The following is a 72089-nucleotide window of genomic DNA, read 5'->3' as shown; positions in this document are numbered from 1 at the left end:
TTAAGTGCTGAAGGATGATCAGATAAGGACAGTAGCTGATTAAAGGAAAGAAGATCGAGATAAACATAAGAAGAGATATGCATGAAGAAGGAATTCTGTGAAAAATGGAATACTTGGAAGAAAAGATATCTGATTGATATATTTTAGGAAGCAGAATTATATTCCATATCAATTAGCGATTATCTTATAACTGTGTAGTATATAAACACAGACATAGGGTTTACACTATAAGTGTTATCATATATTCGAGAAGATTATTCATTATAACCCTAGCAGCTCTCGTGATATTTGTTCATCACTGAGAGGTAACAGTTCCATACTGTAACAGAGTTTATTGTTTCAATAAAGTTTATTTTCTGTTACTTAAGTTCTTAAAGTTCGATTTGAGTGTACTATACACTGTATTCACCCCCTCTACAGTGTGTGTGACCTAACAACATAAGATGTAATTGACAAGAGTTGTCTGCCTATTGAACATTACATGGCGGTCCGTGCTACAGCCGGGGTCGTGTAATGGAATGTAGGATCCCTATTCCCACTAGCATTATGAATGCTTAATTTTTCACGTAAGGGGTTGAATAAATTAGATAAACTAGTGGGAGCCACTTATGAATAAAGACCCGATTCATATAGTGTTTTGAAATGAAATCGATTATTTGCTAAGTGTTGTTATGTGTTTATCATTTACAGATTTACTTTGTATGTTATGTCTTCTGCACTATCACTCAGGAGCATATTGGATGCTCACAAATTGACTGGTCCTAATTATGCTGACTGGCTTCGAAACTTGAGAATTGTTCTCAGGATTGAGAAGCTGGAATACGTGATTGACTCACCTAAGCCTACTGAACCTGCTAGTGATGCACATAATGATGAACATGTTGTGTATCGTAAGTGGATAGATGATGCAAATGTTGCTCAATGCATCATGCTAGCTTCCTTGAACATTGAGCTACAGAAGTAACATGAGCATATGGATGCTCACACTATCCTCATGCATCTACAAGAGTTGTATGATGTGGCGGGGAGGACAGCTCGATATGAGATATCGAAGGAGTTGTTCGGTTGTAGGATGTCTGAGGGATCATCTGTGAATGACCATGTACTTAAGATGATCAATTTGATTGAACGTCTTGGATAACTTGGTTTTGCCATGGATGGGGAGCAGAGCCAAGACCTGGTCTTGCAATCGCTTCCGAGTTCGTTCTCGCAGTTTGTTGTGAACTTTCACATGAATAAGTTGGATGTTAGCCTGCCTGAACTCCACAACATGTTGAAGACTGCGGAATCGAATTTTCCATCTAAGAAGAGTTCTGTTCTTCTAATTGGTGAAGGTTTCAATCTTAAGAAAAGGAAGAGGAACTCTTCCGAGAAGAAGAAAGTAGGTGAAGAAAAGCCGGTTCCACCAAAAGCTGAAGACCCCAAGAGCAAAGTTGTTTGCTTTCACTGTAACAAGGTGGGGCACTGGAAGAGGAACTGCAAGGTTTACCTTGCAGAATTGAAGAAGAAGAAGGGTAGTGAGACTACCGCTTCTGATTCAGGTATGTTCATGATAGAAGTGAATATGTCATTAAATCAAATTTCTACTTGGGTATTAGATACCGCCTGTGGTTCTCATATCTGCAATTTGTTGCAGGGACCAAGGAGAAGTAGGACTCTTGAGGAAGAGGAGGTGATTCTACTGATGGGAAATGGAGCAAGAGTTGCTGCTGAAGATGTAGAATCATTTCATTTACATATGCCTACGGGCAAAACCATTGTTTTAAATAATTGTTATTTTGTTCCCTCGATTGTGAGGAATATTATTCCAATGTTAGATTTGGCTGGATTTTCATTTATTATTGAGAATAATGAATGTTCTATTCTTAGAGATAATATTCTTTATGGACGTGGTGCTTTAAATAATGGTCTGTATAAATGTGACATAATTTACTTCAGATTGAACAAACTAATAAAAGAAAAGGGATGATGAAAATCTCACTTCATTGTGGCACTGCAGTCTCCATTTAGTAGACATGGAGATAGGGCTGCAAATTTGCTAGGAATGGTACACACAGATGTATGTGGACCAATGTCTACGCAAGCCATGGGTGGATTTTCATCCTTCATTACTTTCATAGATGATAGATCTGGATTCGGATATGTGTTTGATGAAACACAAGTCTGAGGCCTTTGAAAAGTTCAAAGAATATAAGTATGAAGTGGAGAAATAAACCAAACATAGTATTATAATTCTTCGATTAGATCGAGGTGGTGAATACTTTAATGGAGTGTTTCTAGATTATCTCAAAGTAAATGGTATAGTCTCCCAGTGGACTCCTCCAGATTGGTATCTGAAAGGAGAAATCGAACTCTGTTAGACATGGTTCGATCCATGATGAGCTATGCAAATCTTCCAGTATTCCTATGGGGTTATGCATTGGAAACCTCAGCATATTTACTGAATATGGTACATTCCAAATCTGTTCCTCAAACTCCGTATGAGATATGGAAAGAAAGGAAACCGAGTCTTAAACACGTTAAGATTTGGGGATGTACAGCTTATGTCAAGTAAGTTGACCCAGATAAGCTGGAATATCGATCCGTAAAATGTAGTTTTGTGGGATATCCTAAAGAGACTTTAGGGTATTACTTTTACACCGATCATCGGGTGTTTGTCTCCAGACATGCTACCTTCTTGGAAAAGGAGTTTATCCTTGAAGGAAACAGTGGGAGTAAAATTGAACTTGATGAAGTTCAAGAAGCACAAACTACTACGGATCAAGTGGAAACACCTGTTATGACTGAACAACCTTTTGTGGAACAGCCCATTCATAGATCAGGGAGAGTGTCTCGCCAACCTGAGAGGTAATATGGCCTTGTCATTAAGAATGACAATGAGTTGTCGATCATTGATGATGACGACCCTGTGACCTATAATGAGGCTATGAGTAGTGTTGACTCAGAGAAATGGCAAAGTGCCATGAAATCCGGAATGGAATCTATGTATACGGTATACAAAAGATAGATTATAGCAGATGGCCAGGTGGAGACCTTTAAGGCCAGGCTTTTGGCAAAAGGATTCAAACAAAGGTAATGGATTGACTTTGATGAAACTTTTTACCTATAGCCCTGTTAAAATCAGTTCGGATTTTGCTTGCGATTGCTGCTTACTACGACTATGAGATCTGGCATATAGCCAGATTGTCTTATTTCCAAGGGAAATGAAAGCCTAGTGTTTAAGCTACTGCGAACCATATGTGGTTTAAAGCAGGCTTCTTGAAAGATGGAACATTCGTTTTGATGAGACAATCAAAGAGTTTGATTTTATCAAAAACGAAGATGAACCATGCGTCTACAAAAGGGTTAGTGGGAGCGCGGTAACATTTCTTGTATTGTATTGAATTAGAGTTGACACACATAACAACATAGCAGACCCACTCACAAAGCTACTTTATGAAAGTCACTTTGATCGTCATAAAGACAAGATGGGTATTAGATACCAGAGTGATTGGCTTTAGTACAAGTGGGAGATTGAAAGGAATATGTCCTAAGTCCAATCATGTATGAGGATTTAGGAATAACTTTTATGTAATCTGTTTTGATTTCATTGATATTAATAAAAGACTTGTTTTGTTTTTATTACGGGCTCTATCTATTTAAGTGTTTAAATAAGATATACCATAGTTTAGAGTAAAGCTTTTTATGGATTATGATGAGATCATAATAGTGAGACCTAAAAAGATGATAACTCTAAACTTAAATAGTTCCTGGTTATAGGATTACTAACTGGTAATTAATAATCAGCAAAGATCGGTACATACTATGCTTGCTTCATTATGAAGGATGTCTGTTCTTATAGACATTTGTGTCGTGACACTATAGCTAGTATGTAGGTGCTTATTATAGAATAAGTTTACTGAACATGACTCGCACAGCTGAACAACTGATGGAGTTCACTCACGTGTCAGCAGTTGTTCACATAGTGATAGTTGTACAAGTATCCTTAGACTTGAGGTCATCATAGTCATCTTGTGTACACTGAACTATGTTTTGGTTTAGTTCTTAGTCTCCAGGGACAATTATTAGGGCTCTACTGGGTATAGGAATTTGTACACGAAGATAGTGTATGATCAATAAAGGATCTACCCCTTCCAGTGAAGGAAGCGAATGTTCAAGGCTGATCCACTTATGCTAGTTCAGGAATCTCTGGCCAGAGTGAATGAAACTAGAAAGGAGTTTCTAATTTGCATAGAACTACGCATAGTAAATGGTAAGCAAGTGATTAAATTAGATAGGCTTGACACGAGATCCATGCCTTGTATTTAATCGGGACATTGTAGGGTTGAAGGAGTTTATTGTACGGTAACTATTCACTGAATAGGTTCTTGGTATTCTAAGCAGTGAATTCATATTATCCGGATAGTCGCGATATGCTGAGAAGTATCCCTCACGATGTAGAATAAATGTGATTAATTAATTAATCATATTTAATAAATTAGAGAATTTATATAAATAATGATAAAATAGTTTTATTATTATTTATTTCTACTACCGGCTTAATATTGAACCTACAGGGTCACACCATAAAAAGAGAATGATTTTATGGTGGAGGAATTAATTAATAATGGCTAATAATTATTTATTTGTGAAATAAATAATTAATTGGCAAATTTAATAATTGATTAAATGAGATTTAATTGATTATAAATTAATTAAGAAAAGTTCTTAATATTATTAATTAAGGATTTAATTTTTGGAAATTAAATCAAGAGAGAGAATTATTTCTAAAGTGTTTAGAAAAAGGATTAATAATTAAAAGGTGTTTTAATTATTAATGAGAATAATAAATGGGATAATAATAATAATATTTATGGAAAAATTTCAGCTGAAAAATTTGCCTATAAATACACTATTATAGACCCTATTTTTATTCGAACCTAAGAACCCCAAAAACCCAAAAAGTTTGGAAAACCCAATTCTCTCCACCTCCTTCCTCCTCCTTAACATCGTTTTCTTGGTGGATACCGGTGGAGTGCTTCACACTTGAGGAGCAACTGCTAAAGATCTCTGATCGTTGTCTCCGAATTATTTTAAATGTTAGATTCGATCCCTCGAATTTTTTTTCATGATCTGTATGCTTTTATTTGGATTTTATATGTGTAAAAGTGTTTTGCCATGCCCCGCTGCGTTTAAAATCCAACAAAAATTTCCTCATCATGTCTACAGACTTGATAAAGCACTTTATGGCCTTAAGCAAGCTCCAAGAGCATGGTATGAAACATTAGTTCAGTTTCTTCTGGAAAGTGAATTTAACAGAGGGACTATTGACAAAACCTTATTCTATCTCAACCATGGAAAAGACTTACTTTTGGTGCAGATATATGTAGATGATATCATTTTTGGTTCTACAAATGACAGACTTTGTGAGAAGTTTGCCAAGCTGATGCAGTCAAGATATCAAATGAGTATGATGGGAGAACTTAGCTATTTTCTGGGCCTTCAAGTCAAGCAGAATGAAGAAGGAACTTTTATTTGTCAATCTAAGTACACCAGAAATTTGTTGAAGAAATTTGGAATGCAAGATTACTCAAGTGCATCCACTCCTATGGCCACTGCAACAAAATTGGATAAGGATACTGGTATATCAGTAGATATTACTGATTACAGAGGTATGATTGGCTCACTACTCTATCTAGCTGCAAGTAGACCTGATATCATGTATGCTACCTGTCTTTGTGCAAGATTTCAAGCAGATCCAAGAGAACCTCACGTAACAGATGTGAAAAACAATTTCAAGTACCTTAAGGGTACATCTGATCTAAGATTGTGGTATCCTAGAGAATCAGACTTTAAGCTAATAGGTTACTCAGATGCAGATTTTGCAGGATGCAAAATTGACAGGAAAAGCACAAGTGGAAGCTGCCAATTTCTTGGATGCGGATTAGTTTCTTGGTTTAGTAAGAAACAAAAGTCAATTTCCACATCAACTGCAGAAGCAGAATACATTGCTGCAGGAAGCTGTTGTGCACAGATTCTTTGGATGAAGAATCAGTTACTGGATTATGGGTTAACATATTCTAAAATCCCTATTTACTGTGATAATCAAAGTGCTATTGCTATGACAGGTAATCCAGTTCAACACTCAATGAAAAAGCACGTCAGTATTAGGTACCACTTCATAAGGGAACATGTGGATGAAGGTACAGTGGAATTGTATTTTGTTCCAACAGATCAACAACTAGCAGATATCTTCACAAAACCACTATGTGAAGCTACTTTTACAAGATTGGTAAATGAACTTGGAATGGTTTCAGGTTCTTTCTCTAAATCTGCTGAAGTTTATGTTTTGATACATCAGACTTTATGATCAATATCTACAGATATTACTATTTTTGTGTATTCTGTGCTTAAATTGAAATTTTCTAAGTGCTGATTGTTGTCTGATGTGAATCTCTAAACTCTGATAGTGATATGAATGTTTCTGTGACTATTCAATCCAATGAGGATAACTGTGTTAGATGCTGACCTAGTAGTCTTTAATATACTAAAGATCCCATGTATGAAGTAATTGTTTATGTGGAAGTCTTTTAACACAAGCAAATTCTGATACTGAGTTTAGTTGAAGTTTACTTTGTGTATCTTATTACTAAGTCAAAAACTAGAATAGTGCTTCTTATCTGTTAAGTTCTGATGTTAGTAAATCTGATGGATGTACTAAGTGCTGATAAGCCTCACTTATCAAAAGAAAAAGAAAAGAAAAGAAATAAAAATCAGGTACTCCTTTGAGATCTAGAGTAAAAATATGGAAGGAAAGACCCAAGTGCATTGCTGGTATTAAGTAATATGTATTAGAAAAGCAAAATAAAATTTTCTTGGTGACTTTTCACATTCTCTGATTACTGGAGAAATACTCTGATAATAGCATAAATTATGATAAGCAGTCGTGACTCACTTATACTGAGAAGCCACTGTAAAAAGAATTTCATAAGATGCATAAAATGAGTACAAAACAGTTGAGGTGGACTCATGCATGAACTCATTCTATAGTAGACTTCAGAATAATGACTAATTTTGATCAAAGTTCATAGTTATGCCTTATTTTTAAGATGTACTGAAGTGAATCAGACTTTACTCTTTGTCTGATATTTAGCTTATTGCACACACATACACTCCATATAAATGATGAAAATTACTGTGGTGATAAATGTTATTTTAGATGAACAGTATAAGTGTCAGTTGCATAAATTCTGAGGACAAGTTCTGATGGAACATCTGATGATTAAGTTCTGATGTACCCATATCAGTATTTGTGTGAAGAATTACAGGAATAAACATTCACTTTTCGAGTTAAGGAACCATATTCTGATGACTTTTAAATCCTGGTAATAATCAAGTTCTGATGCTGACGTGGCTGTATTTATCTACTTGGTTTATTTTTGGTCATTACTTGAACGATCATATTTTTACAGAATATTGGTTTATGTGAGATAAAGCAGTCATAATCATTTGTTTAGTGGGAACAATTTTTTTTAAACTGAACGTGCAATGTAATTATTACTTATTTACCGTGCCCGTTAACTTTTGTCTTAACTGCTGCATGCCTGACAGGTGTAAAAGTCTGTTCCACTTCTTATTAACTGCTGTCACGTGGGGTGTCTAAGTAAAAGAGATAAAAGATTTTCAAATCTTTTATTTTCATTTTTATTCTACTCTCTCTCTATTTTCTTATTCTCTCTCACATTTTCTGACGATTTTCTTTACATACATTTTCTCAAACACCTTACAGGCACTCTGATTTCTCATTTATTTCTGATGGCGCCCAAAGATTTAATTGTTGATGGAGCCAAGTTTGTACCAAATAACTATGCTGCAATCTTAAACAAGGCTGAAGCTCCATCAGATTTGCACTTTGTGCAAGATTTATTAGCTCATAGTGAGATTGGGTATGCTTTGACCCAACCTCAAACTATTTCAAGTCAACAAGTGCTGACATTTTGGAGAACTGGGGTTTTTGATGATGGTGGTGCTACTGGTACTCCAAGCATCATTTTCATATCAGGAGATATCGAGCATGTGGTTACTCCTGGAGCAGTTCGTAAAGCTCTCCAATTACCTGAAGGTTGCACATTCTCAACAGTGGAGGATCCTGTCTTACAGCAGCTCATGGCCAGTTTGGGCTATGAGAAAAGTTTGGGAAAGCCGGGTCAACTAAAAAGAGAAAATATCAGAAAGGAATGAAGCTTTTTCTTTGATTGTATCACTATGGCATTCGCCAATAAGTCCTCCAATTTTGATGTTATTCCCATCATGAGTCAGCAAATCGGGTATGCCCTTATTCATCAAACTCATTTTGATTTTGCAAGTGTTGTGATAGGTTTCATAGGGGATAGGATGACAGAGGATAGGAATGTAGTATACTTTGCTAGATTCTATCAGCTTATATATACTTTCTGTTGTGCTGATGAACCCCAACCTACCAGTAATTTAATTCCACCCTTTAAGCTTGCAAAAAAGGCTTTTAATGATCTGTTAAATGCTGACATTAAGAAACAAGTGCAAAGACCCTTACAGATTCCTCAGTTAGTAAAACAGATCTTGGTAAATGCTGATCCACAAACATACACATCTGTTTACCCTGATGTTCAACCCACCAACACATCACAGCCAACTCAACAGCCATCAGAACCTACCATCTCTCACCAACATCAAACTTCTCAACCTCAACCCTCCATCAGGACATATTTCAAACCATCACAGTCATCTCAACCTCAACCATCAGCACATCCAGTGAAGCCTTCATCTTTCAAACCCAAGAGGACTAAGCTCAGACCCAACAGAAGAGAAGGAAAATTGTTCTGAGAGATGAGTCATACAATGAGGAACAAGTTCCTATATCAGAACCTATTGTTTTAGAAGCTGGGAAGATTTCTTCTCAGAAAGATAATGAAACTGGGAGTTCTAGGCCCCTCAATAGGCTTCGAAAGCTAAATACTGATGATGAAACTCCCAAAGTCTCTAATTCTACAAAGTGACTTAAGAAGTAAAGAGCCAGGAGGGCTATAAGTGTATCATCACACTCTGAAGATACTCTGAAAGCAGCTAAGGAAGGGGGTCAGGAATCTCTGATCCCAACAGAACCTATAGTCATTGAATTACTTCCTACTGCTGAATCAGCTCAAAAGTCTCCTATTCAAAAATAAGAGGATATTCCAGAGACAGTGTCTACACCTCCTGTGTCTCCAATAATTGATCTAGTGCATACTGAAGACCCAGGTACAAGTGCTGAAATTGATATTCATAACTTGATTGTGTCTGAGGTTCTGTACTTGGAAGCTCCACCAACTCAACTCACTCAACCAGCTACACCAATTCAAGATGATGATTTCAATGAAGATGTTCCAACTACACCAATTCTGAATCTGGATGATGAAAATCAGATTTTAGGTGGGCATCAAGATTTGGCTGTTGATCAGAACTTAGATGCGGATCAGAACTTAGAGGATGATGTTGAAGCCTCTATAGCCTCACATACTTTCATTTTATCAGAGGATGCTGATACTGCAGGCTCTGTAAGTTCTGATGCTGATAATGCTGAATTTACTGGTAAAGCTGCTGAAAATGTAGATTCCGATGCAGCTGGTCCATCTGGACATGCACCTCAACAAGCTCCATGTAAAGCTGATTTGATCAAGAAGTTTGTTAAGGAGGATGCACCAGTACTTTGGAGTGAAACTCCTAGAGGAAAGGAGTGGACTAAAGAATGGAACTCAGTTAGTTTTGTTCCTACTGAAAAAATTCTTGCTGAGCACCTTGCCAAAGCTGATTAAATGTTGATAAATGATGATTTCACAGCACAGCTGAGAGTTACTGCAATGAGTACGAGGCACCTTCAAGGTCAACACTCCATAACTCATGACAAGGTGAATAAAATTCAAGAATCTTTGATCCAGCAAGATATGAATATAAAATTAGAAAACAACAGGTTTTTCAAGCCAGCTGTTAGGTCTCAATATGTTTGTAGAAGGGGGGTTGAATACAAACAATACCGTTTAATCGAATAAAATGCGGAATAAAAAAGTGAAACAAAATTCAAGTTAAATAAAATTATTATTAAACTTGAAAGGTGTTACAACAACGGTATCGTTTACAAGGGATTAATCTCAAATCAATAATCACAAATCTAGAATAAATTCAACATGAACTTTTTCTATTTTTGCAATAAAAAAGATCAAATGCTATAAGCGATTTGAGATTAAGTTCTAGGGATTTTGATCCGATAGATTGTTACACAAGAACAAGATAAATAATTCTAGTGGTTTGGATTTAACTTTACACTCTAGAATTTTGATCTTGAATAAAGCAGATGAAAAATGAAATGATTTGCTTTTGTTTCTGCTGTGTTCTTGACTTGTGTGTTCTGTATGTTAATAGAATGAATGTCTTCTGCTTCTTTTATCAAAACAGCCGAATGGAAATGAACTGCAATGACAATCCCTTGGCTCAGCAAGACAATCGGTAGAACTATCTTTAGAGCTAGCAAGACAATCAGAATGAGCTAGCAAGATTTTCGGTAGGACAATCAGATTGTTTTTGCTGAAAATAAATAGATTTAAATCCTATAATAATTCTGGTAAGACAATCCTTTTGAATTAGCATGACTTTCGGTATGACTATTGATTGTCATACCGATTGTCATACTAATACAATCAGTTGTCTTGTTGAATTAAAACAGATTATTAAACCAATTTAAATTCTGAAAATTCTTAATATTAATTCAGAATTAATTAATCAATTAATTCAATTAATCAAATAAATTAATCTTTGAAGATATAATTTATTTTCTTAATTAAATTATATGACTTAATTAATTAATAGAGAATTAATACTAATCTTGAACAGCATCCATTCTTCTGTATATCTTCTGAAAATCACTGAAATATATGAATCAATTCCACCACTTCAATGTTGACACTCGATGTACTGTCTGGTTCATGAGTGACTAACTTCCGTGACGTTTCTTCATGCCTTGACCTTGATACTCTTGATTTTCTTCAGACTAAATCCATGTAATTAATTGATACCCTGACGAGATCTATGTCACTTGATTAAATCCACAATCTTGATTTATATCACTGAGGCTTGATCAATTGGTTGAGCTTCTTCCAGTGAATTAAGTCATCAAGTCTGTAGATGAACAATGCTTCTTAATCCTTTGACATATGTTACTCTGTGAGATCTCTCTGATGATAGATCCACTATTTACTTATTACATTCTTATTTGAGTTGAGTTAAATCCTCGAATAAACAAATAGGCTATGACATATGCCTTTCAATCTCCCCCGATTTGCTTGTTAGACAATAACGACAAATACCTAGAGGATAACTCAACTAACAAATAAGAAAAAGATAGAAACAGTAATGCAAAGTAAATAGCAGAAAAGTTCTGGATTATATTTAACATTTTCCAGATTCCAAAAGAAATTTACAAGTGAATACAAGATAGATGTTCCTCTAGCCTGAACATATAACTACATTAGTCTATCTTGATTCATAAAGCTCTAATCATATTACATTGTGTTTTGAGCTAATTGAATTCAGTTGTCCTCTCTTCTGACATCACCTTCTTCTAAATCTTGAAGCAGCTCCTTGTCAAAGACACGATCCTTTTCTGAAGTGAAGCTGTCTGGCCTGAATGGTTGAACTCCAACTGTCTTTAGCTTATTCTTGAGTTGATTGTACCTTTTAATATTCTTTTCACAATAAGCTTGAATCAGATCAGCTGCTTGAGTTTTCAACATGGATGAATATCCAGCAGTTCTTAGGTGATGTTCCATCCAGACCAGATGCTTAGCTGAGTAGTCTTTAAGAGATTGTGAATCGAGTTGGCAGATTTGAAGACAGTCAGACTTAAAGAATCTTACCTGATGAGGATTGTTGACCACTTGAGGACTAGCCATGCTGGCAAACTTTTTGAGCCTTTCTCGAAGAACTTCATTCAATTATGAGCTTCTTTTTACTTTGTTGAGAAGAACCAAAATCTCTGACAAAGAACAATTCTCAAACAGATGAAGTGACACCTTGAAAGATCCTTCGCTTTGACAATATACAAATATGCTCATTTCATTTAGATATCTGTCAAAAGCAGCTGTGATCCTTGAGACTTCAGTCTTTATAGCATTCATGTACATGTCATTGTTAGGATTTGAGATTTCCAGCTTGTCAAGAAGATGTAGGAACTGCCTATCATTGTTAGTGCTCAGCTGAGGCATATCAAGTACTTTCCTAGCCTCATCCCATTTTTCACCAATCTTCAGTCTTACATCTCTTATCATTTCTTTGGCTTTAATGTCATGAAGACGTTGCTTTTCAAGAGTTTCTGTTCGTTCAATGTTTTTTCTCATGTCAATGATCTGGGATACCTTTTTGAGTTCAGCATCTTTTCTTTTCAAGTCTGACTGCTGTTGCTGAAACTTTTTCTCAAAGATAGGATCCACTATAGCTTCCTCTTCCCATTTTCCAAAATCACTTTCCTCTTCAGCTTCAAATAAACCATCTTTATCTTCCAAGACTGGTTCAAGGGAATGTCAAAAATATCAAAGTCATCCTGTTCTCCACTGTAGTAGACATTATCAGCCTTTCCTTTGTCTCCAGCAGAGGTATCGTTTTCTTTTCCCTTTCCACTACTCCCTTTCTTCTCCCCCTTAGTTGAAGGATCCTCTACTGACTTTCCTTTAGAACCTCCATCACCTCCAGAGCCTGAGCCTCCACCAGACGGCCCTTCAAAGTAAGTTCTTTGTTCTTCATTAGGGCAGTGAGAATTCTTGATCATGAAGTACAAGTGTTTCATCCCTTCATTGAGATGTTCCATGCCCGTTTCTATCTTTAGAAATCTAGAGGAGTCCAGTGAATGATTCATTTCAACCAGGTCTTCAAGAGAAGTCATTCTTGTATGTAGAGAGCAGAAGTTAGAAATGTCATCAGCTAATAAAGTTGGAGTTTCCTGAATGGAATTGAGCTTTGGTATGACAGTGGTCTTGAGATCTGAGATATCATTCCTGATAAGTGCCAGCTGATTGTTGACAGAGGTGGAAAAAGAAGACCGTTCAACCACTTGTGCTTTGAATGATTTAGCTTCAGCTTGGCTTTTAGCAAGTTCTTCTTTTAAAGCAGCATTTTGAGCTAACAGGTTTTCAGTGTCTGTGTCTGTGTGTGCTCTCACCTGAATTTCACTCGTATTTGGTTCACTCACCTCACGTACTTGTGTTTCTCTCAATATAATTGCTCGTGAGGAGTCTTCCTGTTGCTGTTCTTCTGTACCTGCAATTAAAATCACCCTAGCCTCTTCAAGAGAGGTCAGTGGTGGTGCAATGGGAATTCGTGAGTCCCGATCCTCAGTGAAACCCATCATTTCATGTGAAATAGATGTCTGAATTGCTTCAGGGATAGATTGACCGAGTTGCCCTCCACTTTCTCCAGATAAATCTGCGAGTGGAGAATCCCGTGAGGGAGCCAGAGGTGTTGGATCTGGGAGGGGAGAAAATGACTCTATTAAAGGTGGCTGAGAGTCAGATTTTCCCTCAGAAGCATGTAACTGCTCTTCTGCCGTAACTATGGCAGGCACTGTAACCGACTCTATGTGCAATCCTCGCTCTGTATCCTGAGTAACATCTGTGGGTATGTATGGTTTCATTGTGAGTAATGGAATTGTGCTTGACTCAGTACAGGATGCCATGGCCCTATGGCGAATTTCAATAGATTTATCCTGTTGAGAGGATGTTTCTAGTAACTGTTCAGTGGCCATTTCAAAGTCCATGTCCTGTTGGGAGGACAAGGATGGGCTTTCAGATGCCTCAGTGAATGTTCTTCTTTTCTTCGGAGGAGGCAGAGCTGAGGGTTCATTCACATCCACCAATACACTACTTCCTATTAACCTTCTGGGTAACATTTTAGACAGTGGGGGAGAGGTTGAGATAGGTTGTGACTCTGTGTTTGGCTCTATGACCTGGTATTGAAGCTGTGGTTCTACAACTTCATGGTCAGTCCTATCAACCACTGGGGGTCTTTCAACAGAAGTAGGAATGGAGTGAGAGTGAGGAATTACTACCTGTAATGGAAGAGCATCTGATGTTGGAGGAGCCTGGGTGGCTTGAACCACTGGAGGTTGAGCTTGTTGTTCATGACCGGGAAGATTGAAAATAGGTAAGGGAATATAAGTGGCCATGAAAGCAGATACAAGTACTGGAACTTGCATGAATTTGAAGGTTGTGTCTTGGCGGGTGTAAATCTTTTTACTTACAGGAGGGGGTTCGGTTACTGCGGAGTTAGGAAAAAGGGCTTTGTGCTCAGGTGTGAGAAGATGATCTACTATAAGCATGAGAAAACGAGCATAGTAACACGAGACCCTACGATTTGTAGAATGATCACGTAAAGCAGTAGTGAGACGTCTCAAGATAATGGGTAAAAGTAGTTTGCCAAAATTGATCCTTTGATTGAAAACAACCGCAAGACCAATATACTGCAGAGTGGAAGTGATGTTGTGAAATTTGGATTTAGTGCAGTTGGCAAACACTTTAGAAAGTGTATCGAAGAAAATATCTCATTCAGACACCAAATTGGATTTTGAAAGTTTGGTTAAATTGATCACCCCCTGATAGTGAATAGCATGGAAAAAGTTTGAAATATCATTTTCAGAGGGCAAATTACAGAAATTGTCCATAGGAAAATTTAAAGCTCGATTGACGATTGTTTCATCAACCACATACTGTGTGTTTGCCACGGTGAATGAAAACGATTTAAAATCATCGGCCACAGTAGAGGTTGTGCAAATCAGTCTTAGAAGATCAACATTTAAAATCACATTTGATTTAATAGCAGAGCTAACAATCGAATGGTCATTTAAAAATCTAATCCACGGCTTAATTTTTTCTACATCACATTTATCTGGATTAAAATAACCAACAAGATTATGCGAGACAATTTGGAAATTGAGAGCCATTTAAAATAATAATAAGACACACACTTTCAGAATTTTAAGAATAATATTAAGAAAATTTGAATTAATTAAATTAATTTAATAATTCGAATTAAATTAATTATGATCGAAAAATTTAGACAGAAATGTATCTCGTTAAAATTCTTAACTCACAAACGCAGATTTGAAAAGCCAAAAGACACAAAACAGAAATTAAAAATAAAAATAAAAAAAAAAACTGATTTTGGGGAAAAATCGAATTGAAGTAAAAGAAAAGAAAGAAAAAAAATGGGCAGCACTTCTGTAAATATATACGTGTATGTATATATCACAGGAGTGAAGTTTTAGTATGATGAGTAAAAAACTCGAGCAAGGAAGACAGACAATGGAGATGGATTTGATTAAGATCGAGTAGAGAGAGAGAGAAAAAAACGAGAGAATAAAGAAGAAAACTGTTGGAATTTTGAACAAACACTGAACTGACTGACTTAACAAAACAAAAAAAAACTTATAAGTAGACAACTGGTATGACAATTCGGGATAGTCTTACCGATTGTCATACTGATAGTCATACCAGGCTAAAGAAAATAAGAAATAAAAGAAATAAAAGTAATAAAAATAATAAACACTAAATATATATAATTGGTATGACAATCTGATAGTCATACCGATTGTCATACCGGTATAAAATAAAAGGAAAATATTTATATATAAGGTTTATAACTGGCAAGACAATTGATAGTCATACCGATTGTCTTGCCAGTATAAAACTATACTGATTAACAAAATAAAACACAATTAGACTGAAATGACTTTCAGCAAGACAATTTCAATTGTCTTGCCGATTGTCATAGCAGCAATAAAATCAAAATAAACACACATACATATATATATATATATATATATATATATATATATATGTACTGAAATGATTTTCAGCAAGACAATTTCATTGTCTTGCCGATTGTCATTTCAGTAGAGAGACAATTAAATATTTACAGAAAATATTAACAAATATGGAAAACTGAAATAAAGTCTTATATTAATAGTAAAAATTCAGAAAATATTTACAAAAACAAAGACAATATTTCAGAATTAATTATTTTCATTCCAAAAATAGATTTCTGTTGAATTTTAGAAAGTAAAATTCATAGAAAAATATTTTTAGGGAAAATAAAATATTCTGAGATATTTAAAATTAACAAGTAGAGTAAATAAAACAGATGAGATAATAAAAAAAATACATAGAAATAAGCAGGAAATTTTGGAAAATGATAAAATAAATTTGCAAATGAATTTTTCATTTATGAAAAATTCATTTGTAAATTCACTCAAGAACAGATTTCAGATATTCAAAAGTTTAATCACTAAAGCTATTCAACATACCCAATTTACCAACTAATTTCGTAAATGTGGATTCATCAAGAGGTTTAGTGAAAATATCTGCTATTTGTTCTTCTGTTGGAACAAAAAATAGTTCAACAGTACCATTCATGACGTGCTCTCTAATAAAATGATACCTGATGTCGATGTGCTTTGTCCTCGAGTGCTGCACAGAGTTGTTGGTGATGGCTATTGCACTTGTATTGTCACATAAAATAGGAATTTTGTTCAATACAGAGCCATAGTCTCGTAGCTGGTTCCACAAGATCTGAGCACAGCAGCTTCCAGCAGCAATATATTCAGCCTCGGCCGTTGAGTTGGAAATTGTTTGCTGTTTCTTGCTGTACCATGAGACTAGCCTGCTACCTAGGAATTGACAACTCCCTGAGGTGCTTTTCCTATCAACAACACTTCCTGCGTAATCTGAATCTGTATATCCAACAAGGTTAAAACCAGATTCTTTAGGGTACCAAATACCTAGATTTGGTGTTCCCTTAAGATATCTTAAGATTCGTTTAACAGCAACGAGATGAATATCTCTAGGATCCGCTTGGAACCTTGCACATAAGCATGTAGCATACATAATATCTGGTCTACTTGCAGTAAGATAGAGTAATGAGCCAATCATACCTCTGTAGCTTGTGACATCTACCTTAATGGAGTTTTCACATGGTCCAAGCTTGACAGCTGTAGTTGACGGAGTCCTTGCTGATGCAGAATCCTCTAGATTGTACTTTTTGAGGAGTTCCTTGAGATACTTGGATTGACAAATAAAAGTTCTATCTAACCTTTGATTTACTTGTAATCCAAGAAAGAACTTCAGCTCTCCCATCATGCTCATTTCAAATTTGCTGTGCATTAACTTAGCAAATCTCTTACAGAGATTATCATTAGTAGACCCAAATATTATATCATCCACATAGACTTGGACTAATATAGTATCATTCTTATGCTTTTTAGAAAAGAGAGTTTTGTCTATGACACCTCTAATAAAGCTATTTTCAATAAGAAATTCAGAGAGAGTGTCATACCATTTTCTCGGAGACTGTTTGAGTCCATAGATAGCCTTGAAAAGAAAGAAGACAAAATCCAAATGATCTGGATCTTCAAAACCAGGAGGTTGCTCTACATATACCTCTTCATCCAGCTTTCCATTCAGAAAGGCGCTCTTGACATCCATTTGATAAACTTTAAAGTTAGAGAATGCTGCAAATGCCAAAAATATCCTGATGGCCTCTAGTCTAGCAACTGGAGCATAGGTTTCATCATAATCAATGCCTTCAGCTTGAGAATACCCTTTAGCTACCAGTCTTGCTTTGTTTCTTGTAACCACACCATCTTCATCTAGTTTATTCCTGAATACCCACCTAGTACCAACAGCTTTCTTGTGTGTAGGTCTAGGTACCAGTTTCCAGACTTGTTGACTTTCAAATTGATTGAGTTCATCTTGCATAGCAATCACCCAATCTGGATCAGTCAGTGCTTCCTCAATCTTCTTAGGTTCCATCTCAGAAAGAAATCCTGAGAACAGACACTCATTTTGAGTAGCACGTCTAGTTCTGACTCCAACATCTGGATCACCAATAATCAACTCAAAAGGATGAGCTTTATTCCAGACAGTCTGTCTTGGAAGATTTGATCTTGATGATTCGCCTTGAAATTCATTGGGATGTTGTGTCCTACTAGTTGATCCTTCAGCATCTCCCCCTGAGTTGTTGCCATGTTGACTTGAAGATTCTCCATCAGTAGCAGTGGTATCTCCATTGTTGCCAAAGTTTCCATCACCATTACCTTGAGTATCATCATGATTAACAGGTTCTTCACCAGCAACAACCTCAGGTTTTTGACCATGTTCTGATTCGGAATCTGACATATCATCAAACTTCAGTTTCTCAGAAGGATCTTCAGTTTGGATACTAGGGATTTTAGTGTCATCAAATGTAACATTGACACTTTCAGTTACTTTGTGTTGATCAATGATATACACTCTGTATGATCTTCTTCCATATCCAACAAAAATACCCTCATATGCATTTGCCTCGAATTTACCACGACGATCATCTCCATCCTTGAGCACGAAGCATCTGGCACCAAATACATGAAAGTATTTGGTAGAAGGTTTCTGTTCATTCAAAATCTCATAAGGAGTTTTCATGAAGTCTTTGTTGATTAGAGTTCGATTCTGAGTATAACATGCAGTATTGACAGCTTCAGCCCAAAAGTACATTGGAAGACCTGATTCACTTAACATCGTTCTTGCAGCTTCAATCAATGTACGATTTTTCCTTTCTACCACTCCATTTTGCTGAGGGGTTCTAGGAGCTGAAAATTGTCTGGTAATCCCTTTGTCTGTACAGAATCCATTGAGAAGTGAATTCTTGAATCCTGTTCCATTATCTGACCTTATTGCTCTAACACGGACATTAGAATCTAACTCAATCATCTTGATATGATCAATCACAACTTGTGGTGTTTCATCCTTAGAGTGAAGAAATAAAACCCACGTATACTTGGAATAATCATCAACTATCACAAGACACTAACACTTCTTTGACATCGAAAGAACATTAATTGGTCCAAATAAATCCATGTGCAATAATTGCAGAACACCAGTTATGGAAGATGTGTCAGTGCCTCTGTGACTTGCTTTCTTTGACTTTCCTTTCTCGCAAGCCTCACATAGTCCTTCTGGGGAGAATTCCAGCTGAGGCAGACCTCTGACCAATTCTCTTTTGACAAGAGAATTCATTGTTTTGAAATTGAGATGAGAAAGTCTCTTGTGCCATAGCCAACTCTCATCTGACGATGCCTTTGCATAGAAACAATTGACTTCAGGATTGCTTCCAGAGTTCATGTCAGCTACGAACAGATTTCCTTTCCGGATTCCCATCAAGGAGGGTTTTTCACTTTTCTTGTGTAGAATCTGACACTTCAGCTTGTCGAATAAAACATTGTAGTCATTGTCACAGAACTGACTAATGCTAAGCAGATTGTGTTCAAGTCCTTGCACAACATACACATTTTCAATGATAACATTTCCAGCCAGCAAACAGCCATATCCCTCCGTTAAACCTTTGCTGTTATCTCCAAAGGTAACCACTGGGCCAGCTTTCTCAACCACATTTGATAGCAGGGCTCTATCTCCGGTCATATGTCTTGACGATCCGCTGTCAAGAATCCACACTACCGGTTGTACCTGTTTAATGCCCTGCAATACAAATGGATTAGACCTTCTTCGGAACCCAAGCTTGGATGGGTCCGGCATACTTGTAAAATTGGCCTTTATCAGGCAAAACAACATTCTTAATTTTAATATTCTCAACTTTATCAATGACTGGACATTTGACCTTGTGAACAGCCTTGATAAATTTCTGTTTAGGCTTAGGCACAAATGTCTCCTTTCTAGCTTTAGGAGGACTAGCAGTCTTAGACCTATCATGCTTTCTATTATTCACATGCTGACGAGGAGTAGTCTTATCATTAGAAAAATGCTTACCATTAAAATAAGCATACATCAGATTAAAAGCACAAGACATACAATCAGGAACACCACATGCTTTATGAGAGGGATTAACAATAGGCAACTTATGCATGGTAGACATGGCATTTGTGTTATCCAACTCATGTGTGTCTGAGTTAGTCTCAGTTGCTTTCACAACCTTGACTGGAACTTTTGACACACTTGACTTGGAGACAACTTTCTCATTAGCATTATCTTCAGCACAGATTTCTTCTTGAATAATAAATGAGGTCTCATCAAATGGTTCAGCAATTGATTCTGTATAGAGGGGTTCATCAACACCCTTAAGCACATGTGGTACTTCCCTGCCTTTAGCACAGATATGAGGAGGGGAGTTTATGCCTAATTTTCCAATAGCAGCATTGTAATCATAACCTATTCAGGATGTTTGATTAACTTGCTTATTGTAAAACTCTTTGGACTTCGAACAAGAATTAAAGTAAGCTTTAACCTTAACCTCAAGACCGGTGATCTTGTCTTTGAGAATAGTTTCAAGTTGTCTATAACAGTCAACTCTATTCTCTAGAAAAGATACTTGTTCTTTTAATTTATCTTGATTAATGTGCACAAGTCTTAATTCATTGACCTCTTTCTCAAGGTCTTTGATTTGTTGATTTAACAATTCATTATCACGACGAGCACAATCTAAGGAACCTCCTAGATGATAAACTAATTCAGCATCAGTAAATTTTACCTCTTTTCTTGACGATGAGGTGTTTGCATCACTAGCCATGAGAGCAAGATTCCCAACTTCTTCATCTTCACTGTCAGTATCATTCCAGCTTCTTCCCTTTGCCAGGTAAGCCCTTTCAGATTTACTCTTCTGATTAGAATCATAAGAGTTCTTCCTAACTTGTTTTGGCTTCCTGCATTCTGTGGCAAAGTGTCCCAACTCATTGCAGTTGAAGCATCGAATGGTGCTTCGATCAACCATCCCTGTTTTATACCCACCACTACTGGTGTTAGAGGATGAAGATCCACCTTTCTGGAATCTGTTGTAGTTGGACTTGTACTTGAACTTGGGATTCCTTTTAAATCTGACATTTGAGAATCTCTTGACAATCAGGGCCATTGACTCATCCTCCAATTGCTCCAGTTCTTCCAAGGAATAAAAATCATCTCCTGATTCATTTGTAGTGGAAGGATCAAATTCTGCTACTATCACATTTTCTTCAACCTTGGAAGACTGTACCATTCTTTCTGACTGTTGAGATTGTTGATGTTGTTGATCTTCAGCTACTAGAGCAGTAGACGTGCTGACCACTCTTCCTTTCCCGTAAACTTCCTTCTGCTGAATCTGCTCCAACTCATAAGTCTTTAACACACCATAGAGCCTTTCCAAAGAAATCTCACTCAGATCTCTTGCTTCTCTTATGGAAGTGATTCTATGTTCGAGATGAGTTGGCAGTGTTAAAAGGAACTTTTTGTTGACCTCCCTGATGGAATAGTATTTACCATTAATGTTTAGGTTGTTGATCAATGCATTGTACCTCTCAAACACTTCAGTGATTCCTTCTCCTGGATTGGATTTAAAGTATTCATACTCAGAGGTTAGGATTTCTAACTTGTTTTCCCTAACTTCCTCTGTGCCTTCATTAATAACCTCAATATTTTCCCATATATGTTTGGAATTTTTACAATTCATCACATGTCTATTCATCAAGGGATCAAGAGAATCTACTAAAATTAATTGAAGGCTAGCATCCAGGGAGGCTTCTTCTTTTTCAGCAGGAGAAAAATCCTCAGGATCTTTCACATAAGTTCTTGCTTTGGTAATCACCACATCATTTTCTATTACCTCTGGTTCAATAACCATCGGAATTTTAGGACCCTTCTTTAACACTTCCAGGTATTTGGAATTTGCAACTTGTAAAAACAATAGCATCTTCTTCTTCCACATAACATAATTTTCTTTATCGAATAGTGGAATTTTAACGGTTCCAACTTTTTGTGTAGTCATTATGAATTTTTGAGTGAATAAAAAATTCAAGGAGTGAAAGAAACACAAAAGTCTAGGATCTTGATTTGTACGTTAATCAGAAGGCTCTGATACCAATTGTTAGGTCTCAATATGTTTGTAGAAGGGGGGTTGAATACAAACAATACCGTTTAATCGAATAAAATGCGGAATAAAAAAGTGAAACAAAATTCAAGTTAAATAAAATTATTATTAAACTTGAAAGGTGTTACAACAACGGTATCGTTTACAAGGGATTAATCTCAAATCAATTATCATAAATCTAGAATAAATTCAACATGAACTTTTTCTATTTTTGCAATAAAAAAGATCAAATGCTATAAGCGATTTGAGATTAAGTTCTAGGGATTTCGATCCGCTAGATTGTTACACAAGAACAAGATAAATAATTCTAGTGGTTTGGATTTAACTTTACAATCTAGAATTTTGATCTTGAATAAAGCAGATGAAAAATGAAATGATTTGCTTTTATTTCTGCTGTGTTCTTGACTTGTGTGTTCTGTATGTTAATAGAATGAATGTCTTCTGCTTCTTTTATCAAAACAGCCGAATGGAAATGAACTGCAATGACAATCCCTTAGCTCAGCAAGACAATCGGTAGAACTATCTTTAGAGCTAACAAGACAATCAGAATGAGCTAGCAAGACTTTCGGTAGGACAATCAGATTGTTTTTGCTGAAAATAAATAGATTTAAATCCTATAATAATTCTGGTAAGACAATCCTTTTGAATTAGCATGACTTTCGGTATGACTATTGATTGTCATACCGATTGTCATACTAATACAATCAGTTGTCTTGTTGAATTAAAACAGATTATTAAACCAATTTAAATTCTGAAAATTCTTAATATTAATTCAGAATTAATTAATCAATTAATTCAATTAATCAAATAAATTAATCTTTGAAGATATAATTTATTTTCTTAATTAAATTATATGACTTAATTAATTAATAGAGAATTAATACTAATCTTGAGCAGCATTCATTCTTCTGTATATCTTCTGAAAATCACTGAAATATATGAATCAATTCCACCACTTCAATGTTGACACTCGATGTACTGTCTGGTTCATGAGTGACTAACTTCCGTGACGTTTCTTCATGCCTTGACCTTGATACTCTTGATTTTCTTCAGACTAAATCCTTGTAATTAATTGATACCCTGACGAGATCTCTGTCACTTGATTAAATCCACAATCTTGATTTATATCACCGAGGCTTGATCAATTGTTTGAGCTTCTTCTAGTGAATTAAGTCATCAAGTCTGTAGATGAACAATGCTTCTTAATCCTTTGACATATGTTACTCTGTGAGATCTCTCTGACGATATATCCACTATTTACTTATTACATTCTTATTTGAGTTGAGTTAAATCCTCGAATAAACAAATAGGCTATGACATATGCCTTTCACCAGCCTTTGACAGAATTGGGTATATTGAAAAAACTCAGGAGAAGCAACAAGTTCAGATTGATGAAATTCTAAAGAATCAAGTTTCTCATCAAACTCAACTCAATGAGATCCAATCCTCAGTGGAATTGCTTGTCTTTCTTCTTTTACCTGCTGATGTCAAAAAGGGGGAGAAAGTAATTAAGTCCAAATGCAAATCTACTCAATCACTGAAAGGAAAGAATGATGGAAATGATGACCAGGGAAACTATGGAATGGGTAGAGGTCATGGTCAAGGCAAAGGTGGCAAAGGTTCTTCATCAAAGACAACTGAAATTTCTACACAAAGAACAAGTTATGATACTAGGAGAAGAATAAGTTCTGGTACTAGTAAAAGGATAAGTTCTACTGAACATCTGGAACTTGATGAAGAAATTTCAAGGAGATTATTTCTTAAAGAAAATCTTGGAATGGACTTTGAAAGTCTAAAGGAAGAAGAAGCTAGACTTAAAGCAGAAAAAGTCAACTCCAAGTCTAAAGCTTCTTTTGTTGAAAAGAAACTTCCAAATCCTAAGGGCATTGTGATAAAAGAAAGGACAAATCCTGAGGCAACCAAAGCCAAATCACAAGTGGAGGTAGATCCAAGATCCAAGGGCAAAGAAAAAGTTGATGAACCTGTAAAGGTATATGTGCCAGTCATAGATGAAGAAATATCTGACGAAGATACTAGTCTTACTCTGATGAAAAGGAAGATTTGTCAAACAACCTCTGACATGGCTCAAGTTGTTCAGAGTCAAGATGTAGTAAGTTCTGATATGACAGTGAAGCAAGCAACCTCTAACATAGCTCAAGTTGGCTTGATATCGGAAGATAGGGAAAAGGAAACCTCTGACATTGCTCATGTTAAATCTTCAAAGATGCTACTGCCAGGATTCACAAAAGCTCAACAGACTCAACCTTTGAAGACTACATCAAGTGGTTTTGAAGCAAGAGTTGTTACAGGAAAGGAAGCAAGAGATAAATCTGGATTGGGTAGTTCAAAAGAGAAGAGAGTAAACAATACTACCAATGATCCAACTTCCTTAAGTGAACCAGGTGTAGGAGCAACTCCTGAGAGATTGAATCAACTTGAATCTGTACAAATGGTTTACCATTTTGTTTTGAAATAAGACATCATGTTATACTTTATGACAGATGGGAGGGTATTCCATATCAGGGAGAATGCAATTTCATTGAAGTATTTTGAAGAACTGGAACATGTTCTATTTCTGCTTCAAGTTAAAAACAGTTCAACAGATGGTGCTGCAGGGTGTTTAAAGTTAAATATTTAAAGACAAAAGAAGCTTTACTCTGTAAAATCTGACAGCCCATACTGTCCCAGTTACAGATCTCACAGTGGAGAAATTGTTGAAATGAAACCTAATACTGATAAAATTATCACTACATTTTCTGGTATTACGGGACTTGAATTCAATCCAGAGTCTGATAAAGCCTAGATCAGGATATAAGGAAAGCTATTTTTCACACTAGTGAAGATACAGTTGAATTGAAGAATGCTAAAAGGAGGATGATCAATGAACTTGAATATGCTGAGAGATGTTTGTTGAAGAACTATCTCAAAACAACTCCTGACATCAAAGAGATCAGAAATTGAAGCCAAGTCAAAGATCTACAACTACTTAAATTCTGAAGTGTATACAGACTGAAGCTGATATCAAACCTTGAGGATGGTAAAGCTATAAGGACTGTAAGATGTAGTTATCTAGTCAAATTTTCATACATTTATACTTAATATTTTTGACATCATCAAATATCTGTTAAACTTGTATATTATGCTAATTTACAAGTTGGGGGAGATTGTTAGATATATTTGTGATGTCATGTCTAATATGATTTGTGTTTAGTTTCCAGATCTTACTTAACAGGACAAATCAGTACTTATACTGAAGTCAAGACTTAAGATACCAGAACTTAAGTTGTCAGAACTTAAGTTATCGGGAGATATTTATCAGGAGATAATATCAGGACTTAAGAAGACGTTCAGGTAAGGAAGGCGGCTGATTGAAAGGAAAGAAGATCAAGACAAACATAAGAAGAAATATGCATGGAGAAGAATTCTATAAGGAATAGAATACTTGGAAGAAAAGATAACTGATTGATATATATTAGGAAGCAGAATTGTATTCGATATCAATTAGAAGATTATCTTATAATTGTGTAGTATATAAATACAGGCATAGGGTTTACACTATAGTTGTTATCATAATCGAGTTTATTATTCATTGTAACCCTAGCAGCTCTCGTGATAATTTGTTCATCACTGAGAGAGGACAGTTCTTTGTAATAGAGTTTATTGTGTTGAATAAAATCTGTTTTCTGTTACTTGAGTTCTTATATTCGATTTGATTGTAGTAAACACTGTATTCAACCCCCTTCTACAGTGTGTACGACCTAACATATTTGAAGAAGAAAAGGAAGAACCAAAGCCAATTCAGTCTACTACTATAAATCAACCAACTATGCCCATAATGGAGCAAGTTGAAATCAAGGTCCATCCTGGTATAAATTTTCATGGTGAGCCAATCATTCCCAAGAACGAACCAATAGACTGGGAAAGCCTACATATTCCTGAGCTGAACATCCCAATACCAACCACTTCTAAAAGAAGAAAGAATATACCAAGAAAACCAATCAAGTCTATCCCATTAAAATCCAAAACCTTATCTAAACCCAAGACAACAGTCAACAAAGGAGATCAACTCTTTATTTGTGATATAAAGGAGTTTTTAGACATTAATCTTTACTTGAATGAGCTAGATGAAGTGAGAGCAATTGATGCCCACAACAGACTCCCGAAAAGATTAGTGTTCAGGTATAAGAGTGGAAAGGAAATAACATGGCCTCTTCATAGGATTCTCAATGAAGGCTACACTGTCAAACAATGAAACTCTCAAGAAAATGCAAGAGATGCTAGATCTATCTAATGAGGATGAATCTGAGTTCTACAGACAACTCCAACTCTAGATAGAAGAGAACAATGTGAAGCTGGGAAAGAGGACTAGACATTCAAGGAAAAAAGATTAATTTGCTCGGATTAGAGGAGCACCTTGAACAAAACTTGTGAGACTTTTGAACTTTCTTTTATCAACTTTCAATAAAATTTACAGCACTTATAATTTTATCTGCTATTGAATGATTCTTTTGTATAAGGTGTTTTGTTATCATCAAGTCCTCCTAAATTTATGCCTACAATTCTAGTAGACATAAATTAGGGGAGATTGTTACGAATATGTTGTAGGCTTGATAATATTTTACCAAAATACCTTAGTAGATTTAATTAAGTGTAATTGTAGCTTTTAACGGATAATCTTACTCTATCATCCGTTGAAAGAGTAGTTTATGTTTAAATAAGTTTTTGTAGCACATTCATGTGTACTGTAATGTCTTAGAGAATTAGAAGTTGTAGGATATTCTAAGTCATGTTGGCTACTAGAATGATATGCAAAATAGGTTGGCTAATTGTAATTATTAGATGCCTTATAATTTTGCATGAATGAAATTAAGTCAACTGCCATGAAAATACTTTCAACGGATGTTTCTACAAGGCTTCGAAGGATGACCCAAGTCTCAATCAACGGATGATCCAATAGAGTCTCGACGCATAATCAACAGAGTCTCGACAAATAAGAAATTCAAATAGGAGTTGATAGTGACTTGACAATCACATGGGTTGATTGTATACAAAAGGAATGTGGCAGCCTGTAATAAGGATTATGAAGATCAAGAATCATTTCCATTTCCATGCAAAACATGGGCGTTCAAAGATGCCATATCTATCTGGATTGCATTGGACAGAGAAATAAAGAAACATGTGATTATACCTAGATAATATACATTTGTTTTGTCTTATAACACATGTAATTTGGTGATATTATAAACCAAGAGTAGCTAGAGTTAAAAAGTGAGATTGATGTAATCAAAACAAGTAAAACAAGAGAGCATTTGTAAGCTGTATCTTTAAGAACTCTCAAGTTTTAGTTTGTAAGAACTCTTGTAAATAGCTGTGTGCTTTTGCATCATAAAGATCTTCTACATTTATATATATATATATATATATATATATGTATCTGGTGGAAATAACAATCCACCAGAAAGTTTTAAACATCCCAATGTATTTACTTGGTATTTGAATACTTGAATATTTTTTATCCGCAATTAGCCTATTTAAACACTGTCATATTTATATCTGTAAAGAAGTTTTAATTTCCAAAAGAAATCAGAATTCCATTCAACTCCCCTAAGTAATTCTGTAGTTAGATTGTTTGGGATTAACATATATGTATAGTTATTTTCAAACCATATTACTTAAAATTTTAAGCAAATCAATTTCAAATATTAAAAATTTGATTTCAAATTAAATTCAAAAAATAATATAGTATTAAAAATAATCCGTGCATTGCACGGGTTTTAGGCTATATACTAGTGATTCTTAACTTACAAGTTATTTGTTTTCAAATCTGATCGACTCATCGCTACCTTCTAACTTTAATCCTGTTTTTTATCAAATTTTAAATCTTTTTTTTCAATTATTCTAATATTACAATTCTAAAAATTACGAAATATTACATAAAAAATCAAAGAGTTTTTAGTTACGGGAAAATCAAAAGTTAAAAATAGCTAGAACTAGACGACCACATACTTTTTTTTGTTAATCATTTAATTTTATGCTTACTTTAAGGTAAAAACATTTCATCTTATATTTGGATATATATATATATTTAAAAAATTGATTATAAATTTATCACTTCTAGTATTAAAAAAAGAAAGAGAATAAAATAAAATTCAAATTTAGAACTAGATATATGTAGAAACAAATTGACAAAAATAATTGATTTTCAAAAAAAAAGAATGAAAATAACAATTCTGAAAAAATGACTAATTTTAGTCGACTGAATATTTCACTGTCAGTTTGGATATCCCAATTTGTATAAGATATCATCTATATCACATTAATCATCTATATTTAAGAAAAATTATTAGTGGTACTATTCTAATATTGACTTTTCCGAATAATACCAAGATTATAACATTTTATTAGCGGAAGTTAACAATAGGGGTACAATATAGAATGATATTTAAACCAAAACTATTTTATGTACCATTTGGAAAAATCAATTCTAAGAAAGTATCATTAAAAATTTTCCAATATTTTTTACTAAACTAGCACATTCATTTTAAATAAATTAAATATTTTTTTACTTAAAAATTAATGATGCTAAATATTTAACAAAGTGAAAAATAGGTGATGTATTTGAAAATTAGTGGGTAGAAAATCATGGCAAACAAATGGCGTATATGTCATAATAAAGTACTCGAGTACTGTTGGTGCCAAGCAGAAACGAAGCGTACGCTACTTTTTGCACGAGTTTCTAGGAGATATCTCTCCGATCATCATCCGGCGATTTTGAAGCTTTTCCTTTTATCTCCGGTTAGTAAACTCTTCTCTTATTCTTGGTCGCTGCTGTGTTTGTTCTCTTGTTTTTTGTATTAGTGTATTAGGCATGCATGTGTATGTGTCGGGGGGAGAGAGAGAGGGAGAGAGGGAGAGGGAGAGGGAGAGGGAGAGGGGGAGAGAGAGAGGGAGAGAGGGGAAGAGGGAGAGGGAGAGGGAGAGGGAGAGGGAGAGGGAGGGAGAGGGAGAGCGGGAGAGGGAGGGAGAGAGAGGGGGGGAGAGGGAGAGGGAGAGAGAGAAAGAAGAGAGAGAGGGAGAGGGAGAGAGAGAGGTAGAGGGAGAGGGATAGAGAGAGATGATAGTTATTTTGTAGTTATACATATATGTATTGAATAATACTTTCTCTTACTAATTATATATGTTAAAAGTATGGGTTTAATGTTATAATTACTTCTTGTAACATCTAGATTTATGTATTATTGAAAGATTTAGGAGATCTGAGCTGCTTAATTCTATTTTATTTTTTGAAGAAATCTATGTGGCTAATTGATGGCATAAAAAAGTAGATTAGATCGTGTGAGATGACCTTTAGGTTTTTATTTTGTATGAGCATATGTTGCGTGTGTGTGAACTATGTACTTTAGTGGAAGTGACTGTTTTTTGACATATGTTTACTTTAGTCTAAGTGACTGTTTTTTGACATATGTTTAACAGCTTAAAGCGGCTTGAAATGGGTCTACATGTAATTATGTCAAGAAAAATCCACGGTGACTTGAATCTGGTGAACTAACTTTATGTTCATGAAAAAACAGATAAAAAACCCCGCCCCTCCTTTTTTTTCTTTCAAAATTGGTGAAATTTGTTAGACACGTAATTATTAACACAATGTAAGGGTGTCTTTGGTTTTAAGTCAATTAAAAACAGATAAAAAAATCCTGCCTCTCCTTTCTTTTTTCCTTTCAAAATTGGGGAAATTTGTTAGACACGTCATTATTAACACAATGTAAGGGTGTCTTTGGTTTGAAGTCATGAAAACCAGTACTCATTGTTAACACAATGTAAGGGTGTCTTTGGTTTTAAGTCATGGAAACCAGATATAAAAATCCATACAACCATCTTTTTATATCTGGTTTTTTCGTGACTTCGAAACCAAACAAACCTTATATCTGGGTGTCTTTGGTTTGAAGTCATGAAAACCAGTACTCATTGTTAACACAATGTAAGGGTGTCTTTGGTTTTAAGTCATGGAAACCAGATATAAAAATCCTGCCACTCTTTAAAAAAAAATTGGCGAAACAACCAGATATAAGGTTTGTTTGGTTTCGAAGTCACGAAAAAACCAGATATAAAAAGATGGTTGTATGGTTGACTGCCCCATCAGGTGTTTTATGGACAAGTGGAGAACTGGAATGTTATCCTTCCACCGACAGGAGAGGGAAGTGTTCGCTGCTCTGTGAAGCCAGCCTAGCGCAGTGCCCTCCTCTTTAGGGGCCAGGAACTCCAGGCCTTCGCCTAAAGCCCATGACCCTGCTCCCTACTTGGAATGGGCAAGCCACTGAATAACCCCCAACAGGCCCAACCTTCTGGAACAATTCAACCTCCAACCAACTTATAGCTCCCACTTGGGTTACAGGCCTGCGCTACTAGACCCAGTTGAAAGTTTAACCCTTTCACTATAAGTATAAACAAACACAGGCTCCATTCCCTAGACAATGTGGTGGAAACTTTGCTTTCTTTTGTTTTTCGTTTCCTAGTTTAGTATTCTATAACATACCACACTTAATTAAAAACATTAATCTAAACTAATTTGTTAAAATTTTCAATTTCTTACTTTACATTAATTGTTTGTTTGAATTACAAATGAGTAGCTGGTTTTGGTTTCAGCATTTTAAATAGGAATTTTGTTTCAAATCCTCGACTAGCTAATCACCAAGTATTTCTTTCCCACGATTGCAAGTAAAGTTACCTGTTCGCATGCAGTTGACATGTTATGTAGTATATGCAAAGTGCAAATTATGGTATTGATTTTGCATACTCCAACATCTAATATTTTAATTTCAATAGATGATTTATAAAAGCTACTGAAATCGTATTGCTCATGTGCTTCATTGACGTTTAGACTTGCAACTAACAATGCCAGTCTTGTGTGGATGATAGAAGAAAGTCAAAACCTTCACCACTGTATGCAATAATGGTCTCGATGGATGCCAAATAAGCTGAGTGTCACATTGCACTTCTCATTACAATGTTCTTGTTCAATCTGCTGCTTTTTTGGAGTTGTGACTGGAACAAGTAACGTAGAGAGAAATAACAGATACATTTGTAAGGCATCCAGAAAACGGTTCCTGCCCCCAAGGAGTAGATTCATCTGCCCCTCCAAAGTAGGTAAAGAAATCACCGTTTAACCCTCTTGTTCTTTGGCTTATGGTGTGCAATAGTGACCTATATTATTGAAAATACATAATGTTATAATGTTCTATCTATTGCTCCTAATTTTGCTGATAAAAATTAAAGAGTAGGAACAGTAAAATTATATCTTGGGATTATTCGTGCACATAAACTATCGACACTGTAATTAGATGATTGAAGATTCATTATGATTGTAATTAATAGATGTGTATAAAGCTTTAGCTTACTGTTTCTTATGATATATCTAATGTTGATATACTGTCCAAGTGTTCTTTCTGGTTGACTCGGGGTGTTTTATAAAATGTTAAAGCCTTAGCCTCCATGGTCAAGAGCTCAAGATTTCGATCTCAATGGACAACCTGCAACTCTTGGTGATTTTTTCCGTTTTAAAGCCATTTAAATTGTGTTTATATGTAATTTATATTAACAGATATCGAGGGAAAATACTCAGAATTTTTCACTCACGTGCTTTAAGTAGATATATCCTGTATTACAACTATAGTTTAACCACATAGAATTGGAGGACACTTTTTTGAACTACAACTTGCAGGGGTGCGGGAAAGCTGGCCACCATGTCACAGATACGGGTAGACCTTAGGTAAGCACCCCTCGTATGTGCAATGGAGGTCACCAACCTAGGCAATTGGCCTTCATCATGTTTGTTGATCTGTATTGGACGAGGGAACATTGATTGCAAGAAAGTGTTATATGCAACTCCTACTATACAAAGTAGTATATCCTTGATTGTTTTAAACTGATTTTAACTAAAAGACTTATTTTATCTACTAAGGTGTAGTTTGCTTGTGCTTATTACTGTGAATTATAATCGACTTACAAACTGAAATTTAGATGTGTGTGTGAGATAAATTAAAGTAACTTACTAAGTCGGTTAAAAGTTGAATTCAGGAAGTAGCTGTTAGATACTGAATGTCAGTCTACTAAATTTTTCTCTTCTCTACGAAAACTCGTATTAGGTTTTGTTTTTTTAACGTTTTTTATGCAGTTATGCAGTTTAAGTTAGAATCGTTATTAGATTCTTTTCTAAAAGTACAATTACCAGCTTATAAGCTGCGCGATGCACGGGTTTCTTTTCAGTATTTACCAAATTTTTTATCTCTGTCTTGATAAATTTTTATTATTTTGTTTTGAATATTTTGATAGTTTACTATATTACAATTGGTGTAAGTGATTTATATTGGTTCTAATTGTGTACTTGTAGGATTGTAATATTAGTAATAGATTATTCATGTGAAAGTAAACTATTCGTGTGCAACAAGGACCTAAGTTATTGATAATACGAAGCTTAATACTTCATGCAATATTCTTGTTTGCAATGTTTGGGCAACTGCTCCGATATATTCTCTGATAAAAATTAAAGAGCAGGAAGAAAAACGAGAAAGCATGAATAAATTAAGTATAAAGAATTTTGAATCATAGGTAAAAACAAATTTCAGTCGTAAAGGAATCACATGGTTTTGAAGTTCTGTAAATTTTTAAAACTGCACAAATGCTGTGAAACTTGATCGTTTTAGCGATAATCTGTGTAATGCCTCTGAGAACTACTAACGCGAGTATTCTTTCTGGTTGACTCAGTGTGTTCAATATACATCCGAGCCTTAACTCTCCATGCTCTAGATTTTGGTTTCAATGGACAACATGTAATTCTCGGTGGACTGTTTCTACCTTTTGGAAGTTTAGACGAAGACAATTAAAATACACAAAGGCGTGATGATGGGCTGGTTCAAAGAAGCAGTACTGCAAGGTACACGGAAATTTCTGATTCCTTGGTCAGGTGAAGCATGAGATGGTAACTTATATTTATGTGATTTAATTACTTTTATCTTATATCATCTTTGCATATCAATCCAGTTTATGTGATTTATTACGAGAAGAAGAGAGGTTGTGTGTGTGTGCGTGTTCTGAAGAACATTAAGATTTTAAAAATGTGATGCTTTTATAACCTCGTATATAATGTTACATCCTATATTGGGGAGAGTAGAATGGTAATTATACTTGGATAATCAAATTTGCATCTTAAATGTTTAGCACATGCAAAGATAAGAAGGGTTTAATGCAGAAAACCAAAGTAAATTTAGGTAAATAAAATTTTGAAATGGTGCATCCATGGGAAAATTGACAGCTAGAGGCGTCTCGAACTGCAAGGGGAAAGCCTCTAAACCACAACATTAGGGAACAGTACGTGCAGATGGGTATAATATTTCTCTGAGCAAAGAACTCCTACCTAAATCTCCCTGATTGGATGCATCCATCCCACCTTACGGCCCAAACCAGGAAATGCTAGAGAGCTAGCCAGTGGAAATCTAAACTAATACTGTGTAATAGATAGAAGTTGTCCATAATCATGCAAAATAGTTACAATAATGACTGTGTCAACTTCATAATTTATAGACCATTATGAAATATATTATATACGTTGTAACCGAGTAATCTTTTAAAAAAAAATTTGGTTTTTATTTAAAGAATTGTATTGAAGCTTGGTTTTTTTTAACGAGCATCAGTGTAATACTTCTGATTGTATATTTCTCAGTCTCAAGCACAACTGCCGATCAATGTTTTCTTTCTCGTTGACTTGACATGTTCTATAAATGTTTTGCCTTGGCGTCCATGGTCAAGATTCCGATCTGAAAGGTTGCCATTCTCGGTGAACAATCCATTTTCAGTCTTTGACCTTTTCGAAGTAGGAGACGAAGGCAAATAAAATCGACAAAGGAATGAGGATGGGCTGGTTCGAAGAAGTGGGATGCTGGTTCGCGTAACATGGTAACTTACATATTTATGCAATCTAAACATTTACATAGCAATTTGTTGTTCCAAGTTAATGTCATTTTCACCAAAAAAAAAGTGCTAGCTACGGAGAGTGTGATATTAGTCTAAACCCCGATAAAAAGTAAAAATCGGTTACTAATTTTGCAAAAAGAAAGTTAAAAAAATTTGGACCATTTCTCGATTTGTGCATGTCTTCCTTGCGCAGGGGCCATGCTAATCTTCTCTATATTGTTACAATTTTATCAGATGTCCCCGAAAGGACAAATAAATGATCTTAAACTGGGTTATATAAGAGAGACTTGGACCGTAGGGGACAATTCCGTTCATTTGAATAAAATTTAAGTAAAAATTAGACTAGAACTGTAGGGTATAATTCCACTGGAATCTCCCTCCAAAAATTATCGTATGCCATTATAAGTAGCGAGCACACGGTATTCTTTAGTAAAAGGCGAAAGAATAGTTCGCTTTGTGCTCACTACATGGCTGCGTGAGATGTGTTAGGAATTAGTGCCCCTTTATATTGCTGCGGGAGGAGCATGGTTGCTTGAACTTTTCTATATGGGTCTGTTTGGGCACTAAAATATGACCCGGCTTGCTATTGAGAATTCTGCTCCCTTTTGTTTTGTTTTCCCTGCAAATCTGAAAAACAAATCAGCCTTTTGTCAGAGCTTTTGGGTAAATCACAGTGAAACCGTCACCTTGACGAATCCGTTGCTGGAATTTTACGTCATGTCTTTGCCTCATAGGTGAGCAGGGTGTGAGTACAAGAAGTTACACTACCTTGGAAACACTTCATATAGTCCCCGGAGGCACTCCCAGGACTCATCCGATGCATTTCCCCAAGGAACGACCATGACGTTTTTGCCAATTTTCCACGATAAAAAATCCGATTTATGTTTTGGAAAAGAGGACTATAGATATTTTGATTATTTCTGTTTTGCCATGTGACATGGATGGAAATGAATTAGATAACAAATTTCCTCAATTGTGCTTTCTTCCATAAGCCATATTGAAAATTCGGCTCTTGCGGTCATTTCAAATCTCTGATATGTTCCTGTTGCTTCTCTGCTGATACATTGGAGAGGAATTTACCATTAGGAGTCTAAAATTTGTAAAAATAACCAGAAATGTTTTCAATAAAATTTACCATTAGGAGTAACATTTGTAAAAATTACCTAAAATGTTTTGAATAAATGATTTGGTGGGGTGCGCCAAGCCCGAGCAATAGTGCAACACTTGGGCGACACGTGAAGACCCCAATAGCAAGCTATTGTGATGGACCTTCCCCCTTAAAAAATTAATTTAATATCGTGTGGACCAATGGCCCACATATCAGATATTAAACTGATAAGAACAGATACTACACTTGATCTTAGCCAAAAGGCCGAGAAAGGTATGACTTTATTCTGTGTGTAATTCTGTATTTATACATCAGTCCTTATGCCTCTTCCAAATTTATCCCGATGTGGTACCAATGTCTTTGACTTTGACAATACATACACGGCTTGCCAGCCATATTTATGGACAGAAGAGAGTTACCTGTGTGCTGAAATCACTTGGAATTAGTCCGAGTGGAAACAAATCTTCTGACTATGGTGAATTTTTTATTTGGTACAGAACATACACAAATACCCAAATGAATGAGATATTACAAGAGACGACTAGAACACATCTTGACTAAAATGGCGAACTATATTTGACAGTTCCTTGGCGTTTGTAGAATTTTTTTCGTTTTCAACCCATCCAAATTGTGTGTATGTGCAATTTAATCTTTACAGATATCAAGGGAAAATACTCGGAATTTCAGTCACGTGCTTCAAGTATATATATATATATATATATATATATTGTAGTACAGCTATAGTTTAACCACATAGGATTGGAGGACACTATTTTGAACTACAACTTGCAGGGGTGCGGGAACGCGGGCCACCATGTCACAGATTATGATTTTGGCTCCACTATACGGGTAGACCTTAGGCAAGCACCCCTAGTATGTGCAATGGAGATCGCCAACCTAGACCATGGGCCTTCATGATGTTTGTTGATCTGTATTCAACGAGGGAACATTGGCATTGATTGCAAGAAAGTAATAGATGCACCACCTATTGTACAAAGTAGTTTATTCTTGACTGATTTAAACTAATAGACTTATTTCATCTACTAAGGTGTAATTTGCGTGTGCTTCTTTACTATGAATCATAAACGACTTACAAAGTGATTTAGATGTGTGTGTGAGATCAATTAAAGTAACTTTCTAAGTCGTTTACAAGTTAAATTCAGGAAGTAACTATATTTTTCTCTACGAAAACTCGTATTAGGTTTTGTTATTTACTTTTTTTATGTAGTTTAAGTTAGGAGCATCGTTAGATTCTTTTCTAAAAGTACAATTTTCGGCATATAACCTGCACGATGCACGGTTTCTTTTCGGTATTTACCAAATTTTTTATCCATGTCTTAATAACTTTTTATTATTTTGTTTTAATTTTTTGATTTTAGTTTACTATATTATAATTGTTGGAAGTGATTTATATTGGTTCTAATTGTGTGCTTGTAGGATTATAATATTAATAATTGATTAGTCATGTGAAAGTGAACTATTCGTGTGCAACAGGGACCTAAGTTATTGATAATACAAAGCTTAATACTCCATGCAATATTCATGTTTGCAATGTTCGGGCAACTGGTCCGATATATTCTCTGATAATAAATAAAGAGCAGGAAGAAAAACGAGAAAGAATGAATATTCTTTGGGATCTATCCTAAGGAATCATTAAGTATAAATAATTTTGAATCATAGATAAATTATTTTTTCAGTCGTAAAGAAATCACATGGTTTCGAAGTTTCTGTAAATTCATTTGTGAAACTTGTCTGTTTTAGCGATAATCTGTGTAATGCTTCTGAGAACTACTAACGCGAGTATTCTTTCTGGTTGACTCAGTGTGTTCAATATACATCCGAGCCTTAACTCTCCATGCTCTAGATTTTGGTTTCAATGGACAACATGTAATTCTCGGTGGACTGTTTCTACCTTTTAAAAGTTTAGACGAAGACAAGTAAAATGCACAAAGGCCTGCTGATGGGCTGGTTCAAAGAAGCAGTACTGCAAGGTACTCGGAAATTTCTGATTCCTTGTTCATGTGAAGCATGAGATGGTAACTTATATTTATGCTATTTAATTACTTTTATCTTATATCATCTTTGCATATCAATCCAGTTTATGTGATTTATTACGAGAAGAAGAGAGGTTGTGTGTGTGTGCGTGTTCTGGAGAACATTAAGATTTTAAAAATGTGATGCTTTTATAACCTCGTATAAAATGTTACATCCTATATTGGGGAGAGTAGAATGGTAATTATACTTGGATGGATCAAATTTGCATCTTAAATGTTTAGCACATGCAAAGATATTTAGGTAAATAAAGTTTTGAAACAGTGCATCGTGGGAGAATTGACAGCTAGAGGCGTCTCGAACTGCAAGGGGAAAGCCTTTAAACTACAATATTAGGGAACAATACGTGCAGATGGGTATAATATCTCTCTGAGCAAAGAACTCCTACCTAAATCTCCCTGATTGGATGCATCCATCCCACCTTACGGCCCAAACTAGGAAATGCTAGAGAGCTAGCCAGTGGAAATCTAAACTAATGCATCCATCCCACCTTACGGCCCAAACTAGGAAATGCTAGAGAGCTAGCCAGTGGAAATTTAAACTAATACTGTGTAATAGATAGGTGTCCATAATCATGCAAAATAGTTACAATAATGATTGCGTCAACTTCATAATTTATGGACCATTATCCAATCAAAACAAGCTAAAGTTATAAAATTTTATTTTTATTGTGGGGCCTTGTGTGCCCGCCATAGAAAAACCGTAGATTAAACATATGAAGTATGTAAGAAGTCTTCTGAAATCCTGTAGATGTGCCAAACAGAAATAGACCGTTCTCTACTTTTTGCACGTTTTTCTAGGTGATTAAAAAATGAAACGCAAGTATCTGATCATCTTCCTGAGATTCTGAAACTCTTGTCATCTATGGTTAGGAAACACTTTTGTATTCTCTTCGTGCTGTTTATTGAATTGGTTTTATGACGTGCAACACTGACCTATGTTATTGTTAATACAAGTGTAATTCTTCATCGTAAGAATATTCCTCGGGAATTCTCGTTATAGTGGAAAAATAGGTTCTTGAGTTTTTTTATTCTTAGAATGAAAAAATGTTGGAAAGGTTGATATTTTAAGCAATATGTGAGTGCCGTTGTCTTATAACCTGCACGATGCACGGTTTTCTTTTCGGTATTTACCAAAAAAAATTATCCACGTCTTCGTAACTTTTTATTATTCTGTTTTAATTTTTTTAATAGTTTGATTTTAATTTAGTGTATAAGTTCGGCATATTACTTAGTTTACTATATTATAATTGGTGTAAGTGATTTATATTAGTTCTAATTGTGTACCTGTAGGATTGTAATATTAGTAATAGATTATTCATGTGAAAGTGAACTATTCTTGTGCAACAGGGACCTAAGTGATCATTTGTGTTACGCTTCTTATTGTACAGTTCTCGAGCAATCTACTATATCAAGTGTTTTTAATGGTTGACTCGGTGCACTCTATATATGTCAAAGCCATGCTCAAGATTTTGGTCTCCCAATGGACAACCTGCAGCTCTCAGTGAATTGTTAATCTTCAATCTTCTTCTGCCTTTTACAAGTTGATACGAAGACGAATAGAAAAGACGAAGAAAATGGGGATGGGCTGGTTCCAAATGGTAACTGGATTATTTTTGGAAGTCAGTCAAGGCTATGACAAATAGAAGAGACCAGAGAAATAGGTAATGAAATTATTCTTAAATTGCTGCTTCCATTGTCAAGTGAAGTATGAGATGGTAACTTGACTTTATGCAAATTAAGTGTTTTTCATCTTACATCTTGTTTAGATACGAGTCAGTTGCTCCATGACCCAAGTTTAAGTGATTTTAACCGAAAAACAAGGGTCGGCTAGACAGAGTGTGCGTGCAGTGCTCTCCAAAGATAGCCAACTCAGTCTAATCTGAATAAAATGATTGCCAATTAATCGAAAACGGGGATTAAATAGTAAGAGAGTGTCTGTTGATCCCCGCCAAAGTCAGGCACAACTTACAGTTTAATCCAAAAAAATATTAATTGCTAAATTGGCAAAAGAAAATTGGACCATTTCTCGATTTGTGCGTGTCATCCTTGCGCAGGTCCATGCTAATCTTCTCTGTATCGTTCCAATTTTATCGGATTTCCCTGAATGGACAAATACATGATCTTGAAAAGAGTTTTTTCAAACTCAAGTTGTATAAATTTTATTTACGAGCATATATGTCGTAAGAAAGGCTAAACGTTAGATATTATTTCGTTACAAAATAATTTTTTAAGTGAATATATCGAAATGTTTTTGTGGTTTATAATGTATTTTTTATAGTTAATTTTGTTTAAAAATCGTTATTTGAAATTCTTATTAAAGTACAAATTACGGGTCTAATTTTGAAATTTTACACAGGACCTGGCCATATTTAATGTCAAACAAGAGGTGGATTGAGACCAACCCAAGCACCACTTTTCTATTATCTTCGAACATACTTAAAAAACTTTTATTGACCTTTTTTGATTTGTTCTTCTGAATTATGCTATTAAAAACACCTCCTATAACTTCATGACTCTCTAATCAACTCGCTTATCGCAGCAAGTTCAAGTTCAAACCTTGAACTCATATTGAAGCAACAAATCAAAGTCATGTAATTCAAACAAAATAAATAAATAACAACTCTCATTTTGAACAATAATATAATATCACTAAATCATAAAAAACAATAAATAACAATAAAAGAGTTAACATATAAATAATAACTCTCACTTTGAACAACAATATAATATTACTAAATTATAAACAACAACAAATACCAATAAACAAAGTTTAGATTCAGATTTACTAAACAAAAATAAAAAATCATAATCAATATAACAACATCGTGAACTGGACTTCAATAAATTCATGCAATATTACTGAATCAAATATCTACTAGTACAAAACCTCGATAATCTCTCATATCAACTATCGACATTCATACTGCTTACATAAAAATAATTCAACATGTACAAAATTTGAGAGACACACCTATAGTTGATGAAATGCAAACAAAATACAACTCTGACTTCAAACGTACCAGTTGATTTGAGCTTTTAACTTGAAAATATTATGATTTCTCTCTCCTGCTATGCTATGCTCTCTCTCTCTAACTCCCCCCTCTAATTTTCTTTGTATATATGTGTATACATGTATTATAGTGTGTGTATGTATATAAATTTTAGCAATGTATATGAAGAACTAATTTTTAATGACTAAAATCTATATATACACGTGTACATGATCTCAAACACTTAAAACGATGTAGTTTGAGGTGTATTGTAATTTTGTATGGTATACTATATTCTATTGAGCAGCGGAAGGGAACTCTTTGTTGACGGGATAAATTAAATTAAAAATAGAGGGGGAAAAACTGAGATTGTGTGTAGGTTGGTGCAGATTAGTTGGGTGTGATACTTTTAGGGGGTCATTATATTAAATTGATCTAATGACTTAGATTAGTTTCTAGTTTGAGAGAATTGCATAATCCACCCCTTAACTTTGGCCAAAATTCAAAGTTGTATACTTGTTTTGAACAATTGCAGATTGCATCCCATTACTTTCAAACCTGTTTTAAGTTGCACCCATTTTATAATTCTCTAGTCAAATATGACGGTTAACGTTAAGTGTTTAAAGGGTAAAGTTGACATATTAGTATTTGAACAGTAATTGAAGCTTGTAACCCCTAACTTTCAGTTTGTATGAAAAATGCACCCCTTTGACAGTTACAACTAAAACAATGAGGGTAAAATAAGAGTTTTAATATAAAATTTAAATAAATTTTGTAGTTATAATTCAAAAAAAACTAAAAATATTTATGATAATGAATTCTTCCCCTACACTAAAAAAATAATAACGTCACATTATTTAAAAAAAAAATCTAGCTGATTTAATATTAAAATTTAATATACATGTAATTTAAATTAATTTTAGTGGATTATAAATTTTTGGAATTAACACCATGTAATAAAAAATAAATTTGAAACTATGACTCAAAAACTAAAAAATATAAAATATAAGTAAAATTCAATTTTTAACACAATTTTGAAACAGATAAATATTTGTAAATTAATTTTTCAAGGTGAAATTCCTATTTTGCCCCTGTCCAATAAAGAAAATTAGGCAAAAAAAGGTGCTTTTTGTACCGAGTTTCAAAGAAAAGGGATGACCTGCAATTTCTGGAAATAGGTGTATAATATTGATTTTGGATCAAAATTAAGGGATGTAAAATGCAATTCTCTCACAGATATAAGTATGTTTTAGTTATGAGAGTACTAAATTACCCATGTTGACTAACGTTAACGGTCATATGACGGAATATTATAAAAGGGTTGCAACGTGAAATGAGTTTTAAAATAATAGGATGCAATCTGTAATTGTTCAAAACAGGTATACAACTTTGAATTTTGGTCAAAGTTAAGGTGCATTCTGCAATTCTCTCTTCTAGTTTTAATTTTAAGTTTAGTTAAAATAGTAACCAAATTTAAAATAGACACTATAAATTAATCTAAGTCACTAGATCTATCTGATATAATGGCCCCTAAAGGCACCATGCAAAGTTAAACTACACCATCCCACACAAAATTTCAGTTTAATCCCTCCATTTTTAGTTTGATTTTTCCATGTTAAACAATAAGTTTTTTTTAATCTGATTTCACTGTATTTTTCTCCATCTCTCAAAGATCGATTTATATACCATATGTGTTATATTTAGAAATATTTTTTTTAAAAAAAATTGTTTGGTTTATGGTTTCTAGTTTTTATTCAGAAATTGGTTTCTATTATAATAATCCATATATATCTAGGGAATTAATCAGGAGCCAACGTGGGTTGGGGAGGACAGACAGCCAACCCACAGCAATGAAACATTGCGGGAGGAAGCAATGTTTCAATGCTGGTCTTGACCTCCGCAATGATTCATTGCGGCATGTCGCCATGCCTTGCGCACTCTGCAATGTTTCAATGTTGGGCAGACCCACAGTTTTTAATGCCCCAACTGCCTCTCTATTTAGCTTTTAATGCTCTTTTAGCTTATTCTAATATTTAACTTATTTATATAAGTATAAAAATAATATTAATGTTCAAAAATAATTAATTTTTTAAAATATGTTAACATTAAATATAAGTAGAAGTAATATTTTAAAATATAATCAATTTTAATAATAAATTTATCAATTTTATTTTTTCTGTAATTTTTCTTTAAATTATCCTATGAATTATTTTAGTTAAAAAAATAATATTATTAATTTTATACTTTTTAGTGAATTGAGTTAATTTAGTTTAAAAAATTTATCAACAGTCAAACTTATTTTTTGTTCAAAACTTATTTTATGTGCAAATATTAATAAGAATTGATTGGTCAATAATGCAGAAGGTTTACCGACACACCGCAATGAAACACTACGGCTGTTAGGACAACCTGCAAATCTTCATTGCGGCAATTTCAACAGTCAAATGAATTAGCTTCAGCAAAAAAATTTATGTGCTAAATTTAATTTTGTGAATTTTAAAATTCAGATTTTCACCTATAAATAGTCCTGCCTCATCTCATTTTTTTTCAACATTCTTTTCTCTATTTTCATTCTACATTTTCTCTTCAACATTATCTTCTCTATTTTCCGAAAAATGGTTTTCTACTATGATTTTGACAATAATAAGGTAATTATCGATGGTGTGGCTTACGACGGGCCCGAAGGAGAAGAAGACATGGCAATAGTTCTCCGCCGTATTCAAATGGCGCTTGAGCGCAAGAAAAAAAAGGAAAATGAAGCCAAAGCGAAGGCGGAAAAGTCGAAGAAAAATAAAGACGACGATAAGGGTGATAAAGGCGGTTTTTCCAACACCGTTAAAGTTTGATCATTCTCGTCGACATAAAATGTTATTATGTATTTTTTTTGAAAAAAATATTTGAATGTACTCCATTTATATTTGAATGAAATAAATTATTTAATGTTTTATTTTTCTTGTACTTGTCCAATTTATTTTATCAATTTTAAATTTTAATAAACAAATATATTGCTAAAATTTGAAAATGTGAAAAACTAAAAAAATGAAAATTTATCGAATTTTCGTTATCTATAAAAAAATATAAAACAACTTAGCCCCCAAAATGTTAAACATTTCTTGGTAACAAACTATATAAAAATAACTCGGCCACCTGCCGCATTTTATTTAAGAAATAATTTTTCTTAATTATTATAATCATTATATTTTAACATCCATATAGTTGGATCGTCAAAATTTGTATTTTATAACTTACATGTCAAGAAATATCATTTGACACAACTATTGTGCAAAATTTTCACAAAACTATATAAAATAGTTGCATATTATAATTAAGTTACTCTTATAAACATTTATATTTTCAAAATAACATTTAACATATTAAATGAAATATAATAAGACTAGAAACTATTTTTTAATTTTTTTTTGATTAATTTTCTAATTTTAAAAAAAATAACAAAAATAAACAACACATCCGCAATGATTCATTGCGGGTATAAGTATCCACCGCAATGAAATATTGCGGGGGTATGTTGTATAGTTTTAAAACAACTGTAAATACTTACAGATGTTGGTTTCTGGGCGTGTACAGTACCGTAATGTTTCATTGCGGCCTTCGGGTGCTCAAGTTCGTCGTGGGTGAGAGGACGGCCAGTAAACGGTAATCCCAGAATCATATAAACATCCTTCAAAGTAATAGTCATCTCCCACACGGCAGATGGAATGTGTTAGTCTCTGGCCTCCACCTCTCAATCAAGGCCGTAATGAGTCTGATGTCATTCTGCCGAACCACCCGGGGTTGCCGAACGCCCCAAAACCATATGCATCCAACAGAGCCTGTTGATCTGGAAGTATATGCCACTCACCCATCCTCGCTGTCAGCTGTCTAACATCTACGGTATTCCTGTCCCCGCCCTCCCAGATCAGACTGCTAATATGGCGGTCCTGCATAGTCAGCAAGGATCGATCAAGAGGTCCACACTCCATGTCCATAGTATCTGCAATATTTTAAACCAAAAAGCACATCAGTACAAATCCAAACAAACAGTAAATGAGATTGAAGTTCTCAACTTAGGACACAACAAGATTTCAGGGGTTTTGCCAGAGATGGTTTGTGAGTTGAGAAGCTTGATAAACTTAACAGTGGCTTACAATTTCTTATCAGTGTTCAATATAACACAAAACACGGACATGAATTTAACCAACTAACAACTTATTCTGACTCAAACAAAATAAGAATTTACACCCTTCTTTATAATTGATTTGTCATTTTTCCCAGTCCTATATCCATTCTTATCATATATCCAGAAGACAAATCACAACAAACGGATCATGCATTATTATGATTCTTAGATAAATGGATAAATTCTAGAGAGAAAGAAGTAATGGTGGTGGTCCTCAACTGAGAATATGTTCTCTGATATTCAGTCAATATTCAACATAACAAAATAACACAGACAGGCATTTAAGCAACTAAGTACCCAACATACAACTTAGTCTGACTAATATAAACTTTGAATTCCTTTTAATTATATGACTGAGAGAATGTTACTATGATAAGGATGCTGGATAATCGTGAGCTTGCAAACTGATTACACTTGACAGTGGCTTACAATTTTGTAGCTCAATTAGCCGAAGGTTAATGTGTTCTACGAAATTTTCTTCCTGGTGAACTAAAGCTTAGATTCAACAGGCTAATGTCGTATCCTATATCATGTTGTATCAAGCCATGTCCATGTCATGCTTGTTACAGCTCTGACATCACCCTCAAATAATAAACATGCCAGATAAATAGCACGAATATGTGGAAAGACTCAAAGAACTCCTGGTGGTGTTTTTTTAACTAAAGTGTCTATAATACTAATACTAAATCACATTGTCGTTGTTTTATACCTTGTAGATCTTGTAATGGAACACCCCAAGCAATCTGAGTTGAGCTCCGGAATGAGACAGTTCCACCTATAACACGATATGTCGTGTGAGTGAAAATAATTTTCTTGGCAATAAGAGCCAATACAGTCAAATAAAAGCACTTAAGAAACAACATTGCATTACAGATGCAGATGCTCTGTTATGGAGTCATAAATTATACATGAACAGGGTGACGAACTTAATAAATTAATCAAACACAAGTTTAGATGTTCTATTCACACGTCTGAGCTGTCTAATTTCGTTTAGGACATCTTACAGAGTGATTTGTTTAGGCAGTTGAACGTCGGGGATAAGCACCTGAAGACAATTATGACAAATTCCCATAGGACTTTCATCAAACACTTCATTGGCATTAATCAAAAACTAGCTTAAAATCAAACAAACTGCAAAATACACACAAATTACAAAACCCATCAAGATTAAACACACCCTACCAATGAGAAAAAATTATAAAAATATAAGAATTTAAAGAACAATAAAACCCACAAAAACGAGAGTATGTTCATATAAAAGAAACAAAGAAAGATTGTATTCTTGTAGGGAGAAATACAGAATGGGATATTAGCTGACCTGATAGTTGAGATTTGTAAGTGCAGTAAAGCCGAAGGCAAGTGCAAGAAAATTTACTCGACTCTATTATGTGTGTTGTAGGTGTTTCTGCAAGTATCCGTGTGTAAAAAAAAACGACTACCGCAATGCTTCATTGTGGACTCCGCAGTGAAACGTTGCGGTGGTATATTTATTTTTATTTGATATTCCATATAATATTTAGCATTATTAATATTTTCAAATATTCAAATATTTTCATTTATTATTAAAAATATTGAATTATTAAAATATTAAAATATCAAAATATTTTCCTTTATTATTTTAATATTTATTATTAAATATTTGAAGGGATTTGAATATATTAATTTCATTTAATATTTCAATACTTTTAAAATATTGAATATTAAATATTAAATATAATATTTAATTTATTATAAAAAGATTTTATAGTATTTTTTAATATACAATCTTTAATCAGAAATATTAAGAATAATATCTTATTAAATTAATATTTATGTAGATAAAAAAGTATTAATAAATTAATTAATATAGATAAAGGGCAGAAAGGGAAATGGAGTATGTGGGCCATGCCGCAATGTTTCATTGCGCCCTCCGCAATGAAACATAGCGGCATTAGCGGATCCCAGCCATTCGTTTTTTCCTTTAACGGTCCTGATTTGTTGGTTGTAAGTGGTCCCTATCCAACTATGGTTGTGCATAGGGACTCATATATCTATATATATATATATATATGAATATGATTAATTACAAACAATTTTTAAAATGAAAACACTGAAATTAATCTAAGCTCGATCTAGTCTAATGGCCCATATATATATAGACACGAAATCAAAATACACCATCCCACCTCAAATCTCAGCATTTTCCATCCATTTTTAATTTAATTTTTTCCAATAATCTGTAATTTTCTTTTAAAATCTGACTTCACTGTATTTTTTCTCCATCTCTCAACGATTAATTTACATATCACATGGATTATATTTTGACGTGATTTGATTTTTTTAAAGTTTTTACTTTTTATTTTAAGGAATTTTTTATTGAAATAGAACGTTATATATATATATGAATGATCAAATAGAAAATGGAAACTAACATAAGCCATTAGATCAATCTAATCTAATAGTCCCCCGAGAAGCGCCACACTCAATCACCCTCTCATACACAATTTCAAGTTTTTCTCTTCGTTTTTAATTTGATTTTTCCCGTCAAACAATAATATTTTTCTTAAAATCCGACTTCACTGCTTTTCTCCATCTCTCAACGATCGATTTGCATACCATATGTGTTATATTTCGAAGTAATTTTTTTTAAAAAAATTTGGTTTCTAGTTTTCATTCTAATATTGGTTTATATTAGAGTTCCCCCTCTCTATATATATAGGGAGATGATCAAATGTAAACTAAAATTAAAATAAAAACTAGAAACTAACTTAAGCCATTAGATCAACCTAATCTAATAGTCCCCCTGAATCACCCCACTCAACTACTCTGCACCCTCCCACACTCAATTTCAGCTTTTCCCCTCTTTTTTTTAATTTGATTTTTACCGTCAAACCGTAAGTTTTTTTTAAAATCAGATTTCACTGTATTTTTCTACATCTCTCAACGATCGATTTGCATACCATATGTGTTATATTTCGAAGTAATTTTTTTAAAAAAATGGTTTCCAATTTTTATTCTAAATTGGTTTCTATTGGAGTAACCCTGTATATATATAAATGAAAAAACTGAGTTTAAAATTGACCATATACATTATCCATGCAGTATACTGGTGCCGACAATTTTGGACATAATAAGACTTACGCGAAATGAAAATTTTCTATTTATAACCGAATACGAAAATATACTATAGAAATATAGTATTAGTTTTGTGTGTATTATTCGGGTACACCGAGTCCACCTGAACTTAGCCTGCACGAAAGAACATTGAAATAGAATTTATTGAACCGCCTCTCTTGATCTTTTCAGTTTTCACACTCAATATATTCAGACTAAACATATTACAATAAACTATTCGTCACCTCCTTATTCCTTTCAATCTAGCCCTATACGGCTACATTATATCAGCATCATCTATTGTTTTATATCTACACTTCTACACTGTATTTAATATACCAAACAGGGTTATTATTGATCCATTCACCACACACTTTTTCAAGTGCTAAGCAAGAGTAATGGGGTTTCTGAGTTTTCAAAATAAATGGTACCAGCAGCTGCACCAACTGGTCCAGAAGCTCAAGAAAACACCTAGACCACCTACTTCTGATAAAGAGAATGACAATCTCACTGAGCTTGCTCAAAAGTTTCTGTCACACCTAAGCGATTATTATCGAGTCAAGGCGGCTTTGGCTCACCAGGATGTTCTTTTTCTCCTGGCTGCACCATGGAACACCAAATTTGAAGGTTCACTCCGTTGGCTGGCTGGATGGCGGCCTTCTACTGTTTTCCAGGTTATTCACACTCAGTCCAACATCCTTTTCGAGAACTACCTGTTTGATATGCTTGACGGCGCTGTTCAAACTGGAGATCTTGGTAACTTGAGTCCTGATCAGATGAAGTGTCTCGGTGATCTTCACTGTCAAACAACAGGTGAAGAAAACGATCTCAATGACCAACTTGCGGACTGGCAGGTAAGCTTCCCATCAGCCTAAATCGAAAAATTAGTCATTTTTAATTGGACTGGATTTAAAAATTAGTGATTCTTGTTTAGCTCCAGGACCCAGGCTAAAAGCTAAGAAAACTGGATTGTATTTGTCCCCATGTTTTAACCCTTCAATCGGTAAAAATGATGTTGCAAGTGACATGATGTTTCTACTGAGTCGAACTCACTATACCGAAAAATTATTAATGACATGCCAGGAGTCAAACTCTTGAACTCCCATAAGGGAGAAGAACTCAACCACTGCACCAATCAGTTTGTATTAGTATTGAACAAACACCTATTTATGTACCTCGAATGTATGAGAAAAATGTGGTGCAGGATGTTGCAAGTGACATGATGCTATTGAGGCACGAGGACGACAAGGAGGAGCTGATGGATGATCTTGGTACAATTGTGAGAAGGGGAGATGAGCTGCGAATGCAGACGTTAAGGAAGGCGGTGCAGCTACTAACACCGCATCAAACAGTCGATTTCTTAGTTTCTGCTGCTCAGTTACACTCCCTTGTAAGTGCCTGGGGCGAAAAACGTGACATTGCAGACGGCATTGATGAGTAAGTAATGGCCCTGCAGAATCGATCGGTATCGGTTGTTCTTGAGATCCTTTAACTTGTTTGGTTTGAAGCCATTGAATCATTTTGGAATGATGTGTTTCTTTTTACAACTAATATCTATTCAATATTTAAGTAACCAGTCACCCTAAAATTTGTATGATATTCGTATTGATTATATTTATTGTAAATCGTAGTAAAACATAGGGGAGTCTTAATGAGTATCATGTTCAAGCTTTAATCTACGAGGTTAAGGTTCATCTTCTACTACATTTAAAATCAGAAGATCGCTATCTATCTAACAATTATCAAAATATGTTGTAATCGTATTAGTCTACTGACGAGCTTATTCTTGAAAAGCAAAATTATAAGATCATGCTTGGGGCGTTCTCAGGACCTGAAGTTGGAAACATTTTTAAGTGTAAAATAACAAAAGAAATTGAGCATAATGAGATTGCCAAGTTAAGTTGTGGATTCGATTCTTGCACAACTCGAGAAATATATAGTGATGTGTACAGGCCCGTTATTTTAAAAAAAATCATAAATAAAAGTTAAATATTGGAATTATAAATATGATCTTTGATTTTAACAATATAAAAATGTTAGTAATTTGAGAATATTAGTCGAACACACTTCTAAGTCCGTGGATCACATAGTTAAAATAATAATTTTTATTTTTATTTTGATAAAAATATACAACTAAAATTTTAATTTACAAAAATAAAATTTTAAAAATTATTATTTTATATATACGGTCAAAATATTTAGAATTGTGTGTAAAAAAATCAAATGATATATAAAAAATAGACGGACTACTAATAAACTACTCCCTCTGTCCCTCCTAATTATTATCGTTTCTGAGAGAGTGTCCGACACGTATTTTAAGATGAGTAAAAAGTATAGTTCTATAATTTTTTTTAAAAAAAATCTTTTTCTGAATAAAAGTTTAAATATTCTTTTTTTATTCAAAAAAAAATTAAAATATTTTATAAAACTATACTTTATATTCATCTTAAAATGCGTGTCAGACACTCTCTCAAAAACGATAACAATTGGTCGGGACTGGGCAGTAGTATTTTTATACGTGGCATTATTCGGTTAGTATGTTGAGCAGGACACATGCAAGCCAACATCTGTCAACAAAAATTGTGCGTTGTCATGCAGGTTTTATGACACGTGCAGTGGGGATAAAATAATTGTTTTTGCTTGATATTTTTAAAATCCAATTGTTTTTGTCTTGTTTAATTTTCTAACGATGTTAACTTTTACTCATTTCAACGTAATAAAAGCAGTGTTGTAAAAATCGGGAATCGGGAAAGATCGGTCGAACTACCGATTTAGGATTAATTGAAAATCGGGAATTAATCGAAATGATTAATCGGAGTAAAAATCAGATGTATTATAATATTAAATTATATTTAATATATTATTATGATTATATTAGTTATTTATTAACAAATATATATTTATTATATCATAATTTATATAATTATTCATTTTTAAATTAATATAGTATTTTAATTTTAATAAATAATTATATATACTGCAATAAAGAAAAATTTGTAAAAATAAATCGGATTTCAAAGATCGAATCGGTCGGATATATTGTAGGCGATTAATCGGGGATTTTTTTAAAAATCTGGGATTTTTAGAACACTAAATAATAGTAACCAACTAACCATTAGGTGTGAAAAATTATCCGAAAAAATTAATTTAGCAAAGAAAAATGTAATACATAAAATAAAATGCATTTTATGCTGGCTATGGGGTTCGAAACCCATGCGCACTTATGTGCGGAAGATCTTAAGTCTTCCCCCTTAACCTCTCGGGCAAACCAGCAGATGAATTATTAAACCACACGTTTTATTTTAACACAACACGAATACACGATAGATAATCCGGGAAAAGTAGCTTTTAAATAAAATATATAAAAAAATTATTTGAATTTCCAGTTTGGTTTTAATTATTCCGAAATTCTGAATCACAACTTTGAAGGAGAATTATCAATTTTTATGAATTCTTTTACAATTTTTTTGACACCGGAACTCTTGATTCTAACCCGATGTTTGATAAACTACTTTTGACAGCAGTCTTATAAACCTCGGGTTTTAGCGTCCTAATCCCGATATCCACCAACTTGATTGTCGTGCGTGTTACTTTCGTGTTTATGATCACATTAAACAATAAATATAAGAATAAACATTAAAAAGAACAATAATTTTAACTTATTGAACAAAATTACTTTAAAATGAACTCTAATACCAGACTCCTCGACTTGCAAGCTGAAATATAAGTCACAAAACACAAGTATTAGTACATTTACAATTTCAATCACACCTTACAATAAAAATTATTCATAAAATTGAAATTTTAATTCCGAACCAATACTTACACATATATACTCACACATACAAATGACTCACTATTCTTGCAATTTTCGATATGTATAAACTCTTCTCCAACAATTGATAGGGGATAAAATAAACCTTAATTATGTCATTAATATTGCATTAATTACATCTACAACTACAAGGCCCATTAAAGAAGGCCATATGTATGACATTCAGACCAAGAAGGTTAACACATTGGTCAGGCCCAAGAAGATTAACACATTGATCAGGTCTGATGAAACAAAGAAGGCCCACTAGCCCAGAATATTAATTAATTTCATAATTAATTAATAAGGGATAAGTCATCATATCAGTAAAGTTTAATAAGGACACAATTCCTTAGAGACTGGCCTCCAAGAAATCCCATAGAATAAGGAATCAACTTCCTGCACCATAGGACTCCAAAGTCCATTCTAATTCTGAGACTTGTCCACCAACTCTCCTAACCCTAACCTAATTCGAAGGCATCCCATGCCTATATAAGGGGTCTCACCCCACAAATCAAAACTACATTTTTTGACTTGATCCTTGGCAAACAGCAAGGTACGTAGGCATCTTGTTAAGGCAGATTGAGTCACGAAACACAAGAGCAGTCAAATTGAGGCTCGAAGCTCATGAACCCTAGCAATAAATACACCCTAAGTTTTTATCCATAACATTTGGCGCCGACTGTGGGGAAGCATAACAACAACCATGGTGAGAACACGGAGCAGAAACAGCGCCCCTGAAGGAACACCGGCTGGGACAACCCAACCAATTTCATCAGTGTTAGAGATACCCCCGCATTCGACCTATGCCACCACCCAAGGAGGAACCCAAATAGGGGCAACTGAGCCTCAGCCACAAGGGACGAATCCCCCGGGTCCTCAAGGAGCGAACTCCCAATTTTCGCAGCTACATGCACCTGTGAATCCTCAACCCGTTGGGTATGAGTATTCCACTATTGTGACCACTAACCCCCCTTATGCGATGCCCTTATACCCCGAGGTTGGAGGAAGTGGACATGCAAATCGGAGTGAAGCGCAAGGGCAGACGGTCCCCTATATACGCAGTTTGGCTCCTATTCCGGAGGATCAAGAATTCTCTGGGCCTTATACTAAGAGAGACTCCGAATTTTCGGATGATGATGTGGCTCCAAGGAGGAGGCGTGTTGGTAAAGAACCAATGCCTGATGCTAACCAACGCCCTAGAAGCACTCGAGGGACGAATCCCCAAGAAGTGCAGGAGAGGATCAGGGCTCATAAAGCTGGGATCCAGAGACTGAAGCGCGACCTGGAGGTGCACCTTATCCCGAGACCCCCACTACCTCCGAGGAGGAGAAATCCTCCTTCAATCATAGACCTGGATGGTCCGCTGCAAAGAAGGACTGTTGTCCCAAGGGATGATCCAAGTGATCTTCTGCCCCTAGGGGATCCTAATGATCCAACTCCACCATTCACTGAAGAAATAATGAATGCCCACATCTCAAGGAAATTTAAGATGCCCACCATCAAAGCTTATGATGGCACTGGAGATCTTGCTAATCGTGTCAGGACATTCTCTAATGCACTGTTGTTGCAGCCCGTGAATAATGCTATTAAGTGTCGGGCCTTTCCTCAAACCCTGTCGGGAATAGTTCAAAGATGGTATAGCCGTTTGCCTCCGAATTCTATTGGGTCCTTCAGAGATCTAAGTCAAGCTTTTATCAAGCAATTCATCAGTGGGAGAGTGCATGAGAAAAGTTCAGCATCCCTCATGAGCATTGTGCAGGGAGCCAAAGAGTCCTTAAGGGAATATCTGAACCGTTTCACCTAGGAAGCTTTGAAGGTACCGGACCTTGATGACAAGGTAGCTATGATAGCACTGCAGTAGGGAACTAGGGACGAGTTCTTCAAGATGTCGTTAGCCAAGCGCCCCCTGAAAGCATGTTACAGCTCCAAGATAGGGCCGAGAAGTACATCAAAGTGGAGGAAAGCACGAGGAAGACGGCAGTGAATAACGAGCCCGCTGGTGGCAAGAAGCGTAAAACCGATCTAGAATATAATGTTAAGGACAAGTATCCTAGAAGAAGAAGGGAGGACCTGGGCAAAAGTTTGCCGAATATGCTAAGTTGAACGCTCCTAGAAGTTAGATCTTGATGGAAATCGAGAAAGAAAGAGATGTTCGTTGGCCTAAGCCCCTGAAGGCTGATCCTACCAAGCTAGATAAGAGCAAATATTGCAGATTTCACAAGGATGCTGGTCATGACACCGATGAGTGTAGACAATTGAAGGATGAAATTGAATTTCTCATTCAAAAAGGAAGGCTGAGCAAGTATACTGGAGATGGAGGAGATAGGAGTAATAGTGGAAGAAGGAACTTCGATGATCGCAAAAGAGATCAGGATGATCAGGGGCGAAATCCCCAACCCAGGGGACCGGTGATAAACGCAATTTTTGGAAGACCACGACCTCGAGGGCCAGTGATAAATACAATCTTTGGAGGACCAACAACTGCTGGTTCATCTACAACTCAAGGAAAGCATATACCAGAGAAGTTATGCATATTGTCGGAGAAGCCCCGGAAAGGGCCAGGACATGAGTAACAATGACATTCGATGACCTTGATTTTGAGGGTGTCAAATTTCCTCATGATGATCCTCTGGTTATAACACCGATAATAGGGAACAACCCGGTGAAGAGAGTCCTTGTAGACAATGGTGCCTTGGTGAACATCTTACTTCATGATACCTTTATAAGGATGAGCTACAATGATTCTCAATTAACCCCAACTGACATGCCAATATATAGTTTCGCTAGAGTTGAGTGCCCCGTGGAAGGGATAATTAAGTTGCCGATGACCATAGGTCGAGAACCAAGACAAGCAACACAAATGATAGACTTTGTAGTGGTAAAGGCTAGATCAACTTATAATGCAATCATGGGAGGGACGGGAATACATGCTGTAATATCCGGGATATATCGTGTAATTATTTTTGATATTATTATGTGTGCCCAGTATCTATTCTATGAGTTAATTGTTAAGTGTTATCTGTACATGAATATTCAAAAATAATATTAATTGAGTATTTTAATTTTTATATGTCCAAAATAAAATATAGATAATTGTCATATCTTTCTAATTATTTTTATGTTGATTTATAGATTTATAAGAATTATATGAAATTTCTAAAATCTTTTTCCGGGTAATTAAAATCTATTTTATAAAAACGGGAACCAACCGACGTCAACCGTTGTTACGTTTTTGGAACCCGAAATTCTTCCGAGAACTCCTTCCTAACCTAATTGTAATATTCCGAGCATTTTTCATGTTTCGACTTTTTCGATCCGGCTTACGGTTTGTCCTGCTCGGGTCCCGGCGCGACATTTTCGATACAATATTCGTTTCGGTAAATCAATAAAACCCGTATTTTCGATAAACGGGAGCTTTTTATTAAACTATCCCAATTATCACTTCGTAATACGTGTAACCAGGCGCTGAGACCAAGACCGCAGTACAAATTGTACTAATTTGGATAATTATCCCGAAAACCGATACCGTTTGGATCAGTTTTTACAGATAAACGTACTGTTTTATATCCGGAATGATCCAACGGGATACAAATTTTCCGTAATTATAAATAGCCTTTTACCGTATTTTATTTCGTATCAAAATCATTTACAGATAGTTAATTATATAATTTTCAGAGAAAAACCCTAATTACATAAACTGTTCTAAGAATCAAACAGCAAAACGAAGGCGTTACCGATCTCTGTTTTTAAAGCTTGAGTAACCAAAACGAAGGATTTGAGGTGTTCTATCAGATTCTGAGCTTTATTTCACTGCAGAAATCAAGGGTATTTTTCTAAAAATTTATTTATTTTCGAATTTATTTTATTAAAAATATGAATTTTTGTTCGGATGATTGTTTGTATGATTTGATGATTGCATTTTGTAGAGCTTATTTTCCTGATGATTTTCATATGTCATACGTCTGATTTGGAGTTCAATAACATGCTCAAAAGTGGGTTTAATTTTCGAATTTCAAAATTAGGGTTTATAACCCGTATGAATGTTTTCAATTGAAATTTGGGGGTTTTTGATTCAGGGGTTATTAGCTGTTAATTTATAGTGGGTTGTGTTCCTTATAAAATTTGCAATCGATTGATATATAGCTCGTTAACAGAGGATGCTTGAATCGAAGGGAGTTGTGTTTTAAAGATTTGCGATGTTCGCCGGAAACCGGCGATGTTCTTGGCCAATTTCCGGCCAGAACAGGGATGATTAGAATGTTTTGAATGCATGAACAAGTTCCTGGTGTTGTGTAGTGTTGATCTGGAGGTGTTGGTGGGGTGAGGACGCCGGGATCGTCTTCTCCGGCCACCCCCGATTTTCCGGCGACTGAAACTGCAAAATTGCAGTTTAGTCCCTGTATTTTTGAAGATGGTGAAGTTTAGTCCTTGTAGTTTGCAAAGTTTTCAAAAATAGGATTCCTGTTTATAAAATGTTTAAAAATCATATTTCCTATTTATTTTTATTATAAAAATTCATTTTTAATTTCTGAAAATTCTGAAAATTATTATTTTAATTCCAAAAATTATTTTTAATTCACAAATAAATCTGAATTAATTAGTTAATTAATTTTAGTTAATTTATAATTGATTAATTGGTCAATTAACTCGAAAATTAATTGATTAAATGATTTAATTAATTATTAATTGATTTTAATTAGTTATTTAATTAGATTTAATTATTTAAAAATGATTTAAAAATTCTGAAAAATAGTTTCGAGCTTTAAAATATTATTCTAAATTATTTCCAAGGCTCGATAATTATTCTAAAATTATTTCGGAGCCAGAATGGGTCAACCGAACCCTGTTTATTAACCCGAAATTGATCCAACGACCCGTTTTAATTCCAAAAAATGTTTTAAAAATCATTTTAAATACCCGAAAGCATATTTATGACCCGAGACTTCTTTATAGATGATATGTCATTGATTATGTGATGTATTATGTGTTATACGTGACCTGTTGTTTGACTATCGGTCTATATATTTGGTGTTTACTTGGTTATTGCATAGATTTCAATCCGTTAATCGGATTTGGGTAAAACGAAGGGTAGATAGAAGTATGTGTTGAATAGAATCCTGTGAGTTGATGATTGATAGATGCTTATGATATGTGAGCAGAAGAGGCAAGGCGTAGGAAAGGAAAACAGGTAGTTGAGGAGTAAGACGATTGTGATTGAAAACAAGTGCAGGATAGTAAGCTAATATCAGGGAAGTGTTCTGAACTTTCTCGAGATATTGTAATTCTTGATAGTCTTGTTGACATTGCAAGTGCTTTGAAGCACTGAAACCTAAATCTTGATTTCAATTATTGTTCTTGAGCTATGAACCATATTATTTCTAAGCCATTGATTATTGTATATCCAAACACGAACCACAAATCTATGATACTACTCCACAAATACCAGACACTGAACTGAATTATTATATACTCAATCCATTATATCTTATGCTTTGAAAGACCAAATCCTTGAAACCCTGAAATGTTGTTTCCTTTGTTATCCAATTCTTTCATTACCCAGCATTCAAGCTTTGAAAGTACCTTGTTGATCCTTACAAGGATTGAAACCCTTTCATTGTTAAACATTTATTGTTGTTAATGATTTCAGTTATTGTTTATTATTACATATTCTGTTATTATGCTAGAATTGGATTGTTTTTATAAAATTGTGGACCAGATTCGTGGTCAGACCATATAATGGTCAAGTTAGGCCAATGTGTGCCTTGGATCCAGTAGTTAGAGCAATGTTGTGTGCCTTGCTCGGGGTTAGTGCGTGACTGATCAGCAGCCTAACCTTGGTTTTAAATTAAAAGTATAATATCCAATTCTAAATCATAATCCATTGTTCACTTGATATCATAACCATATTCACCCGATGATCATTATTCTCAGTTTTGTCATTGTGACTTGCTGAGCTAGTTAGCTCATTTGTGCGATGTTGTTTATATTCTTTCCAGTTAAAAAGGAACCAGTTGGTAAAGAGGATCCCCAGTCCAGCGCGAGAGCTAGGGGTTCAGGTTGAGAAAGCTGAGCTAGTAGGTTTCTTTTGGAATAATTTAAGTTTGTAAAAGTTTGTAATAATGTTTAATACTCAGTTTGAATTTGAAATAGTTGGGATTTGAACGGTTTGTAATATATTAGTGTGTTTGGCTTGTGTGCATACTTTAACCTGTTGCGGTCCGTGGTGGTTGGTAAGTAGGGTCATTGCATATATTATTAGTATCTTTATTATTGTTATAAGCAGGTTATAATTAAGGTGTGTGTGTGGACCCCAAACTTCTGACCCGGGTTTGGAGGGCACCACAGGTTTGGTATCAGAGCTACAGGTTATAAGTCACTTACACAAGCCTAGGTTAACGGGAATGGGTAGAAGGTTAGGATTAGAAGTAAGGCATATGATGATAGAACGTTGAGAGGTTGAGTGTTTCGGTATATCAGGTATTAGCGTAAATTGCGTTATGGTACGAGATTCTTATATTACGATATAATTTCAGATAGCAGAGATGGCCGACTCTTTTATTCCCGTATCAGCTGATCACTCAGAGCCTTCAGTTGGAGCACCAGCATCGGATCCACGTCATGTGATTCCACCAGCATTGGCTATTCTATCTCCACCGGTGTTGCAGCCCGTACCATTGCAAGCTATTCCACCCCCAGGCATGAGGCCACCTGTCAGAGGACCCCCACCAGCTGATTCAGATTCCACTCGGCATTCAGTAGCGAGTGCCCCATTCCAGTCTACATTGCCCCCAGTTCCTTATTACCGGTATGAGGCTCTTCTATTGGAGCGTGATTCCTTGTTGGCTCAGATTAGAGAGTTACAGCATATCATCAGGACTACAGATGTTAATCATGGTGTGAGGGAGCTTCGAGAGGAGATTCATGTGACACGGAGGGTTCTTGAGGCTAGGTTACATGGAGCTACACTACCTGGCAGAGGCCCTGATGCACTGCTGGGCTAGGCTACTGAGGTGATGGAGGACTTTGAGAGGCTAGCAGGACCAGAGTTTCCTTGGAGCTGAGTTAGAGATTTTGAGATGAATATGCTGAGTAGTGTTGCTATGATTATGTAGTATGGACAGTAGTGTGTAGTGTGTATCAGAAGACTTTTGAGTTGTATTTATAGACTAGCGATGCTGACTAGTGAATAGGTTGTTGTACCCTTTTTGCTTTTACTTTTGAAGCATCTTTACGTTTGTACTACCCTAAAACTTTTGATCTATATATATCAGTACCTTTTTCCTTTCCAACACTGTCATTTACTTTATCGCACCTGTTTTACTTTACCTTATTTATTGTACCAGTATACCCTGTGATACTATGTGCCCTGTTTTCCATAACTGTTTATATTCTGTAAAGAAGCATGCAATTTACTTAGTTACAACTGTTTTCAAAAAGAGATATTCCTGTTTTACAAAACTTTTCTTTTATGCAAATATTTGATTCAAAAGCTAAATAAATTGATTGATTCTTTACAGAAAATGCCTCCCAAAAGAAATACCCGCACCAACACCCAGAATGAAGAAACCAACAACAACAACAATAACAATCAAAATGATATAAACCAGAATGTGAACCCAGGACCCATGGACCCAGCAATAGCCCAGATTCTTCAAATCTTGGCCCAACAAACAGTTCACCTGGCACAACAACAGCAGAGACAGACCAATCCCCAGGTAACTTTCAAAACTTTTAAGGCAATAAACCCACCAGAATTCAAGGGTTCTTTAGAGCCAATTGAAGCAAATGTTTGGTTAAAGGAAATAGAAAAGGCATTTACCTTAGTGAAAGTGCAAGAGGAACAGAAGGTTGAGTTTGCAAGTTACTATCTGAAGAATGAGGCCACCTATTGGTGGGAAATGGTGAAGACATTGGAAGGCACAGATGTTATTAGTTGGGAAAGGTTCAAGGAATTGTTTTTAGAAAAGTATTTTCCTCAGTTTGTTCAGGATCAAATGGAGCTGAAGTTTTTAGAGTTAAAGCAAGGGAATATATCGGTAACAGATTATGAGGGGAAGTTTGAAGAATTGTCAAGGTATGTGCCGTCGTATGTTGATACTGATAGAAAGAAAGCTAAGAGATTCCAGCAAGGCTTGAAGCCATGGATCAGGGGGAAGGTAGCTATTTTTGAATTGGATACCTACGCCGGGGTTGTACAGAAAGCTATGATCGCAGAGACAGAGAGTGAGATGTTCCAGAAAGATAAGGAAAGCAAGAAAAGGAAAGTTGAGGGAAGTGAGGGTCAGTCACAAACAGGGAAATTTCCAAATTTTAAGAAGGGCAAGTTTCAGTCAGGGAGAAATTTTAATTTCAGGAGACAAAATGCAGGAGACGGAGGCCAGGGCAATCGTCCAGCTAATGTGAATCCGCCGAATCAGTTGAGATTAACTTTTACAGATTGTCAAGTATGTGGAAAGAAGCATGGAGGAGTTTGTAACAAGTTGAATGTGGTATGTTTTAAATGCAACCAGAAAGGGCACTACTCGAGGGAGTGCCGAAATCAGCCAGCAAGAGAGCCAGCAAATAAAGATCAACCTATCCGGAATCCAGCAGTGAAAGTTCCAGTCATTGGATTTACATGCTTTAAATGTGGGAAGCCAGGACATATGGCCAGGGATTGCAAGACACCAACCCCAGTTAGTAATGCATTGAGAATTATGGGATCTACCCCAGCAGTAAATGAGACTCCAAGGGCTAGAGTTTTCGACATGTCAGTGAAGGATGCTATCCAGGATACGGATGTCGTGGAAGGTACGCTTAATATGAATTCTTTATGTGCCAAAGTGTTAATAGACTCGGGAGCAACTCGATCGTTTGTTTCACAAGATTTTGTTAGTAAATTAAATTGTCCAGTTGAGTGCTTAAATGAAATAATGACTGTGGAGTTAGCAAATCAAGAACGTGTAGTTGTGAATCAAGTTTGTGAGAATTGTGAGGTTGAGATTTTTGGTAGTAAGTTTTGTGTAGATTTGATACCATTTAAGTTAGGAGAATTTGATGTGATATTAGGGATGGATTGGTTATCTAAGCATGATGCTCAGATAGATTGTCGAAATAAGAAAGTAATGGTGAAAATGCCAGACGAAAGAATAGTAACGTTCAAAGGTCAAAAACAAGTAAAAAAGTTCTTAACGATGATTCAAGCCAAGAAGTTATTACGGCAAGGATGCGAGCATTTCGTAGCATACGTGATTGACAAAAGTCAGGAGCCAGCAAAACTTGAAGATATGCCAGTAGTGAATGAATTTCCAGACGTATTTCCTGACGAATTGCCAGGACTTCCTCCAGATAGAGAAATTGAATTTGCGATCGACCTAGCACCTGGAACAGAACCAGTATCCAAAGCCCCGTACAGAATGGCGCCTGTTGAGATTAAAGAGCTAGCAAAGCAATTGCAGGAATTGTTAGAGAAAGGAGTAATCAGACCCAGCGTATCCCCGTGGGGAGCCCCGGTATTATTTGTCTAGAAGAAAGATGGAAGCATGAGACTATGCATCGACTATAGGGAGCTCAACAAATTGACGATTAAGAATAAGTATCCGTTACCCAGAATTGATGATTTGTTTGACCAATTGAAGGGAGCCAAGTATTTCTCCAAAATTGATTTAAGATCGGGATATCATCAACTGAAAATCAAACCAGAAGATATACCAAAGACAGCTTTCAGAACAAGGTATGGACATTACGAGTTTTTAGTGATGTCTTTTGGATTGACCAACGCCCCAGCAGCGTTTATGGACCTGATGAACAGAATTTTCAAGGAATATTTGGACAAGTTCGTTATAGTATTTATAGACGATATTTTGATCTATTCAAAGACGGAGGAGGATCATGCGGAACATTTAAGGACAAATTTGGAGATTTTAAGGAAAAAGAAGTTATATGCTAAATTGTCGAAGTGTGAGTTTTGGCTACAAGAAGTTCAGTTCTTAGGACACATAGTCAGTAACGAAGGGATCAAAGTGGACCCGGCAAAGATCGAGGCAATTACGAATTGGGAAAGACCGAGAACACCCACTGAGGTAAGAAGTTTCTTGGGATTGGCAGGATATTATCGACGATTCGTTCAGAATTTCTCAAGGATTGCCATACCATTAACAAAGCTTACACGAAAGAATGAAAAGTTTATATGGAATGACAAGTGCGAAGAAAGTTTTCAGGAATTGAAGCGGAGATTAATCACAACACCTGTTTTGTCACTTCCAGACGATCAAGGGAATTTCGTAATTTATAGCGATGCTTCCTACAAAGGATTAGGATGTGTTCTTATGCAACACGACAAGGTGATTGCGTATGCGTCAAGGCAATTGAAACCACACGAACAGAAGTACCCTACTCATGAATTGGAATTAGCAGCTATAGTTTTTGCTTTGAAGATTTGGAGACATTATTTATATGGAGAAAAGTGTGAGATTTTCACGGATCACAAAAGTTTGAAATATATATTTACCCAGAAGGAACTTAATATGAGGCAAAGGAGATGGTTAGAATTGATCAAGGATTATGATTGCTCGATTAATTATCATCCCGGTAAGGCAAACATTATAGCAAATGCGTTAAGTCGGAAGGAAAGGTTAAATATGTTATCCGTACCTGAAGAGATATATAAAGAATTTCAAAAATTGGAATTGGAGATTAGAGTTTGCGAGCCTGAGGAAGCGAAAGTGTACAGTATGACTTTCCAGCCGGAGTTCTTGGAGAAAATAAAAAAATGTCAGAAAGATGTAATGGATCACGATATAAATCGTTTGGTAGGTGAAGAATTATGCACGCAGAAGGATGATCAAGGCATTTTGAGATTTTCATCTAGAATCTGGATTCCACCAGTGACGGAGTTAAAGAATGAAATTTTACAAGAAGCACATAGTTCAAGATATTCCATCCATCCAGGGAGTACTAAAATGTACAGAGATTTAAAGAAGAATTATTGGTGGCCAGATATGAAGAGGGAAATTGCGGAATGGATTAGCAAATGCTATACCTGTCAAAGAGTTAAAGCAGAGCATCAGAGACCAAGCGGATTGCTACAACCATTGGAGATTCCAGAATGGAAGTTGGAACATATTACCATGGATTTCATAGTTGGATTACCAAGGACAAGGGCTAATCATGATGCCATTTGGGTTATAGTGGATAGACTTACCAAGTCAGCTCATTTTCTGCCTATAAATGAAAGATTTTCGCTCGACAAGTTGGTCCATATGTACCTAAAAGAAATTGTAGTTCGTCATGGAATTCCAGTGTCTATCGTATCTGATCGAGATCCAAGGTTTAATTCAAGATTCTGGAAGAGTTTTCAAGAATGTTTGGGAACAAGACTGAATATGAGTACAACTTATCACCCCCAAACGGATGGCCAAAGTGAAAGAACGATCCAGACAATCGAGGATATGTTACGTGTTTATGCTATTGATTTCAAAGGAAGTTGGGACGAACATTTACCCCTGGTAGAGTTTGCTTACAATAACAGTTATCATGCCAGCATTGGAATGCCACCCTATGAAGCCCTTTATGGACGCAAATGTAGATCTCCAATATATTGGGACGAAGTAGGAGAACGCAAAATACTCGGACCGGAATTGGTGCAACAGACAAAGGAAGTTGTTGAAATTATCCAGAAAAGATTAATAGCCGTACAAGATCGTCAAAGATAATATGCAGACCAGTCAAGAAAAGATATGGAATTTGAAGAAGGAAGCTTAGTATTATTGAAAGTATCACCGTGGAAAGGACTAACGAGGTTTGGAAAGAAAGGGAAGCTAAACCCAAGATATGTTGGACCTTTTGAGATCCTAAAGCGCTTTGGCAAAGTAGCTTACGAATTGGCGTTACCTCCGCACATGGAGCACATTCACAATGTTTTTCATGTATCGATGCTTAAGAAATATAATCCAGACTCCAGGCATGTAATAGAATATGAGCCAATAGAGCTTCAGGCAGATTTATCATATGTAGAGAGTCCGATAGAGATTCTAGAGGCAAGAGAGAAAGTATTGAGAAATAAAGTGGTAAAGTTAGTAAGAGTATTGTGGAGAAACCCAAAGGTTGAAGAGTCAACCTGGGAGTTAGAAAGTGATATGAGAAAAAAGTACCCTCATTTGTTTTCTTAGGAGATTCTGAGGACAGAATCCTTTTAAGGGGGGAAGGATGTAATATCCGGGATATATCGTGTAATTATTTTTGATATTATTATGTGTGCCCAGTATCTATACTGTGAGTTAATTGTTAAGTGTTATCTGTACTTGAATATTCAAAAATAATATTAATTGAGTATTTTAATATTTATATGTCCAAAATAAAATATAGATAATTGTCATATCTTTCTAATTATTTTTATGTTGATTTATAGATTTATAAGAATCATATGAAATTTCTAAAATCTTTTTCCGGGTAATTAAAATCTATTTTATAAAAACGGGAACCAACCGACGTCAACCGTTGTTACATTTTTGGAACCCGAAATTCTTCCGAGAACTCCTTTCTAACCTAATTGTAATGTTCCGAGCATTTTTCATGTTTCGACTTTTTCGATCCGGCTTACGATTTGTCCTGCACGGGTCCCGGCGCGACATTTTCGATATAATATTCGTTTCGGTAAATCAATAAAACCCGTATTTTCGATAAACGGGAGCTTTTTATTAAACTATCCCAATTATCACTTCGTAATACGTGTAACCAGGCGCTGAGACCAAGACCGCAGTACAAATTGTACTAATTTGGATAATTATCCCGAAAACCGATACCGTTTGGATCAGTTTTTACAGATAAACGTACTGTTTTATATCCGGAATGATCCAACGGGATACAAATTTTCCGTAATTATAAATAGCTTTTTACCGTATTCTATTTCGTATCAAAATCATTTACAGATAGTTAATTATATAATTTTCAGAGAAAAACCCTAATTACATAAACTGTTCTAAGAATCAAACAGCAAAACGAAGGCGTTACCGATCTCTGTTTTTAAAGCTTGAGTAACCAAAACGAAGGATTTGAGGTGTTCTATCAGATTCTGAGCTTTATTTCACTGCAGAAATCAAGGGTATTTTTCTAAAAATTTATTTATTTTCGAATTTATTTTATTAAAAATATGAATTTTTGTTCGGATGATTGTTTGTATGATTTGATGATTGCATGTTGTAGAGCTTGTTTTCCTGATGATTTTCATATGTCATACGTCTGATTTGGAGTTCAATAACATGCTCAAAAGTGGGTTTAATTTTCGAATTTCAAAATTAGGGTTTATAACCCGTATGAATGTTTTCAATTGAAATTTGGGGGTTTTTGATTCAGGGGTTATTAGCTGTTGATTTATAGTGGGTTTTGTTCCTTATAAAATTTGCAATCGATTGATATATAGCTCGTTAACAGAGGATGCTTGAATCGAAGGGAGTTGTGTTTTAAAGATTTGCGATGTTCGCCGGAAACCGGCGATGTTCTTGGCCAATTTCCGGCCAGAACAGGGATGATTAGAATGTTTTGAATGCATGAACAAGTTCCTGGTGTTGTGTAGTGTTGATCTGGAGGTGTTGGTGGGGTGAGGACGCCGGGATCGTCTTCTCCGGCCACCCCCGATTTTCCGGCGACTGAAACTGCAAAATTGCAGTTTAGTCCCTGTATTTTTGAAGATGGTGAAGTTTAGTCCCTGTAGTTTGCAAAGTTTTCAAAAATAGGATTCCTGTTTATAAAATGTTTAAAAATCATATTTCCTATTTATTTTTATTATAAAAATTCATTTTTAATTTCTGAAAATTCTGAAAATTATTATTTTAATTCCGAAAATTATTTTTAATTCACAAATAAATCTGAATTAATTAGTTAATTAATTTCAGTTAATTTATAATTGATTAATTGGTCAATTAATTCGAAAATTAATTGATTAATTGATTTAATTAATTATTAATTGATTTTAATTAGTTATTTAATTAGATTTAATTATTTAAAAATGATTTAAAAATTCTGAAAAATAGTTTCGAGCTTTAAAATATTATTCTAAATTATTTCCAAGGCTCGACAATTATTCTAAAATTATTTCGGAGCCAGAATGGGCCAACCGAACCCTGTTTATTAACCCGAAATTGATCCAAAGACCCGTTTTAATTCCGAAAAATGTTTTAAAAATCATTTTAAATACCCGAAAGCATATTTATGACCCGAGACTTCTTTATAGATGATATGTCATTGATTATGTGATGTATTATGTGTTATACGTGACCTGTTGTTTGACTATCGGTCTATATATTTGGTGTTTACTTGGTTATTGCATAGATTTCAATCCGTTAATCGGATTTGGGTAAAACGAAGGGTAGATAGAAGTATGTGTTGAATAGAATCCTGTGAGTTGATGATTGATAGATGCTTATGATATGTGAGCAGAAGAGGCAAGGCGTAGGAAAGGGAAACAGGTAGTTGAGGAGTAAGACGATTGTGATTGAAAACAAGTGCAGGATAGTAAGCTAATATCAGGCAAGTGTTCTGAACTTTCTCGAGATATTGTAATTCTTGATAGTCTTGTTAACATTGCAAGTGCTTTGAAGCACTGAAACCTAAATCTTGATTTCAGTTATTGTTCTTGAGCTATGAACCATATTCTTTCTAAGCCATTGATTATTATATACCCAAACACGAACCACAAATCTACGATACTACTCCACAAATACATACAAACTAAATACCAGACACTGAACTGAATTATTATATACTCAATTCATGATATCTTATGCTTTGAAAGACCAAATCCTTGAAACCCTGAAACGTTGTTTCCTTTGTTATCCAATTCTTTCATTACCCAGCATTCAAGCTTTGAAAGTACCTTGTTGATCCTTACAAGGATTGAAACCCTTTCATTGTTAAACATTTATTGTTGTTAATGATTTCAGTTATTGTTTATTATTACCTATTCTGTTATTATGCTAGAATTTGATTGTTTTTATAAAATTGTGGACCAGATTCGTGGTCAGACCATATAATGGTCAAGTTAGGCCAATGTGTGCCTTGGATCCAGTAGTTAGAGCAATGCTGTGTGCCTTGCTTGGGGTTAGTGCGTGACTGATCAGCAGCCTAACCTTGGTTTTAAATTAAAAGTAAAATATCCAATTGTAAATCATAATCCATTGTTCACTTGATATCATAACCATATTCACCGGATGATCATTATTCTCAGTTTTGTCATTGTGACTTGCTGAGCTAGTTAGCTCATTTGTGCGATGTTGTTTATATTCTTTCCAGTTAAAAAGGAACCAGTTGGTAAAGAGGATCCCCAGTCCAGCGCGAGAGCTAGGGGTTCAGGTTGAGAAAGCTGAGCTAGTAGGCTTCTTTTGGAATAATTTAAGTTTGTAAAAGTTTGTAATAATGTTTAATACTCAGTTTGAATTTGAAATAGTTGGGATTTGAACGGTTTGTAATATATTAGTGTGTTTGGCTTGTGTGCATACTTTAACCTGTTGCGGTCCGTGGTGGTTGGTAAGTAGGGTCATTGCATATATTATTAGTATCTTTATTATTGTTATAAGCAGGTTATAATTAAGGTGTGTGTGTGGACCCTAAACTTCTGACCCGGGTTTGGAGGGCGCCACAGGTTTGGTATCAGAGCTACAGGTTATAAGTCACTGACACAAGCCTAGGTTAACGGGAATGGGTAGAAGGTTAGGATTAAAAGTAAGGCATAGGATGATAGAACGTTGAGAGGTTGAGTGTTTCGGTATATCAGGTATTAGCATAAATTGCGTTATGGTACGAGATTCTTATATTACGATATAATTTCAGATAGCAGAGATGGCCGACTCTTTTATTCCCGTATCAGCTGATCACTTAGAGCCTTCAGTTGGAGCACCAGCATCGGATCCACGTCATGTGATTCCACCAGCATTGGCTATTCTACCTCCACCGGTGTTGCAGCCCGTACCATTGCAAGCTATTCCACCCCCAGGCATGAGGCCACCTGTCAGAGGACCCCCACCAGCTGATTCAGATTCCACTCGGCATTCAGTAGCGAGTGCCCCATTCCAGTCTACATTGCCCCCAGTTCCTTATTACCGGTATGAGGCTCTTCTATTGGAGCGTGATTCCTTGTTGGCTCAGATTAGAGAGTTACAGCATATCATCAGGACTACAGATGTTAATCGTGGTTTGAGGGAGCTTCGAGAGGAGATTCATGTGACACGGAGGGTTCTTGAGGCTAGGTTACATGGAGCTACACTACCTGGCAGAGGCCCTGATGCACTGCTGGGCTGGGCTACTGAGGTGATGGAGGACTTTGAGAGGCTAGCAGGACCAGAGTTTCCTTGGAGCTGAGTTAGAGATTTTGAGATGAAGATGCTGAGTAGTGTTGCTATGATTATGTAGTATGGACAGTAGTGTGTAGTGTGTATCAGAAGACTTTTGAGTTGTATTTATAGACTAGCGATGCTTACTAGTGAATAGGTTGTTGTACCCTTTTTGCTTTTACTTTCGAAGCGTCTTTACGCTTGTACTACCCTAAAACTTTTGATCTATATATATCAGTACCTTTTTCCTTTCCAACACTGTCATTTACTTTATCGCACCTGTTTTACTTTACCTTATTTATTGTACCAGTATACCCTGTGATACCATGTGCCCTGTTTTCCATAACTGTTTATATTCTGTAAAGAAGCATGCAATTTACTTAGTTACAACTGTTTTCAAAAAGAGATATTCCTGTTTTACAAAACTTTTCTTTTATGCAAATATTTGATTTAAAAGCTAAATAAATTTATTGATTCTTTACAGAAAATGCCTCCCAAAAGAAATACCCGCACCAACACCCAGAATGAAGAAACCACCAACAACAACAATAACAATCAAAATGATATAAACCAGAATGTGAACCCAGGACCCATGGACCCAGCAATAGCCCAGATTCTTCAAATCTTGGCCCAACAAACAGTTCACCTGGCACAACAACAGCAGAGACAGACCAATCCCCAGGTAACTTTCAAAACTTTTCAGGCAATAAACCCACCAGAATTCAAGGGTTCTTTAGAGCCAATTGAAGCAAATGTTTGGTTAAAGGAAATAGAAAAGGCATTTACCTTAGTGAAAGTGCAAGAGGAATAGAAGGTTGAGTTTGCAAGTTACTATCTGAAGAATGAGGCCACCTATTGGTGGGAAATGGTGAAGACATTGGAAGGCACAGATGTTATTAGTTGGGAAAGTTCAAGGAATTGTTTTTAGAAAAGTATTTTCCTCAGTTTGTTCAGGATCAAATGGAGCTGAAATTTTTGGAGTTAAAGCAAGGGAATATATCGGTAACGGATTATGAGGGGAAGTTTGAAGAATTGTCAAGGTATGTGCCTTCGTATGTTGATACTGATAGAAAGAAAGCTAAGAGATTCCAGCAAGGCTTGAAGCCATGGATCAGGGGGAAGGTAGCTATTTTTGAATTGGATACCTACGCCGGGGTTGTACAGAAAGCTATGATCGCAGAGACAGAGAGTGAGATGTTCCAGAAAGATAAGGAAAGCAAGAAAAGGAAAGTTGAGGGAAGTGAGGGTCAGTCACAAATAGGGAAGTTTCCAAATTTTAAGAAGGGCAAGTTTCAGTCAGGGAGAAATTTTAATTTCAGGAGACAAAATGCAGGAGACGGAGGCCAGGGCAATCGTCCAGCTAATGTGAATCCGCCGAATCAGTTGAGATTAACTTTTCCAGATTGTCAAGTATGTGGAAAGAAGCATGGAGGAGTTTGTAACAAGTTGAATGTGGTATGTTTTAAATGCAACCAGAAAGGGCACTACTCGAGGGAGTGCCGAAATCAGCCAGCAAGAGAGCCAGCAAATAAAGATCAACTTATCCGGAATCCAACAGTGAAAGTTCCAGTCATTGGATTTACATGCTTTAAATGTGGGAAGCCAGGACATATGGCCAGGGATTGCAAGACACCAACCCCAGTTAGTAATGTATTGAGAATTATGGGATCTACCCCAGCAGTAAATGAGACTCCAAGGGCTAGAGTTTTTGACATGTCAGTGAAGGATGCTATCCAGGATACGGATGTCGTGGCAGGTACGCTTAATGTGAATTCTTTATGTGCCAAAGTGTTAATAGACTCGGGAGCAACTCGATCGTTTGTTTCACAAGATTTTCTTAGTAAATTAAATTGTCCAGTTGAGTGCTTAAATGAAATAATGACTGTGGAGTTAGCAAATCAAGAACGTGTAGCTGTGAATCAAGTTTGTGAGAATTGTGAGGTTGAGATTTTTGGTAGTAAGTTTTGTGTAGATTTGATACCATTTAAGTTAGGAGAATTTGATGTGATATTAGGGATGGATTGGTTATCTAAGCATGACGCTCAGATAGATTGTCGAAATAAGAAAGTAATGGTGAAAATGCCAGACGAAAGAATAGTAACGTTCAAAGGTCAGAAACAAGTAAAAAAGTTCTTAACGATGATTCAAGCCAAGAAGTTATTACGGAAAGGATGCGAGCATTTCGTAGTATACGTGATTGACAAAAGTCAGGAGCCAGCAAAACTTGAAGATATCCCAGTAGTGAATGAATTTCCAGACATATTTCCCGAAGAATTGCCAGGACTTCCTCCAGATAGAGAAATTGAATTTGCGATCGACCTAGCACCTGGAACAGAACCAGTATCCAAAGCCCCGTACAGAATGGCGCCTGTTGAGATGAAAGAGCTAGCAAAGCAATTGCAGGAATTGTTAGAGAAAGGAGTAATCAGAACCAGCGTATCCCCGTGGGGAGCCCCGGTATTATTTGTCAAGAAGAAAGATGGAAGCATGAGACTGTGCATCGACTATAGGGAGCTCAACAAATTGACGATTTAGAATAAGTATCCGTTACCCAGAATTGATGATTTGTTTGACCAATTGAAGGGAGCCAAGTATTTCTCTAAAATCGATTTAAGATCGGGATATCATCAACTGAAAATCAAACCAGAAGATATACCAAAGACAGCTTTCAGAACAAGGTATGGACATTACGAGTTTTTAGTGATGTCTTTTGGATTGACCAACGCCCCAGCAACGTTTATGGACCTGATGAACAGAATTTTCAAGGAATATTTGGACAAGTTCGTTATAGTATTTATAGACGATATTTTGATCTATTCAAAGACGGAGGAGGATCATGCGGAACATTTAAGGACAACTTTGGAGATTTTAAGGAAAAAGAAGTTATATGCTAAATTGTCGAAGTGTGAGTTTTGGCTACAAGAAGTTCAGTTCTTAGGACACATAGTCAGTAACGAAGGGATCAAAGTGGACCCGGCAAAGATCGAGGCAATTACGAATTGGGAAAGACCGAGAACACCCACTGAGGTAAGAAGTTTCTTGGGATTGGCAGGATATTATCGACGATTCGTTCAGAATTTCTCAATGATTGCCATACCATTAACAAAGCTTACACGAAAGAATGAAAAGTTTATATGGAATGACAAGTGCGAAGAAAGTTTTCAGGAATTGAAGCGGAGATTAATCACAACACCTGTTTTGTCACTTCCAGACGATCAAGGGAATTTCGTAATTTATAGCGATGCTTCCTACAAAGGATTAGGATGTGTTCTTATGCAACACGACAAGGTGATTGCGTATGCGTCAAGGCAATTGAAACCACACGAACAGAAGTACCCTACTCATGAATTGGAATTAGCAGCTATAGTTTTTGCTTTGAAGATTTGGAGACATTATTTATATGGAGAAAAGTGTGAGATTTTCACGGATCACAAAAGTTTGAAATATATATTTACCCAGAAGGAACTTAATATGAGGCAAAGGAGATGGTTAGAATTGATCAAGGATTATGATTGCTCGATTAATTATCATCCCGGTAAGGCAAACATTGTAGCAAATGCGTTAAGTCGGAAGGAAAGGTTAAATGTGTTATCCGTACCTGAAGAGATATATAAAGAATTTCAAAAATTGGAATTGGAGATTAGAGTTTGCGAGCCTGAGGAAGCGAAAGTGTACAGTATGACTTTCCAGCCGGAGTTGTTGGAGAAAATAAAAAAATGTCAGAAAGATGTAATGGATCAAGATATAAATCGTTTGGTAGGTGAAGAATTATGTACGCAGAAGGATGATCAAGGCATTTTGAGATTTTCATCTAGAATCTGGATTCCACCAGTGACGGAGTTAAAGAATGAAATTTTACAAGAAGCACATAGTTCAAGATATTCCATCCATCCAGGGAGTACTAAAATGTACAGAGATTTAAAGAAGAATTATTGGTGGCCAGATATGAAGAGGGAAATTGCGGAATGGATTAGCAAATGCTATACCTGTCAGAGAGTTAAAGCAGAGCATCAGAGACCAAGCGGATTGTTACAACCATTGGAGATTCCAGAATGGAAGTGGGAACATATTACCATGGATTTCATAGTTGGATTACCAAGGACAAGGGCTAATCATGATGCCATTTGGGTTATAGTGGATAGACTTACCAAGTCAGCTCATTTTCTGCCTATAAATGAAAGATTTTCGCTCGACAAGTTGGTCCATATGTACCTAAAAGAAATTGTAGTTCGTCATGGAATTCCAGTGTCTATCATATCTGATCGAGATCCAAGGTTTAATTCAAGATTCTGGAAGAGTTTTCAAGAATGTTTGGGAACAAGACTGAATATGAGTACAGCTTATCACCCCAAACGGATGGCCAAAGTGAAAGAACGATCCAGACAATCGAGGATATGTTACGTGTTTGTGCTATTGATTTCAAAGGAAGTTGGGACGAACATTTACCCCTGGTAGAGTTTGCTTACAATAACAGTTATCATGCCAACATTGGAATGCCACCCTATGAAGCCCTTTATGGACGCAAATGTAGATCTCCAATATATTGGGACGAAGTAGGAGAACGCAAAATACTCGGACCGAAATTGGTGCAACAGACAAAGGAAGTTGTTGAAATTATCCAGAAAAGATTAATAACCGTACAAGATCGTCAAAGGAAATATGCA

The 72089-nt window shown here is 35.4% G+C and overlaps 1 protein-coding gene, 2 long non-coding RNA genes and 5 other non-coding genes across 25 annotated transcripts; 2 read left to right on the top strand and 6 right to left on the bottom strand.

Moving 5' to 3' along the window:
* The first annotated feature begins 28552 nt into the window (after window positions 1-28552).
* On the top strand, window positions 28553-39229 carry LOC141695236 (uncharacterized). 17 transcript variants are annotated; one of them, XR_012564409.1, is made up of 8 exons: window positions 28556-28713; window positions 29392-31058; window positions 31397-31457; window positions 31637-31684; window positions 32680-32878; window positions 33635-33867; window positions 36816-36984; window positions 38436-39224. It is a non-coding gene; the product is annotated as an uncharacterized LOC141695236 (long non-coding RNA). The 17 variants fall into 17 exon arrangements; XR_012564408.1 differs by having other exon boundaries at window positions 29392-31062; XR_012564405.1 differs by having other exon boundaries at window positions 28555-28713; window positions 29392-31457; window positions 38436-39226.
* On the bottom strand, window positions 34033-34135 carry LOC141698940 (U6 spliceosomal RNA). Its single transcript, XR_012565436.1, has one exon. It is a non-coding gene; the product is annotated as a U6 spliceosomal RNA (small nuclear RNA).
* On the bottom strand, window positions 34181-35259 carry LOC141695235 (uncharacterized). Of its 2 annotated transcripts, none has more exons than XR_012564392.1 (2): window positions 35049-35259; window positions 34181-34941 (listed from the first exon to the last, which is right to left on the bottom strand). It is a non-coding gene; the product is annotated as an uncharacterized LOC141695235 (long non-coding RNA). The 2 variants fall into 2 exon arrangements; XR_012564393.1 differs by having other exon boundaries at window positions 34181-34938.
* Window positions 34243-34358, bottom strand: LOC141699614 (U5 spliceosomal RNA). Its single transcript, XR_012566056.1, has one exon. It is a non-coding gene; the product is annotated as a U5 spliceosomal RNA (small nuclear RNA).
* LOC141699244 (U2 spliceosomal RNA) lies at window positions 35075-35270 on the bottom strand. Its single transcript, XR_012565719.1, has one exon. It is a non-coding gene; the product is annotated as a U2 spliceosomal RNA (small nuclear RNA).
* On the bottom strand, window positions 39056-39158 carry LOC141698975 (U6 spliceosomal RNA). Its single transcript, XR_012565469.1, has one exon. It is a non-coding gene; the product is annotated as a U6 spliceosomal RNA (small nuclear RNA).
* Window positions 39230-47562: 8333 nt separating the features above from the next.
* LOC141697945 (protein DOG1-like 3) lies at window positions 47563-48859 on the top strand. The gene is made up of 2 exons (XM_074502515.1): window positions 47563-48161; window positions 48512-48859. Exons 1-2 carry the CDS (start codon window positions 47706-47708, stop codon window positions 48746-48748), a joined length of 693 nt encoding a protein of 230 aa, XP_074358616.1. The 5' UTR covers window positions 47563-47705; the 3' UTR covers window positions 48749-48859.
* Window positions 48860-50496: 1637 nt separating this feature from the next.
* TRNAL-UAA (transfer RNA leucine (anticodon UAA)) lies at window positions 50497-50580 on the bottom strand. Its single transcript has one exon. It is a non-coding gene; the product is annotated as a tRNA-Leu (tRNA).
* Between the last annotated feature and the right edge of the window lie 21509 nt (window positions 50581-72089).

Source organism: Apium graveolens, chromosome 11, assembly GCF_009905375.1.
Source record: "Apium graveolens cultivar Ventura chromosome 11, ASM990537v1, whole genome shotgun sequence".
In the NCBI taxonomy this organism is placed as follows: Eukaryota; Viridiplantae; Streptophyta; class Magnoliopsida; order Apiales; family Apiaceae; genus Apium; species Apium graveolens.
Note: the sequence above shows the minus strand (reverse complement) of the source record. Positions and strands in the feature narration are given on the sequence as shown.

Coding starts and splice junctions, on each gene's coding strand:
- LOC141697945 (XM_074502515.1), top strand. CDS start 47,706: ATGGGGTTTCTGAGTTTTCAAAATAAATGGTACCAGCAGCTGCACCAA. Junction 48,162..48,511: donor ACCAACTTGCGGACTGGCAG/GTAAGCTTCCCA, acceptor AATGTGGTGCAG/GATGTTGCAAGTGACATGAT.